The 64,919-nt window shown below is 40.1% G+C and overlaps 1 protein-coding gene across 1 annotated transcript; it reads right to left on the bottom strand.

Moving 5' to 3' along the window:
- Positions 1-7,442: 7,442 nt before the first annotated feature.
- LOC104626853 (disco-interacting protein 2 homolog C-like) lies at positions 7,443-59,505 on the bottom strand (the record flags this gene model as incomplete). Its single annotated transcript, XM_010294878.1, has 8 exons — positions 7,443-7,553; positions 11,438-11,529; positions 21,586-21,783; positions 22,723-22,842; positions 24,178-24,309; positions 31,417-31,542; positions 47,120-47,230; positions 59,434-59,505. Coding segments are annotated over 8 exons (962 nt in total), but the record flags the coding sequence as incomplete, so codon positions are not given.
- Positions 59,506-64,919: the final 5,414 nt, after the last annotated feature.

Here is a 64,919-nt window from a genome sequence, read left to right as displayed (position 1 = left end):
TCACTGGAAGTGTTCAAAAAATGTGTAGACAAGGCACTTTGGGGCATGGTTTAGTCGGCATGGTGGTGTTGGGTTAACGGTTGGACTTGATGATCTCGAAGGTCCTTTCCAACCTTAATGATTCTGTGATTCTGTGATCAGTTAAGAAATGATCTGTCAGGTTCTTCTCATAGCAGAACAAAACAACAGGAAAAGGAAACTTCTATTAACAGTTTAAGTTTTTTAGATAACACAAGAAACGATAACTATGCTTCTACTTAGTACCGTATCAACCAGTTTAGATCATGTCAACATAAATATTATTCATTCCTTTGTAGTACTTCACACACAAGCAGAGAGAATCATGTACAGAATTGACTCACATGTCAGAGTTTCTAGTAATAGACTGTTTTACATCAGGACAACCCCATCTCAAATAGCATTAAAATCTTCACACCATTTTTTTCTGTACAGTTAATTCTTTCATTTGAAAGGACAACATGGCTAAACAATTATGTGACACAACACTACCACAGGGGATTGGAAGAATTTCACCATGTGTATACAATATCCAGTGTGTTTTACAGATTTTCAAATCCTATGCCATGCCCTTGGTGTCCACACTAAGTCCTGCCTTGCGAAAAAAAAGCAAATCAAGATGCTGAAATAGAGGTACTGTGATAGACACTGTTCTCAACGGCCACAGAGCTCCAGTTGAGGATCTTCTGGTACGAACACATTGAAGCTTTCTGGTAGTCTGTGTCCATCAGTCCCACTTTGAGTCTCAGTCTCACACCTCCTAACTAGTTACCACCACCTCCTGCCTCCTTCAGGTGGCTTCATTCTGACTTAGAAGGAAAAAGTACTGCAGAGAATGGAGACATGAAGAAAGGGCTGACACCCCTTTTCCCATGCAGATGCCCCTGTGATACCTGCTGCCTCACAGAAGCAATTGTTTCTAACTACTTAAGTGGTGTTGAGCTGCTGGACTGACAGCCAGTAGGTGGAAGATCTGAAACCATCTCAAGCTGAAAGCATTATGCATCCCAGAGACATTGCAACCTTACTTACATGCTCAAGCACCTAAACACTATAGTCTTCACTGTTCCTCATACCTCAGCATGACAGGCCCAGAGCAGTGACGACCTTGGGTAAAACTCCTAAGTTTGAAAAATGAAGTTTGGGTTGAAAATGCAGTCATTTGCGTGAAACAGTCAAAGCTTCCATGTGGGCCGGGAAAAAGACTACTGGCTTTAAAGGGATAGATTGTTTCAGATTTCAGAGACAAGCTATCGGCATCCCTTTTGAGTAATGTAAAATTAATGTCTGCAATGCTGAAAACTGCTTTGTAAGTAATAAAAAAAGAAATCAAATCATCTGCTGCTGGAAAAAAAGCAGATGCTCCTCCCATAAATAAAATCACTCTCCTACCCGTAAAGGGAATATATTTTCAGGACATATTGTTTTGTCAGCAGTGTTATTTGCTATTTTGACAATTTATGCTAATCTGCTACTTTGGCAACCCCCCACTTGCCACAAACACTTCATTTTGCTGAATTTTGTGGGGGCAAACAAAACCTCAGGGACCGATTGGAGACCAGGTGTAACAACTCAACGCAGTCCCAACGCAGACAGAGAGAGACTTGCCAGCAATGCTCATTGTCAAATCCTCCACAATTCACAGTTTGAAATGACACGTAACGGAGGTGGAAGGCAAAAGATAGAGCTGAGGTATTGGAGTTTGAGGTTTGAGACCAATTGTTGACTTTGGAACTATCATTTTACATTTCTTGAAGGCACAGCACTTGCTGAGGTACAAAAAATGAGGTCTGCATAGCTTTAGACTATGTCTGCACACACCTAGAGAGATCAATCTTTCAGATGAAGCGAGCCGGAAATCCTCTCTGCTGTAGGTAGCCATTCAAGGTTCTCTAAAGACTTTTATTAAAGGTTCCCTAAAGGTTTTCACCAGTACCTGGAGGCAAATTGTCTTCTTCCTGCTGCAGAGAGTGATAATTCATTGTCAGGATAAAAAAATCTCACGTGTGGTTGCATTTCAGCATGCTGTTAATGTCATTTCTGTAATGCTTTGTGAGAGTATCTGTGTGCAGGAAAACAATTATGATCCTTTCTCTGTGAGTGAGAGTGCATGTCCTTATCTAATAAGGAAGGAAGGAAGAGACAGCCTGTGCAAAGGTTGGATAAAGGTTACTCCTGTCCACTTGCAAACTCCAGACTGCTTTCAAAATGAGAATTATGTGGCAAAGCATCACAGACTGAACTAATCTTGTTTTTTATTACGATGCTTATTTGAGCTCCGTCAGCCCTTACCCCCCAAAAAATTTGCTGGTAAGGAACAAGTAGGGCAACCATCAGACGCAAAGGCTAAGCATCACCACTTTTGAACCAAAAAAGTGAAAAAGAATCAAGGAAACTCTCAATTTTTAAAACACAAATATCAAAGACTTCAATAAAAATAAGCACAAAGCAGATGCAATTTTCATAACCAGCTTTATGATGAAGAAATCAGCTGTCTCATCGGACAGAGCTTTGGTATCTAGCTATAATTTGCACATGAAATCTGCAACTATGAGCAGTCTTAATGTCCAAAAGTCTTAATGAAAGCAAGACAAAGGTTATTTTTGGCAGGGGACACCGCATGAAATGTAAAACTACCACTTTCTAAACTTGAAAACATAAAAAGAAAACGTAGACTTTAAAGGACCTGAGATTCACTGTGGCCAACTGAGCAAAAGACCTCTGCTCAGTGCCCAGCTGCCGAAGTGCATGAAGAGGGAAGGATGGGCACAGGGCTTACAGGGGTCCAGCAATGTGCACCAGGAGCTCATGTGGCGCTGAGGGCACTTATGTTCTTTGGAGCACTGGAAGACTATGTTACCGAAAAGAAATATATAATATTTTATGCATATTTTAAATCCAGTGGAGAAAGAGATGCCTTGTCAAAAGATGTTCAAAAGTATGTAGAGCTCCAGTGTTTCTGGCACACTACAGATGACTGAAGCTAGGAGGAAACAAAGCTCATTTTATCTCGGGCCCTGAAACACTGGGAAAGGCATCAAGGTGTATTTCCTTTGGAATACAATTCTGCCTTCAAATGGAAGACAAGACTGGGACAATTTCACTATCTTTAAAGATATCTGTCTCTTTGGCTACTGTTAAAGCTTTAATAACCTAACTTCTCAGGATTTAATAAAAAGAGCTCCTGAAAAACAGTTTTTACCCTGTATGAAGCATCCTTTAAAAAGCCCAAGTGTCCTGGAGTGGGTATCTCCAGATTTCCTATGACAATACACAGGCACATTCCTCCAGTCACACAGTCAGAGCCAGTGCCTGGAAGGGCACAGAAATGCCTGCTGGAAGCACATGTAGCATTAAATCTAACAGGCTAGGAAATAGTGTTTTGACTGAGAAATAGCTTTTGACATGCTTTCATGACATACCCTGCTACAAACACTCACCGCCTGTAATAAGCAGGCCATAAAGATCTATGTGGGATTGCTTTGTTCATATGTTCACAGCATGTGATTTAGTATAACTATGAATGTGCTTGGAGAACAAAAATGTTATTTTAAGATTAAAACTGATTAGCTCCCCTGACTGTTTCAGAGCAGAATAATAATAATTTTCATGGTGCCCATCAAATGGAAAAAAACATTGACCTAAAAAATCTGAAGAAAAAGAAATCAAAACCATATTTTTATATCTTTTCATACGGGAAATAATAAATTGCTATTTGAACTAGAACTTGACATGTGGAAAATCCCGTATCATCTACCTTGATGGAACATTCTATGATATATAGTTTGCAATTCACATCATACCACACATACAATGAAACAATTTGTAATACTCTAGCTTCAGACAAGATTAACAGAAGTGGCAGCTTTCAGAGCTGTTGTATAGAAGAGAAGTTGTAAGAAGAGTTAAGTTGTAAGAGCACTTAGTTTTGACATCATTAAAAAACACTAGGATTTCAGTTTTTAATCTTAGATCTGATTTCCCAAGTCTAAAGAGCCAAAATATGCTGATATGCGTGTCAATCCCCAGGTCTTTGCGAAACACTAGGAAGCATTCTGGGAATAAATCTAAACTGGACAACACTGCATGGTTGCTGGGGATTCAGTCAATCCATCCCAGATGCCATGTCAGACGGGTCTCCTGAATTCCTTGGGGGAAGTACAACTAATTCTAGGTATTCTATCAACACGAAGATGGGATACAGAACAAAAGAGCATTAAGAGATGGACCCTCAGCTAATAATGAACCAGAAAAAAACTCTGCCAAAATCTAAAAAAAAAACCCCAACAGCCATGATACAAAGAAAAGGGAATGCACACAAAAGTCTACAGGCTGGTAAAACAAAAGCCATTACTATCAATCACATTATTATACAATCATAAATCACATTTATACACAAATGTCTGCAGAGTACTATGTAAGCCAAAGGGCTATCTGGCTGCAAACATTGCTGTTCAATTCCAAACTGCCAGGCACAACCAATTTGCACAGAGCTGTGAAAAAATCTTCTTTATGAAAATGCAGAACAGTATTAAAGCTGCTAGCACAATTTTTTAATATTGAAAATGTGCTCATAATATAAGTCCCTGAAATAGCTCATCCTGTGTCAGCTTGTTATTCTGTAAGTCTGCATTAGCCTATACTATAACTGTCGTTCTATTTGTTAGTTCACATCTCTATCTTCCAAAAAGCAAATCAAAATATCTCCACTGCCAGAACGTATTGAAGCATGCAGAAAAAAGAACAAATAATGAGAAAGCATAAAAAAACAGCCTAGGCCATTGTGTGATGACATGAATGACATCTTCCCACGGATGCCAGAAGCAATCCGCTGCCATTTGACCAAGCAGAGGTATTCCTTCTGGGACTACTCAGAACGTGATTTTCATCTCATTGTTTCCACTCCAGTTCCCATTCCATATAAACAAATGCAAAAATATTTGCAATAGTATATGCTGTGAGATTGCATAGTTTTGTTTATAGATCATAGACCATGTCACTTTTTTAACCATAGCACTGGTATCACTGTTATTGTTTTATTAATTTGATATTTAAACATTATGGAACGAATAGTTAAACAGTCTAAGTCTGTAGATAATACTTTATATAAATATACATATATATGCATGTGTAAGTGTATATTTATATACCCATATATACACACATATTCTTAAAAAAAACCCCAAGACGTTCACCAAATTAGGGTAAGTTATTAATTTGACATAGAGTATTTACTTGGACAGCTGGATTTTATAGTTTACTGGATGGATGTGGTATCAGATGGTCCAAAATAAATCAAATTTACACCTACCAAATATACTTTAAAATGTCATTAAACCTTGGAAAATAAGTAACAGGGAAAGACATCTTAGATTTTTTTAATCCCTCAAAGCCATGTTGCTTCTTTTTTTTGTAGAATGAAAGCAGACTTACCCACATGAGCACTCCGCATGATCTTAAAATGTACATAGTCAGCTCACCTTTTTTAATTGATGCTTTTAAAATCTCTGTTTTATATTGAAATAATGCACCATGTTATGCAACTGCCTCAAACTATCTTAAGGTACTGAATTCACGTGTGAAAGCATGGTGAGAGCCTGATGCAAATGCACTGCATTTCTGCGAAAATCACTATTGTCATTCTATAGTCACGTCCACCTCTCCGTGCTTTCAAATACAACACTTTACAAATAAAATAGCATAACCCTATTCCCCAAAGCAGGTAGACAAGTTGAGGTCCCATCCTCTCTCCTTGCATGGCCTTTCTAGCTCACCTGCACCCTTCCTCCAATCTTAGCCAGTTAAGCTGGGGCACCTCCTGTCTCCTCTTTTCCTCGGTTCCCAGTGTCCTTCCTTCTGCTCAGCTACTCTCACATCTGCTCAACTGGATCATGGCCTTTTGTTGTCTGATCCACTCACTTGCCCCCATTTCTCCTTCACCAGTTCAACAACCATCCTGTCCTCCAGCTACCATCCCTTCTCTCCCTGACAGCTTCTGGTTTCACCGTTGCACGGGCCTACCACAGATGTTGGCCAGGGCATGTGTGAACATAATGGAGAAATGATGAGATCAGCTCAGCTTCTCAGAGATGAGGAAGGTTCAAATACATTCAGTAAGGAAGGAGGGAATCTCCAGATATTTATAGCTGTTAAATTGCTATGTGAGTTGTGCAAACTGCAAAGCCTTTATGAGGGCTTGGAAACTTGTTTTCGTGGCTTTTCATTTGAAAGGCAGGGTACCTGTCCATGAAACAAAGATCTGAGCTTCTGCTCCAGGGTGCTGTGATACCAGAGCATTTCAAAGAAAAGCCCTTGACAACTGAAAAATTGAAAATGTGAGCAAAGCAATACATTTCTCCAGCCCTTTTCTTGGAAAAACCTCACGGCTTCAGTCAACATTTTCCAAAATAATTTCATAATATTATAATATTTCAAAATAATAAAGTTTGTAAGGATTAATGAACGCACTTTGTGTGGACAATTCCAGACCAAATAATTAAAGTAAGGCATTATTAGTGCTAGCCAATAAAAAAGGGATTATGTAAGTGCATATTTGTGAGAACTTTACAACAGGCATTGTGGCCAGCCATGGTAAAATTAGGGGGATATGATAAAAAGAACTTGTGATGAATAAATACATTTTTCTGTATTTGCAGCCTTCAAGGCATATATCCTCAGAAAAAAATGCAAGTTCAGCAGCATCTATGTAAGCTTCCCAGCTGTGGCTCACCTATATCACTGAGCCCCCTCCCCTCACTGCCCCCAGGCATTCTTTCTGTCTGGAACTGCTGTATCTGTCTACTAACACGTCCCTAGGATACATGGTTGAATCTCTGAACCAATACTGGACGTGAAAGGCTTTTGATTAGTAATGGCCAGTCTTCTCTATGAATGTATGTTTTGTGGCAGGAATTCCCAAATTTAATTTGTTCAAGTGCCACCCTTAGCAGTGATGACCATGGTAACAGAAGCGACATATGCATATACAGACACACAAGAACGCATTTCCATAAGTGCTTTGAAGTAGCATACACAGCACTAGTCACATTATAACATAGCTTGGGTTGCAGGGACAGGTGGAAAATCAGCAGTTGTTGCCAATGATTCTTTGTCACTGGCCAACGCCAGAATGCTTTGAGAGGCTACAAAGATAATCCATCTAGGACTGGCAGAGCTGTTGTCTTGGAAAATTTTCCTCTCCTTTTCTGGATGGACCTGCATTTGCTGAAATTGCAAGCACATCTCGAAAAGTTTCCATCACAGACAAGAAGCAACTATATATAACTCACCACACGGCATTATTTTTGTATCCTCAGATTCAGAGCTAGTTAACCACAAAATTGTATTCAAAAGCTATGTTCAGTTGTGATTTGTTCTGACATAAGTTTTAAAATGCAGTATAGAGAAGAAATTCAGTTCCCTACCTTTCTTGTAAGTGGCACTTCAATAGGGACGGGGACAACTTCCGCAAGCAGGCAGCCGTAAAATGCTACCATGAAAGCAGCAGGATCATTGTTAGGAAATACGAGTGTTACCTGAAACAAAAAGACCTATGTTAAAAATGTTTTATCCAAGGTTTCAGATAATGATAATTAGAGTTTCCATGTTTCCTTTAGGAGAGAGATGATTACCAAAACATTTCTATGATAACTATTCAAATACCTAATGAAAGATGAATTAAGAATAAGAAGGAATTTATTCTGATAGATATTCCTTTTGTGAACATTTTCACTTACGATGGAGTTAAATATTTTCCTGGTGCATTGTTTCCTACATTGACAATACCTTTCATTTGGTTCTCAATTTAGTGATTGCTTTACAGATGTTAAATAACCACATAAATGGAATTAATAGAATTTTACACTCTAATTAAATAATTTGCTTGAAGTTACTGAAAACAAAGTGGATCCATGACCAATTCAGATTACCCAGACTTACTATGCCATTATGTCAATCACTAACACATTACGTTTTGTCTCCCTATGTTTTGCCTCATACAACAATTTCATTTTAGGATTGGATTGTTGTTCCAGTGTAGGAGTTTCTGTGTACTTAGTGCACATCAATAGCTGATATTTAGAGAAGCAAACATCACATCCAGAGCTGGCCATATAGCACGCCAAGATAGCCCTGCATTTGTTAAACTTCACAGCTTTAGGGCTAGGGCTAGGTAACTATTTTGATAAAAGAATGCCAAGAAAAGATAAAATAGCATAGTAAATCACTTGTATGCTCAATGGGTGCCCTTCCTCCCCCAATGAGCTAAACTGTGCAGCTTACTTCTGTGGGCACTGCAGACAGTGTCTTAGATCCTCCAGTGGGCAAAGGGGAAGGAGAGGTGAGAGTGCACGGTCTCACTGAGGATCCAGCAACTTAGAGAGTCCACGACACTCCTTGCAAGGGCAGGGAAAAACTACTGCTCTCACTTACTGCTGAATGACCTCAGTGGCTAGATCCTGCCTACGTTTTTGTTTTGGTTCAGTCAGATGCACATTCTCAGCTCACATCTTAAACAGCTGTAATGCAGCTGGTAACTATCTTGCACGGTCAACTGAAGTGGCATGCAAAAGGCATGGAGAATGACTTCAAACTTAATTCCTTTGGGCTTGCACACAGGATCAGAGTGTATTATTACAGCATCTTAAAATTTGCTGAAACTACTTAATAACTCTTGAGTTTTGGCTGCTTTGTCATCCATAAGAGTTCTGTGTTTCAGTCTCTTGAAGTAGAATCATCATGTTTTCATATACGCTCCAAGGTTCAGTTACTGGAGATTAAAAGTGTTTCTAGTGATTTCACATGGCTTCAAAGATAGTCGCCTCCCATAGATTAACTTGACTTCTTCAAACTAGAAGAAATCTAACCAACCTCGTCCAAGTGAAGCCTTTAACTTCAGAACTGTTTAGCGAAACTTCAGAGAAAATGCATTGCTGCTTTATCTGTACGCTTGCACGTGAAACAATCCAACTGCCGGAGATGGCTATGCAGAGCTTACTGTATGTATTCTCCCTGCACATAGCATAAATAGCCTCAGGGGAAATGGAGAGGAAAGGATTTTGCTAGGTGCAGTGAGGGGATGTTAGAGCTTGCTAAACCCAGCAAACATCTGGAAGATGTTGAAAGATCCCAAAAGATACTCTGAGGATTGTTGGGTCTTGTGTTGGTCTTTGTTTACATACATGCAGTGAAGGTTTGGCTGGGAATCTTTGCAAAGGAGCTGACAGAGGTGAAAAAAGCTCACTGAAGTCCAGTGGGAACGAGGCATTAACTTCCCCTCCAAAAAACATTAATCACTGACAGACCTATACCAAATAAATAAATAAAGTGTGTAAAAGCAAAAAGGTGTATATTAGCAGATGAGAATCTGGTTATCTAGTAGATATTTCAGAGGGCAAGCTTAATTTCCAGGCAGCTGTCTGGGGTGACACAAGATTAAATTTCTGAAGTTACTATAGAAGGCAAATGCAGCTCACTGTGTACTATAATAATACCAGATACAGGGAATCAAATGCAGGCACATTCACCTATTTTTTGGCTCAAAGAACCTAAGGAGTGAGGTAATGGTAGTCATGAACAATAGAGATTGTATTGATATAAGATGCTTTTAAAGGGAAAAAGGCCTTTCTGAATTTTATATAATATTAACATAAGGAAACAATTAAACTCTTATTTAGAAAAGACCAGAAATATATGTCTGTATTTAATTTAATATTTAAAAACTACCTTTTACTGTTGTCACACAAAATACATTACTTAGAATAAAAAGCCGTCTTCAAAGAGGTCAGAAAGCTTTTATGTTATTACAACAGGGGGATAACAGCCAGAATAACAGCCTAGAACATCAGAAGCACAGTAACACCTCATCTTCAACATGAAGTTGCTTCAAATAATCATGTTTCTGTTACACAGGGATGCTAGGCAAGATGTTTGTACAACGCAAAGCATATGCTTTCAGCACTCAGCTATAAACATTTGTTTCATGGTAATCTAGGTGGACTTATTTTAGAAGAGCTGCAATTTGCTGCTTATGTGTCCTGCACTAGCTAAACTTTCAGCTTTCAGCCTGAATTATCCATAAATCCTTTCTTAATGTTAGGAGATGCCAGTGGCTGCTGCAGTAAATGAACACAAAGATGAGCAGTTAGCACACAATAGATAGGGAGAGACGTGCATTGCCCATATGTGAACTTTATTCCTTTTGGAGCTTTCTGGTTGGACTGTTTTGATGTGTACACTTGAACAACTTGTTTCTTCTGCTGTTGCTTAGAGACATACTTACATATCAAGTAAAAGAGATTCTTCACAACTTACTCCTGGCTGAATGCCATTGTAGGAAGCAATTTAGATTAAGGATCTAGGGAGCCTGTAGTTAAATTCTTCATGATTTATTTAAAAAAGAAACATAGGAAGAACTGTTAGGTTTCATTTAAAAAAAAAATCTTTTTTCTTTTTTTTGGGGGGGGGAAGCATTATTGCATGCTCTCATTTTTGAAGCCCTTAAGAAACATGTAATGCAAACAAACAAGTTTCTCACGTGTGGCACAAGAGGACCAAGTGAATCAACAATTTGAGAATTGCTATCAGACCCCAGGGTAAGGAAGACTTAATCCCACCCTCACAACTCTAAGCACTAAGACAGGACTAAAATTTGCATTTCTGACAAATTTGTTCTGGAATCTCCATTCTACGGCTTAAAGCCAAACTGGAACGTGACCTGTGGAAATTTCTATGCATGTGCTGGCAGAGAAAAGGGGCAGCAGGCTCAGCCAGCCTTGACGGAAGTCCTAGGTTTGTAAGTACGTCAGCAGCAAAGCCATACGATGTCCTTGTCTTCATTTAACAACTTCAAGTGTTACCTCCGTAAACCTTGCTGTCTATGGACTTTATCCACTCACCTTGATTCAGCCTCTAGCAGTAGCTGCATCAGAGTCAGGAAGCAGGAATGGAAATATTCTCCATGTTACCAGTCAGCGTAACTTATTTATTTAACTGGCTGCCAAGATGTGCTTACTTTGCTTGTTTTTGTCCTCCACAATGCTTCTCCTGTTTCTACCATCTCAACAACTACAAAGTCACTATTCAGTAAGTTTTTTTACCCACATGACACCTCCAGGATCCATAAGCAAAGTTTTGCTAAACAGACTGCTGTTCTATGTCCAAAAATCATTTTCCATGGGAATGTTTATTGTTGATGTTGCCGCAACTTCACCTTACCATTCAGCAACTACCAGATCAGGTTATTTATTATGAAATTCAAAATATCTGTCTGAATGATCAGTTTTTTTCTGAGTAAAAGGCAGATTTCACCCCCCCAACATTTCACTTCATTGATCTCTTCTGAGCACCCTAAATATCTCTTTCTCCCTTCATCAGCGTGGGATCTGATTTATTAGTAAGTAAAAATCACTGAGATACTCACCCTGTCTCCAGGTCGTACCATTGGTTCTTGTTTTGTGCCTAATTTATGTAGTATATTGTAAGCAACCTTCATACTTCTGGTCCAAAGTTTGCCTATTAACACAAAATTTGTGAAATTAATTTTAAAATTCTTATGTTTTACAAGATTATTAAAGAGAAGGAATACCTAAGCAGTGAAAAAAATAGTAGGAACATTATTAGTTTTCCAACTAAATATGACAATACTAAAGGACTAGTGGCAATATTCAAACACTCATCAGAAGCTTTCTTTGAACTTCTCTTTTTTTTAAGACAGCATCATTTTTAAGAAGAAAATTAAAAGTAAGAACAGTTTTCTTCATGGTGGAAGTAGTTTTCCTACTCTGTGGCTGAAACATCATCAATGCCAGACAGATCACGGTAACACCCCTAGCTGTAGCAAGCTGGACAAGCCGTGTTTCAGCCCAGGCTGACCTCTGAGGGTATTACTGAGATTTCACGATGGCACTTCCCCCACCCCAAGCCACCAAGTGAAAAAAGAAAGCAGTCCCAAGAAGCAGAGACAAGGAAAAAACCCAACAAACAGAGAACACCCCGCAGCCACAGGGGCATACTGAAGCAGCAGGGACCCTCTGATCCTTAGCACATCTGTATGCTGCATTTCACTTTCAACTCTGGGCCTTCTTCCATTTAACTTGGCTTTTTCTTCTCACTCTCCCATAGTCTCCCTTCCCTCAGTTTCATTTCACTTGCCCCAGGGCCCCTTCCTTTTAACAACCTCTCTTCTCCCTTGCTTCATCTTTCCATCTCCACACTTAGCTGATCCTTATCAAGACCTTACCCCAATACTCTCTAAAGAAAAAAGTCTCTCATCAAGACCTTGTTGGCCACATTACATGCCTTTCATTAATCCTTCAAGTGATCAGCATCTTCCAACTATGCAAGCTCTTTCAGATTGCCTTTGTTTAGAGACCTTGTTACTTCCATTTGAACAATACTGAGCATAAGAGCCCTTGTTCTTGGCTGGCCCCTAGGTACTGTCTTTCAGCAGTATTCAGCTTGATAGTAACAAATCTTTAATTCATGCCCACCAATAAGTTAAACAATAATAGGTTCTGACAACGGATTACCTATGGGGTTCAGCAGTTCAGGCTCCCAAACAGGCAGTATTGCTATTTATAGCTAAGCCAAGTAGTTGTTATAATAAGTTCCTCCACATCCTGGTTATAAAATGCAATACTACTGAATTATTTTTAAGTGCAAATCTGATATAAATATAATGTATGATGAGAAGGCCAGATTTTCTTTTTTTCCTCTTAGGGAAAATTGGAAGGGTCACTGCTGCTTGTTACTGAGAAAGTACTAAATGCAATTACTTCTTATGAAAACGGTAATATTGTATCACCAAACTATGTTTTGCAAAGTTTTTCATTTATCTAAAATTACTCCAGTATTCGCATGCTGAATCGTCTCGGTGCTCAGAAAGAAACATGACTCAATTCTCTTCCACTAGAAACTCAGCATGGATACAGGAGTACCTCTGCAGGAGTGACACTCACAGCACTACAGCAGAACTACCTGCATTTGATGGAAAGAAAGTCTTTAAAAGCATCCCTGATGCTACAGTCAACACCTGACAAGTGGGTAAGATAAAAACAAGGATGCCTTAAGAAAGCAAATATTCTTTTTCTTAAAGGTTTCCAACATTAAAGTTTCAGTGGCAACAAACTTAAAAGTGCAATTAGTAATGCTACAGAAAATTGGAGAATGGAAATCAAAAGCCTAGCAAAAGTTCTGAATTGTAAGAAAGAACCATCTTTACACAAAACACTTTCAAGCATGAAATGAACATTGAGTTTTTAATCCCTTTTCTGAAAGACATAAGGGGCTGCTGTGAAAAGTTCTGTCTGAACTACGGAGATTAAATCTGTTACAAGTCTTAAGTTCGCATTTGTGACGTATTCACACTGATTTTTCATCTACCAATGTGCCACCTTACGATATTTTCTTTGAAATCTAAGGGCTATTCGTATTAAAATATTTAGATGCCTTCTTTCCAAAGTACCTGGGTACACCGTTCAACCATCTCCACGTAAGTGATCTGAGTAAATGCAGAAATTAAATTTTCTCAAAGACTAAGAAAATTCGAAGGTTTTACTTTCTAGTAAATTTTTAAAGAACTAAGTTTTTAAATATATTTTGTCATTATGCTCTTTTCTTGCCAAAATTCTATTTCAGCTTCTGAAACACAGAGCATATAAGGCTGCCTCCCTAACTCCTCACCTTTCTGTTTAAACACGCTTTGAACTGCACAAAAAATGGACGTTATATTTTCTAACTGTCAGAAAGTACTTGAATTTTCTGTCACCATAGCCCTTTCCTGCTCTATTTACTGGTGCAGTACCAAATGACGTTACTTAGCCGAGCTAACTGCATGTGCATATTGGGTGTGAAACTGTGGAAAACTGGAACCAAGAAACCAGTTTGCATTCAGCCGGGAAGGAGCTGGAACATACCGTCTCTCCTGCGGCCCTTAAAGGCTGTAACTTCGCTCTACCCCTTGCAGGCTCTGCCCGCCCCTGCCTGCTGCTGCCTCCGCTCCAGCGGCAGCCGGGGCAGGCAGGGCGGGCAAGGCAGCTTCGCAAGCAGGCAGAGCAAAGGCCATGCAGATCTTGAACTGGATCGTGTTCAATAGGAAGCCCGTGATTTTTCTTCCAGGGCATATAGTTGCGTCTCAAAAAATAAATAAAAAAAGGGCCACAAAGGGGGCAGTAATCCAGAAGCTGGAGCCAGGAATGTGTGAATCGTCAGGGCCAGATCTGTGGCTGCTGGATGGGGCACGAGCTTCTGACCAGAGGCAGCCTGAACCATGCGTTTATTTTGCTACCTTGGCTGTTTGGCCCCCCAACAGCACTGACATGTACAAAGGACTCCACGACTGCAGGATAAAAGCCCTCAGTAACGGAGGATGTTATAAACAAGGAAATCTTTGAAGTATTTCCTTCCTTGGTTCTGCTTAGGTTGCAATTCAGTGTAATTCTTCCTTTGCAAACTTGAGAGATTAGACGTTGCTGGGAAAAGCCGATTGCTAAAACCTCTCCCACAAATCCTGATGCTGCGACCTTGCCGCGACCTCCGTGCGGTGCCACATCTGTGCCGCGGGAGAGGGAGGCCCCGGCGAGGAGGCCAGCTGTGCTTTAGCCAAGGCTTTCGCACCGAGACAGGGCTTAGCGCCGCCGGGCCGACCCTTGTGCGCGGTAAATTGTCTTCGTTACGGGGGCTGCAGCGGAAATCCAGCTGTTCGGGGTCGCTGAGGATATGCCCGTTGTCCTCAGCCGGAGTGCAATGAAGCACCGGTCCTCCTCAGATAAACACACTGCCATTAATCTTCTAATAATTTGGCTTCAAGACAGGAGGGCAGATGTAGGAAACTGAAGCAACAGCCTCATTTAGCAGTGAGTGGACCAGCCTGCGTTTCAGCTCCGTGCCAGAGCTCCTTTTCTCCAGCTGTGCTGCCGCTGCAGAAGACTGCCCTCGGCCCGGCCTGTGGTGGCAGAGCACGTGCTGCTGGGTGCAGGCACCTCGAGCACTGCTGCTGCTTCCCCGCCGTTTCCTCAGGTGAAGACCAGACCCCGTGAGCCCTCCTCCTCTTCACCTTCCTGCCCGCGTCCCCACTGCAGCGGGGTCCTTTCGAACAGCACTCCTCCCTGCCTCGCCGGGGACAGGACTTGTGCCTGCCAGCCTCGGAGCTGCTCACCAGCCACACATGAGCACCTACTTTCTTGCATTTAAAAATGAAAAATTGGGAAGTCATCTGCAGAGGTAAGTCATCAGTGAGGGATCTGAGCATCCCGTGGTGTTTCAGGCATGAGGGCACTCTCCAGAAGGGGCCCGGGCCCTGCAGCCCCTTGCCGTGTCTGCCAGTCACACAGACGCCATGGGTAACGCGGGGCACCAGATGTTTAAGTACCTGAATCACCCCTCAGTTTTGAGATCACAAAACAAAACAGACTGGTGTTCATAGAAGAATTTCCCACGTTGATTTTGGAAAAAAAAAAGCCAACAACATCCAGTTAACACACACGTTGCTGCTACTACAAATTATAACCTTGTTCCTACCTCCCATCAAGCTGCTAACTGTGGTGCTGCTTTCCAGATCTTGTATAACTCCACAAGATGGTAAGAAATTAAGCTTTTCTCTGCATCTATTATTGCCTAACTTACTTATAATTGCTTAAGCATTTACTGAAATAAATCTTCTTCCAAAGACGATCCTACCTTCCTTAGCCCAGATTGTATCTTCTGTCGCTTGCCCAGAGTGCTGCTGCCAGACTTGCATGCCCTGGCAGTCCGTTTATGCAGGGAGGCCAAGTCACCTTTAATGCTCTTCACACACTTGCAAACTGAGCTGAGTGTTCCCATTGCCCAGCAAGTATAAGCAAGTACTGCTATGCCTCTGAAGCCGAGCCATATCCAGCAGACATCGCATACGCAGATATTCTAGGTACGACAGGATGGAAAACAGCACCTTGCTTTCTGGCAGCTGTGACAAACACTGTTAACACCTGCATGGGGTAAGGCCGTTTTCTTTTGCTGCTGGAATTTTGATTTAGTTGAATAGTAGTGAATCTACAACAGCAACCACATTATTTTACATTTCACTTGTATTCAGTCTTGTTCTTTTTTTAACAGTCTATTCAGAGGGCAGTATATTTACCAACTAAAGTTTAGCAAACTGGAGTGAGTTGATAGCCAGTCCCATCTGGTTAAGCAACACATTATGAGGGTAAAGGAAACCATGAGGTATTAAAAACCACACAAAAAGGGATCAGTTAACAAAAATTAGCTGCTTTTCACATGACACTGAAGTAAAACCCCTTACTTTTCCTTTGCAAATCTGTAAAAGGAGTATGTTTGTGTTGAATGTAAAGAAGGTTGTAAGAGAAAAGCTGTATCAGGGAGAAAACTCAGGAGAGAAAACAAACCACAATCAATTTCCTTATCATTTTCAGGATGCTTTTCAGAACCACACAGCACTAACTCCACAAAGCCAAACCAGTGGTCGCTTACCAAACTCCGTGCACAGCAATTGCGAGACTGCCAAAGTTTAACTGCAAATAATTTTATCAAATATTCATTTTCTCAATATCACAGTATGACATTTCTTATATTAAATAGAAATAAGAGTATTTATTACATCTGGTGTAAATGGCAAACTTCCTAATGCTATGCAGGTAAAGGGACACTTTTTTTTTTATTATTTGCAAAATAACTCGCAGTTCTGCTGCTCTGTTAACTCTTTCTTCATAAACTTTTTAAAACCATGCTGAGCAGCAAATGAAGCTGTTGCCTCTTGGGAGAAAAATATCCAAAGAAAAAGAACATCAAATGTTCTGTTGCAGAGAAAAAAAGACTCCAGACATATTCAGAATAGAGGTAACCTTGCTATTATAGTGCTTGATACTCCAGTCTTAATCATAGATTGTAATACAGATTTTTAAAAATAATTTTCTGTCTTTTTATTAAAGAAATAAAGGTTTAAAGTATTAAACAACCATAAGATTGATATCTATCTATATAGGGACTTCAACCGTGACTATACATACCTCTGCAAGCACTGAATTATTTCAGAGAGAAGGACAGGCTCATTATGTCGTTACTTGGTTAGAAGACTCTTGATTCCCTCTCTCTCCTGATAATTGTGAAACTCCTGGCCTAGGAGATTCTGGCAGCAAGAGGACGTGGGGGCCAGGTCGCACGCCAGGTGCAGCACGGCCTGAGGTTGGCTATTTCTGGTCTGTTGTTAAGTTTCAGCCATCTCAGGCTATCTCCACTATAAGCTACATCACCTCTGCTAAGGCAGTGTGACTTTGGCCTCAAAACATTTACAGCTGCGTTGAGTATTTTTTTTAATGGCCAATTCATTTGAAAAAAATGTCATTTTCTAAACGTTTCTTTCTCTGCAGAATCCAGATGGATGAAGAAAAAATACTTCTCTATCCAGTGAGCCTTCTCTGCTCTTTTTTGCTAGCCTTGCTGTCTCCAATGGGCCTCTGATGTGGGCAACAATACATAGGAGCTACTGAAAATGGTTTTCAAAAAATCTGATTACAGAAAGTGTTAGATAAAGGAAATGAGATTCTCTGAATCAGAGGTAGTTAACTGGTACTTGTTTTGTTGTTTTTACTAATGGTTACAGTAAGAAAGCTCAAAACTTGCTCACACCCAAATTACTTTCCGTTTTTTACTTTTTCACCAGCCTTTCTGATTCTTCTTAGAATAATAATTTTAAGTAAGAAAAGTAACTGTGATAGCATAAGTACTGTATAGGATTTAATTGTCCTTTATTCATGTTACTCCTCTAAGAAATCACTAAGTGCTTCATTATTAATACCAACAATACCAAAACCAGATGCCTGACTACTCCAATTAACTTTGTCTGAGCCAGAAATTGTCTTCCTTTTCCTCAAAGCACATATTAGGTTTCTAGTTAGAGATCAGACTTACATAAAACCCAATAAAGAAATCTTTCCTTCCCATATCTCAGACATTTCAATTTATGCGTATTCAGTGATTTGATTTATGAAGGGACTGTGAATAACTTAACTATGATGTTCTCCCGTTAACCAAGTTCCCAGAGGAACAAAATATTTGAGAAATAAGTAATATTCATAGTGTTTCATTCACTAGAAAGAGTTTAGGAGTTTTGAGTACATTAAATAAAGATTACAACTGGGGCACTGAGAAGATCTTCCAGAAATGAGGCAAACTGCTCATTTTGATTGAAAAGATCAAGTCTACAAATGCAGTTATTCATTTCTTCTATCTACAGTAATATGAGACATGTGGAGGAAAACAGTCCGGACATGCTATGAAGGCAAAAAGCTAAAAAAACATGCCAAAAAAAAAAGACACAGGAGATATAAGGCATTACAAATTAGATTAATTCCTGCAGAGGAATGGGAAGGCAAACATGATTTTAAGCAACAGCTGAAAGAACAGCTTCTTTAAACCAGTTCCCCTTATGGCACAACAGCACATCATGATCTAGAGCACTCACTACTTAAATCCACACTAACAGTATGATATCCACATCAGCCACTGCTAGGTAGTGAAATTCATTCTAGTATATCACACAGGGTGGTCTTATCACACTAGTCTACCACTACCAAGCATGTCATAGCTTGGCCATCTGTCTGACTACTCTCAGATGTCTCTGGACAGGACAGAAAAAGAGTTATGAGGAAGGCTTTGGAGAAGGACAATTTTGTGGAGTCTCTCAGAGAGCTCCTTTTCAACATGCAAGACCACCAAGGGGAAGTATGAAAGCATCCTGAATAGATTCAACAGGCCAACACTGCATTTTTCAGGGCCAGAGAGAGCCTGCTGTAAGAATCAAGACTAAGGTGACAGATGGGATGAGATTTTACCATATAGATGCAGCAAAAGGGCTGCATTTGAAAATATTTCCTCCCAAAATAACCTGCAAGGTTGGACACAAAACTAAAGGAACGTCCAGGTCATGTATGATACTCAAGTTATAGCCAGAGTGACGGGCAAGATGGCAATGTTGTCTACAATGATTCACAAAGGAGGAGATAAATACACTTGGTGTTAAGCGAATAGTTACTCCTATTCAGATGGGCTATGACCTAGCTGACAGCTGCAGAGACACTCCTGGAATCCAGTTTGGAAAGATGGAAAGAAGACTGGAATAAGCAGGCAAACCTGCAATTCATCCATGCAGAGACAAGAAACTGGAGAAGATGCTGTGTATAAAAAAAGTAGGGATCAAAAGACATCATGCAGAAGCCTGTTCTTAACTGGAAAGTTGGAGGATGAATTAAGAGGATTTTCATAAAGACGCAAGAGGGTGTGAGAAGAGACTGAAGCAGAAACAGTAAACAGAGGTAAAATACTCAAGACGACGTGCATAGTGATCATGTTGGTAACATGTCAAAGACTGAGCCTCTAGAAACTTTGAATTCTGAGCCTCTAGAAACTTTGAATTATTCTTAAAACTCTTGAATATTTGTCAAAACAGTGAAAATATGGTAATGGTGTTTCCTTAGACTGGCAAAGAACTTGAAAATAACTGTGAGGTACAAGCTCAGAAGCTACTGAAAGTCCTCAGTTTTGATATTCAAAAGTTTTAGTCATCCGATCATAGCATGCACACAAGGAAATAAAGCATTAATACCATGTGGTAGGATTCTGGATTAAACTCATCGTTCAGAAGTTTATTACCACTGGGGCCAGTGGAACTACACACATGGATAAAAATCCGTGAATAAGAGTGTCTTCGCTTAGTTCAAGGCTTAATGTCTCTTGATGTTCAACTTTAAAAAATGCCATGCCATGCCCACAATTGCTAGAAAATATTACAGACACAAAAGGTGGAATAGCTACAGCAAAATCATTCATAAAGACACCAATAGAATGGCAGGTGACTGTAATGTTAATGATGTTTCAAAAGGAGTTGTCATTTAAGAAAACTGCTATGGCAGTAAATGGACATTTCCCATGAAGAAGAATGACAGCCTGAAATCTAGCTAGCAGAGAAGAATTCACTAAATCTCCTATGAAATGTTTTGGTTTGTAGTTTCTTTTATTGATAAAAGGAAGGAAAAAACCACAAGATTTTATTTTTTCTGACCTCAGGAAACTACTAAAAGACAACAGCAAAACCCATATCCTAAAGTGCTGCAAAATGAAAGTAATGAAAACATGAATTTTAGTCCCATTTTTCTTGGGATTTGGACGATTTAGAACAGGGGGTTGGAACAAGTTAGCTTACGACAGGGAAGCAGGCCAGGTGGCTCCGTGAGCCGTATGGATGAGTTCCTCAGTTTGATTTGCTCAGCCTACAGCCCTTCAGGCAAAGCAGGACATATGCTCAGACTCTCTGGGCAGAATCCCATATTCGGAAAAATGGTCTGATTCTCACTAACATCTTCATTTCCTTTCTTGTCCAATTTATTTAGGGCATTCAGTAGATGATATGAATCGCTTTTCTGCAAACATGTAATTGCAAACTTTAGAAGTCTTCTCTACTTCCAAGTAAATGTCCTTAAGGAAGAAAAACATTGATCAATGGTGAATCATATGTTTGGTCCCTAATTTAAGTTACTTCTTAACTTTAAGGTACCTGAAGGGAAAATGTTTCACGCCTGACCTTCAGTTGCAAAGGTTTTGTTATGCTTTAAAAGCTTTTAACTGAATTTGCAATGCCAAACTTGCAGCAGACATCTTTTCAGCCAGGGACCCTCACTCAGTCAGACTCCTGAATGGAAAGGAGCATTCAGCACTGAACAAAACAGACAGACCTCTATCTCACAGCATGTAAAAACATTCTCTGCACACAACTCTAGGGCCCTGAGAAGGCAGAAAAAAAGAAAGAGCAAAACATTTTTTATATCCATATCAATAGCATATGGAAATGTTCCAATGTGCTTTCAAAGTTTGACAGTTATTCATAATAATTCCTTTCAACATCTCCCAAATGTCCCCTGAACATCTCCAAATTAGAAGCTATATGGGAGTTATTTGTCAGAGATACCCTTATGTTTATTTTTATTTGGCCTTTCTTGGTTGCAATAGATTGTCAGGCAGTACACATTGAACTATATCAACACACCAAAGATCACACTGAACTGTATCCTGGCAAATCTATGTCACAGGGGTACATTTGCTGGCTGTGCAACTACGTATCAGGAGGAATAATTCAAATCACACTTACTACAATGTGAGTAGAACACAGGAAAAGTCCTATTTTAACTTCTTCAGGAAGCTGGTGAATTTTAAATACCAGGTTCTGCTTTTGTGGAAGAAAGCCTGGGCAATATCCACGGGCAATGGATTTAGACATTAATCTCCAGGAAAATCTGCCCTAGGTTGTATTTCTATTTAAAAGGTGGTTTTAATTTATAACCTGTGAAACCATGGGTGTATCTAGTCAGCTCTTTTCATCTTTGTGAAATAAATCATACTATAACATATATCAGCAATCCATACTCAGACACCAACAGCTTCAGAATTATCTTACCCTACTCAGAAATGGAACAGATGCATCATTGGAGGGCTTTTTTTCACTGTATATTTATGCATTTACTATACACATAGACGTTGTATACAATATATAGAAGCACAAGGAGTTTGAAGAGTGCTCACCATAAGTAAGAATATACAGTGGTTTTCCATTAGTATCCATAGTGGTTAGGCAAGGAGCTTTCGGTGAGATGGTCCCCCATCGCTGCAAAGCTGCTTCCAGAGAAGGCGGCCAATTTGTAACCACACCTAATTGTTCCCCACGCATAGCCAACATCTGAGCTCCTTCTGGCTTTGGCTGGTTTGGATCTGGCTGTTGAACTTATGATTATGAAAAGATATACAGTTACCATGTAAATTCTATACCTTGTGTACACCTGTGTAACCAAGAGAATAAGTTACCTTTGCAAAATATCCTGAAAATAATAACATGTTAGAAGGTTTTGAGAAGCAACAGAGAAATATAACAGAATAATTAACTTTAAACTTTAATAGAGATGAAGTAACTGAAACATCTCAGGGATGCATGTGCTTATCCTTACACTAGCTCTACAAGCAGGGAAAGAAACTGCTGAGGCAGCATGCATGTATTTACCTTTGAAATAATCAACCTTTCTTTACTCCTAAAGAGAGACGGAGAATACTTTTTCCCGGCAAAAATGCAGTAATGAGATAAACTGCAAAACTACTGAACAAATCTACTTTAACAAGTCATAAGTAATAGATTGATTTAAGTCATGTTCTGTTACAGTGCTTTCTTATAAACCACTATGAAGACTATTTAAATCACCACATCCTGGCAAATCTTAATTCTCAAAGCACTGGCCTCCAAAAAAAATTTCCATTTATTGGCTTTATCCTTGTTTCTATCTTACACTTAGTTCATCTTTTCAATGCTTCTCTCTTACACAAAGGATGTGTAAAACATTTAATACGCTCCCTCACTGACACTTTTTCTCATATTGGTGTTCAAAAGCAATGGCTGTAACCCACAGCTGAATGTTCTCAAAGCAAAGCTTCCCTCCGGTCTCTTCTGTGGTTTCTTTGCAAGCAGAAGCAGAAGCTGAGCAAACAAGAGAGACTTTTGACTCTACGGCTCTATGTCCAAGCTCACTACAAGCAGATTCCACTGAATACCAATGCTTTTTGGTACTTGTCAGTACAGGGAGGGCTTACTTAGCTTTCTAGAATGTGTGAGACAAACATTTTACAGAGTTGTAATAAGAGATCCCCAAACCTTTTGAAAAACAGTCATTTTACCTTCTAACAATTCCTCAAAGTCATCTACAAAGAACTCTCGTAATGGTGGTCGTTTGGGCCGTTTTAGTGTATTGACCAGCTGCTGAATCTTTGCTGACACTCTGCTGCTCACTGGTACTCCTGCAGGACAGGGATCAATGGAGACATCAGTCGACTGCTACGCTGAACACCACCAGACGTTAAGTGGGGTAAGAAAAAGGCTAGGACTGCAAGGCCACCACAACTACAGTTTCATGCCATACTGTGACTCAAGTATTCAACATTAAGACATTAAGATCATTTCAGCAAAAAGGAACAATGATGCCTAGTTTAAATAAAAACAATACAACAATGTCAGAGTGAGCTTGCAAAATTAGAGGGGAAACAGCACATAGACTGAGGGAGAGAAGCATAGTGAGAAAAACCTCCCGACAGCAAATGTCAGTAACCTTAGAGAACAATTCTAGGTGGCATTGACAACGGTCAGTGAGAAGACGGGCATTGGCTCTCCTCATGATCACTGGTCATATCAGTATTGTCTGACTAGACCGCAGCTCAGCAAGGAGTGTGGGTCATAGGCTCTGCCCCATCATTTATTCTGGGTTGCTCTTTACACTGTAGTGGACATCTGTCCAGTATCCGTCTTAAACGTGGTTCACATCTTTGTATTACTTTAGCTGTATTCACCCTGTATTCACTGAACATCCCTACAGCCAATCTCACCAGCCAGCAATCTCCAAAGGGAGTGTGCTTGCCCATGCAGCACTTTGAAAAACACAACTCTAAACAGGAGCGTGGGGCAAGAGGCACTTCTGTAATATAATCCCATCAATCACCTCCCCCTTCCTTTTTCCTAGTAGAGTGCAAAGTCTCTACGATGTTCATGTCATCCATTCCTGAACTAACAGCTTTCTGTCACTGCATTGCAGAAATTTCAACTTCCTACCTTTCCATAAGGTTGGCTCCAAAACCATTACCAAGTGGTTTTTAGAGCTGAAGCTGCTAAGTCTAGATGTGATACACTTAGTCAACAATTCCACACCTTGCTGAAATATTGTTTAACAAGTTTTAGAAAAGAGGAGCAGTAAATAAGAAAGGGTTTACAAATAACTGTTTTTCAAAAAAAAATAGAAAATAAAACTTCAAACTTTTCAAGATGTAGCTATCCTACCACGTCACATTCTTTGCCATTTAAATAACAGACTAGCTGTAACCAGGCAGAATGATAAAAGCAAATCTAAAGAGATTCACTGCTTTCTTTTGCCAAACAATTTCTACAGGGAATCAGCTCTGCTGCTTAAGAAATACTTCTCCATGTTGGCTTCATTTATATCAGTTTATTTTAGGACTGTAAAGATGCTGAAACTTTCTACGTGTTTAGAAGTGAAAAGTGCCCAGAAGAAATAAAGAGCAGATGCATACAGTAACCACTAAAAAGGTTACCATACTCGGAAAGAAAACAATTTTGTGACATACCATCACCAGTCTCCATAAGCTCAGCGTTTCCATACTTTGGTGCCACCCGTGCCGTTGATCCTTGTGGTCTCTCTACTTGTATTGAGTGTTCTGAGGTGTAAGTGGTAACATCTGGAGGGGCAGAATGATTTTCTGTGAAAAATAAGTTAGAAAGTTTAACTGTGTACCTCTAGTGTTGAAGGGCAGAAAAGCAAAAGGGAAAGGAAAGGATATTATTTGATTTTTTTTCCCCAACATCTGAACAGGTGTTAAAGTTAATACACAAAATTAATGTATACAACTATAATATACAGTATGATTTTAATGAAGTTTCCAATGATTAAAACAGGGGCTGTATATCTGCAATCATAGAAGCAATAAGCTAAAAAAAAAAGGATACAATTAGGTTGTAGGTTCTCCACTGACATTTAATTTTATGCTAAGTTAAAGCTTGTGAACAGCCTCAAATAGAAAAGACCCAGATAAATATACTTCTGATAGATTACTGCGTCATTTTTTCTGAATAAAAAGAACACAGCACATTCTCAATCACTTGCAAGTGCCAATGCATAACACTTGTGTAACCTCTGTATTTTGAATATGCCAATTTTAGTTAAGAAAAGAATTTGTTCATATATTAGGAAAAAAATCAATCATAGCAGGGTTGAAATCAGGGGAATGAAATAAAATGTAAAGAAACATGAACTTTGCATTCTGCATGGACACTTGCTTGTCTACTATTTTTAGATGGAGCTATTTCAATTCCTCTGCATAACAAAGACTTGCCTTCCAGAAGGCAAACACAATTTGGTCTGACTCATGCCAGCACTGCTAACCAATTCCACAGAGCTAATCTTTCTCTTTCATAGCCTGATAACTCAGCATGCTACCACAGTTTGTTTTCCCATGTTTTGAAGTCTGAATTTGTATTACCTACGTATTTGTACTATTTTTATGGGTTGATGGGTTGTCTCATAAATTTTTTCCGGGTTTTTATCCGCATTAGAGTAGACGGAGATAAATACCATGAGGAAATAACAACTTCTCTTTTGATTGACAGAAATGATCCACAACAGCCTCTGAGATACAAAAGGAGGCAGGTCTTCATTTTGCTGCCACTGAAGTGAAGAGGAATGCACTCCATTTTACAATAGGGTAAGAGTCTTTAAAAATGTAAAAATTTTGGAAAAAGTTCATCTTGTTCCAATAATATTTGCAAGGTGTGCTTTTTATTAAATCTGTCCTATAAGCATTATGGTGCCCTAACTCTACTACACCACCACCTTCTACAGTAAATGTCACCTTAAACGTAATTATAAGGCATTTTAATGAGTCTTGAACTTTGGATCATGATAATTTGTGTGCATTCAATCCCAGATTCATGTACCATCAACATAGATAACTGATTTTTATGGCTACACATACGGTAACAGGATGCTATATTAGATGCTTATTTTGCATACCTCTCATTTAAAGGTAGCATTTGACAGACAGTGATCATGAAAAATTAAGACATTATATTAACGTCTGTAGTTGTTATTTAATGCTTATATTCATTAATATCATAAGGACTCAACCTTATCACTCAACCATAGTATCTGTTTGAGGAAAACACAAGATGGCTTTTATCATGCAACTCAAAAACACCTTGCATCCTACAATGTCCAATTGAGCCTTTTGATTCTCATCATATCCATTGTTATAATTTTACTGAAGCAAACACCTTATATTGTGCTACAAGTGACTAACTGAAGTATAATAGCTTGGACAATGAAGCTTATGCTGGTAATTGTTTGAATAATGTCTTCATTTTAGATGTCATTATCAACTACTCTAGAATCAGCAAAATTTTTGCTTGCTAAGTGGCAAGAGTTTTTTATAGATCATGATTGAATTACTCAATAACTAAGTAAATTAAAAAATGCTGATGTTTATATTTTTATCTTTTACTTATAATGCAGTTTTGCTATGCAAATAGAAGAGATCATGACTAAGAAAATAATTGTACTTAGTCAACTATTAGTAACATGAGAAAGTATTTTTAAAGTTAGCTCTAACTGTTTACATCTTTTCAGTGAAGTATTTCCATCTTTCAGACTTTACAAGGCAAATTGAATTGGAGTTAAAGTATCTCTGTTCAGGTTTTAGCACTGAGATTATTTCTTTTTAATGTATAGGAGAGAAGATATGTGATGCAAAGAACCACAGAGCAGAGATGCTCTCCCTTCAGACCTATACACTTGAAACCAAATACTTCTTTGTAACACATTGTGTGGAGTAGGGTGAAATGACATAAGAAAGAAGCTTCCAGCTCTTTTGTAAAAGGGTTTCCTTTTGAACGAGCAGCACTGGCACATGAAATTACCTAAAAGAAACTACCTTCCCAAGGTGGCCACCACTGGCTAGCCAAAGAGTGGGGTTTTAGTACCCTGGCTGCCCATCTTCTATTTGCATTTCCATTAAGAAGAACTCTTATCCAGCAGAAGAGGAACATTACGGTTTGTCCTGCCATGTTCCTTTATAGTGTCTGCTTAACAGATGTCTTATCATAGCAATATCTACAGCTGTAAGCTTCATCCATTAGATTTAGAAATCGTCAGTCGGTTCCCTTCTCAAAGCCAGGCTTGGAGAAATGAAAGTCATACAGAGAAAAATTTGGTCTGAATGACTTCTAAAGAAAAAGATCATCGTTATGTTATGTGAAATATACCCTTTTTGGTATAGAACAGTCAATCTGGGCTTAGACTATGGACACAATCTGTATATATCTGCTTGGTCTTATGTCAGGTAACTTGAAGCACTGTTTTAGGTGTAGTTAAGAATAATGATCCTGACACATCTGTTGACTAAAAAGTAGAAACTGTGACAGCTGCATGACTTCAAAGCATTTCCTCCATCAAACACACATATTTGCATCACCTCCTCTTCCCATCTCTTCCAATATTCTTGCATCACAGACAGAACAGCTATTTCCAGATAAGGCGCTCTTCATTTCTGCCACTGATGTAATTTACTCCATTTAACGAAAATCCAAAAGAACCAACAATGCAGAGCGCATTCACGTAGAGATAGAGCACATGCATTTACAGAGCCTCGTGTTTGATGAGAAGCAAATAGGTGTAGGAATACTTTCCAGTGGAAGTTTGGAAGCACACATAAGCACCATATATTTGAAAAGTCTCCAGGAACTCAAGAAACATTCCTGCAATACTATATACTTGAAGAAAATGCAGCTTTTTCTTTCAAACAAGCTGGGCCTTTTGGTTGTCAGGGAAGGGAAATCCAGAGTCAGAGCCGCAGCTATTTCCATCAGCTCGGTTTCTCCCATATTCATGTCCAGGTGACAGTATTTTAAACTAGTCTGTATTATAAGTTGATATTCCCCTCAGAACATGTAAGAATTTTAAGGTTGTCAGAGAACTATCAGTCATGCCTTATGGCACATGGTTTTATGTTTCCTTGATTAGAAATCTATGTAGCCTTTAATTTGGAGAAAGGCCTTTGATTTTCAAACAGAAACATATTCAAAGCATAAAAAAGAAACATTAAATACACCTACAGGTTCAAAATTTTGTAGTGAGATTCTTAACTTTATATAAATTTACAGTCATAGGCAAGCGCCATGTGATTTTTATTACATGAACTATGTGAGCTTTAGGATGTGCTCTCTCTCCTCGATTTTTATATACATATAGATCCAAAACATATATACAGACAAATGAAAGCTTAAAGGCCTTAGAAATTCATAGAATACTGACCTAAAGATGGGTCAGAACATTAGATATTTTTTACAGATTTCACTGGCTTGACCTCTAAATGATTCACAAAGCTGAACTCTGATTATATTATAGCGAAAGCTGTTTATCAAATCCCATCTCAGAACTGCATTACAGTACTTAAACTGGAAAAATCTCCCTTTGATTCTGTGATGCACTCTGGAGGTCAAATCAGAAAGGGTATCAGAATGGAGGGTTTTTTTGGTTATCATTAAAGGTCTTTCCTGTTGCCCCTTAAATTTGTATTTATCAAAATTGGCATCTTCAGAGCATGGCAATATGTCCTTACATATTTACAGATGATTTCTCTCTTGCAGGCTGATCTGTCTCTGGAGAACAATTCTCTGGACCAAACAAACGTCAAGCCATGGGAATAGATGTTCTTCGTGATCAAGAACAAATTGTCTCCAGCAGCTGAGGAGCTTCAGAGAACAGGATTACTCTTCTCTCTCACCTTCTCTCCTACCAAAGAGGATTATTCACCTACCATCACTGGCACATTGCCTCTGAAAGAGCAAGGCTATCTGTGGGAATACTTCAAATCTATTACCTCTCAGAATACATTTAAATGCAAAATCCACCTCCCTGAATTGAAAAAAAAAACAGAAGAGCCATTTAATTTCAAATTCTTAGAGAAAGCAGCTCACCCATGAAGAAATACATCTTACAGTTATCATCTGTACAGCTTCTCTTAGATTTCTGGTGATCTTAGCAACAACAACTGATGGTAACCTTAAGATCACAGTCTCAATCTGCTAGCAGGTATCACTAATATTTTGTATCCAAATGACCTTCACATTACTACATCACAACTACTGTCCAACTAGAGATGCAATTTAAGGTATTTTATTGTCAGAATGAATAAAAATATGCATACACTGAGATAAGCTTAGCTGTTTGCTTCAAAGGAAAGAACTTTCTAGTCAACAAGAAGGCAAAATAGAACAAGTCAAAGAAGTAGTCTTTTTCCTCTTCTGCAGAATACTGCCATCTTAATTTAGCTTTCTGTATTATTTACCGCAAACTCAGTGATTATAAAAGAAGACTTACTGTGCCAGATTTAAAATTACTGAAATGTCACATTATAAAGAAGCTATATTTAAAGACACATTAAGACTTGGTGTGTGAGTAATGCAACCTTTCAGAGTTTGGATAAATTTAATTCTTTCTGCTATAATTTCCTCTAGCATTTCAAGATGAAGTCACAGAAAATAACCAAATGCAATGATTAATGTCTTCAGAAGTGTATGTGTTTCTAGAACAAGGTTCTAAGCTATTAATTTAGCATGAATTTAAGAACACAACACGAATTCTTCCCTTGACTGCAATTCAGCAATTCCAGACCATGGTGAGAGGATTACTTATCTGAAAACACAGGTGTTACATCAAGTTATACTCATAGCAAAAAAAAAAAAAAGGGATATGGACTACTGTTCCAGCACATAAAATCAGGAAAATTTAAGATGCTTTCATGTATCTCATGACATATATTTGAAAAGGAATGATCAGTTGAGGAACAGTCCCACAAAAGCGCATTTCATATGTAGTAGAACAGTAGCAAGGTTGCTTTATTTGTTCCAATATACATTCCAACAGATTTGCAGTGAGACAACCCAAAACACACAGCCCCAGCAAGAATGCACCCAAAGCAGATGCCTCATATGATAAACAGCAGTTACTGGAGAATGAAGGGAAAACAAACCTTGCTTTCCATGTGCCTAATCCTGTAGCTGCCTCATTTTAATAAAGACTAATGTTAATGGCACAATATTCAGAAAAAATTAATGTCGCGAAGCTTACCCCTAACAGAAAGAAAGCTTTGACTTCCTAGGATCTTTCCAAAGGTTATAAACAAGCTACTAATAAACTCTTCTCAAAGGTATATAATAATCTTTCCCAAGGACTATAATAGCTAGATATCACAGCCTAAGTATTCTAGATTCAATTAAGGGCAGGAAAAAAACGAGTTTAAGAGGACCTACTGTTAACAGATTTATCAAAAATCACTCAAACTATGTAATTGAAGTGGTGCAGCAGTAGGGAAAACTGGTATGCAAGCAACCCGTAATGCTGCATGCACTGATTTTCCTTACTGATGGATCATACACAGATCTTTTTTAGTGCTAAGTAATGGAAGTCATGCAACTGTGTATTTTAAGATATTTGGGAGCCAATAGCTAAGCCTTGTTTGCCACAACATAAGTTTACTCCAAAATCTAAATTGCTACTTTTTTTTTCCCGTCCTGAAATAAGAACATAGGATTATCTCTCCATATAATATATGTAAATAAAAAAAAAGGAAAGAAGAAAAAGCACAGTAAATACTTTTGTAAGACTTCATATAGCAGCATCAGCTGAATGTGAGAGCCAAAATTCATATTAAACTGGACATACTCAAAACATCCATATACTAACCTATATGCGTTTGAGCCATAACATCAGCTAGTCTGTGTGCAGCACCACTGCCTCCACTTTGTGTCGAGGAGGAGGAAGTAGTTGACGTGGTTGAGCCGTGGATCGCTTGACTGATCCAATGTTCCATGTTTATACTCCCCTGACTTGAAGTGGGAGTTCCCTGGGAGTCACCCTGTACGGAGCCTTCATCTTCTGACCCAGAAGAAGTATCTAGTAATTAAAAACAGCCTGTTAACTTGTGGTGATTTTGGGTTTTTGTAATAGAAATAAGGCGTGTTCATATTACAAATCTAAAGATAACTGCCATTAAGAAAAACTCATGAAGGTAGGCGAACATAACAAGACAAGTCTGTAATACTGAAAACCTTGAAATGAAGTCAACTGCTAACTGCGCACTGAGAGAGCTTTCCTGCTCTTAGGCCACGGCTTGTGTATTATTGTACAAAAATAAGGGTAACAAAAGAATCTTCCTTTATAAAGTGGATTGAGAATCTTCTCCAGCTGGAAGATCTCCAGCCATGTATTAAGAGTACAGAATACCCAAAATACTTTCGCAAGCTCACTCCACAGTGTCTCTGAAACATTTTTGCAGTTGTTGAAAGTCCACCCCTCAGTGAGAAATGGAGTCACAGCTGGATTCAGTGAGTATGAGACTGCATGAGGTGTGGGGTATTTTCACAGTCTGGTAGGTAAAAGAGCAGATAAATTTGAAAAGGGATAGCATGACTAATTGTAAAGACAATGTTACATTATAGCATTAGGGAATAAACCCGAAACGTGAAAGGAACTTTGACTCACATAAAATATGACAAGCTGGCCATAGTTACGTCCTCATAAGACCAAAAGGACTGATAAAAGTCGAGGTACCACCAAGGGCAAAGCAGTCATGCGATTTGCCCCTATTGACTTTCCAACCGTTCAGTTCACCTTCTCTTCAAACATACGTCAGTGCTATGCTCAGTGTGCTTCAAATGACATTTTAATTACTATACATGCAGGCAGATTATTAGTTCATAGCAGCACAAAGAACCATTTTTAAAATTCTCACAAAATACACAGACATGCTCACCTGGAGGTGTGTAGGCATCCATTGATGTTTGCACCACCAATGAACGTCGTTTTGAGGGCATGGGGACTGCCATTTTCCTTTCTTTGTGTTTAGCAAGGGCTGCCTGAACTGCTTCTGTGTGGACATCTGGAAGGAAAGAGAGGTTTCAAGTTAGCGTTCAGACAGAAGCGAGCTGTTTGTTTGTGCATTCAGCGCACCTGCACGCAGGTTCGTCTGTATGCCAGCTAGGCTGACAACATACATCAAATGATGAAAGGCCAGGAATGCACGGGCTCTCAGAGGGACTGCACGAGTCCTCACTGTAGAAAATGCAGCTATAGTGAACAGTGCTGTACCAACAAACAAGCTCTCAGAGCTGTACAATATTCCCAGAACAGTGTTGCAGTATTTGAAGAGTAGAAACGCTGCTTCCCTGGAGCAAACCTCTCCTTAACCAAGAGCTGTTACTTCAGCAACCATTACCGTCAGTGAAAGCATGGTGTATTAACACTGCCTGTTTTTAAAATGAATGAGGCACTACATAAAAGTTACACAGACTAAGTGAACAGGAACATTTGCTTGAAAGGCAAGAGGTATGTGAAATGTCACAACAGAAATGGCAGCAGGTCCCCCATTCCCAAATCCTCCTCCTGCCTCCTTCACTTGGCTTTATTCACAGAAAATTAAGTATTACATGGACTTGGCATGAGGTGGAATGAGAAGAAAAAGCACACTGAGCACAGGCCTGGTGCTTCACAGGCAGGTGCTACACACAGCTCACACCAGCCTGCTCCAAAGCATCCAATAGGTCCATGCTCCATGGACCATGCTCCATGGGGACAGAGCTTCTCTACCTTTCACATGTGTATATATAGCTGTCTGCCTCCCCAAGTCTGAAAAAGGCCATTTATCACATCTAAAAGACACTAGTGACATGTTTTGATTAATTATTTTGTTTTGTGCAAATCTTTTAGTTACTACCATAACTATACATTGAAGTAAGTCTGCCTTTAGTTTACTACCTTGCACTATTTGTCTGCGTATTTCTACAGGTTTGGGACAAGACACGCAAGAGGAGACTGGCTGCAAAACACATGGCAGCCAACAGAAGTCACTTATGGTTAAAGACGTTGACACACTGACATCTGACACACAACTGGAAGCACATTAGAAGTTGCCTTTTAATGAGTTGCCGTTAGTCAGCTGTAGAAAATGCAGCAAGTTGCGTGCGCTATCTAGCTGTTCCCACTTGTGAAACAGGAGCATAGTGAAGCAGGTTTAATCCAGAGTGATCCCACTTCTGCTGCTGCTAAGTTTGCTTGAAGACTACCCTTGTAGGCTGGTTTGGCAGCACGCAGCCTGTTTCCTACGCCTGTGTCGATGTGGTGGCAGCTCTTGACAGGCAGTGCTCCCCAAGAAAAGCAACAGGAAAGAGTATATATATCTTTACTTAAAGAGCTGTTGGTTGGATCACATCAGTATAAGAAACTTGTTTTAAGTAACAACTGGGAAGGATGACTAGGAGCATTAGATGATACACACTGCTGATAAAACCACAATGTCTCATTTCTAATAATAGTGTTCCCTATCTTCTGCCAGGGTGTAAGCACCTCTCAGTTGAAAGACTGTAGGGAAGAGTAAGTCCAACAAAAAGAACATTATCAGCTGCTTTTGTGAGGAGTTTCTTGCTTTTGTTTTAAATGATGAAGAGGATGAGCACGTCAGCTAAAGCAAAGCAAGAAAAGCAAACAGCAAAGCTGGAAAAGCATACTCAAAGGGCAAGAGAACTGTGTGGCCAACAGACCAAAACAAAGGAAGATTGCAATGCTAACATCAAACTAGAAAACAATTTCTCTCCTGTCGAGTCATTATTTTCAAATAGAAGGTTTAAGATCTTTCTTATAATTAAAACCTGATGAAAAGTTTATGTGAAAAGTATCAGGCGAAGAAAATAAACAATGTAAGTCTTTACCTAACAGCATGTCCCCAAGATAAATTCCTACCTGCTCACTCCACACCAATGTCAATAACATATACAGGACTGAACACGTTCACTAATAGCTTGTGTTTCTTATCCAACAAACAGGGAAAATTCTTGGTTTTCCTTCAAAGGATAGCAATTAGATATCAAGCAGTAAAAAATGAGCTTTCCCTTTTAAAAAAGAACAAAACTCTACAGCAATTTTTGGAAGAGAATAAATTTTGCTCATGAAGACAGGAAGAATTATTTGTATATTATTGTATTTAGAATTGTTTTTTACCGTGTTAGGAGGGAGATGAGGTGCAACTCAAATTCTTCAGAAGGTTTTTAAAGGCAGACAGCAGACAGAAAATCATTATTCAAATGCTTAGTGACAGCTGGACACTGAATCATAACTTGTGAATTCTTTGATTTCTTTTTTGATGCTTTTTTGATGTGAGATGGTAAACTCATCAGCTTAATTAAAAAACACTCTGCAGGGTTTTGATTTTCAAATGCATCCACAGGAGTCCAGGAATTGAATTGTTTTCTTAATAAAGCACATGCTTCATATGTTTATTTGTAATGGGTTACTGTGGAATAAACCACTATAGATCACTAAAAAAACCCCAGCCAAAACAAAAAAACCAACCCACCGGAAAGCAAAAACAATGGAAAAGATAAGAAACTGAATAAACAACAGGGAAGCTGGCTGGGGAGAAGGAACACACACACCTGCTCCCAGCCCAGCCTGCAAGGTCAACTATTCTGAAGGCATTATTTGGAGTATGGAGGCTACCAAAAAAAAACAGGACACATGTCTAGAAAAGGCTGAGGACAGACAGTCCAGAGATTGTCCAGGGACTGTCAGCAAGAGCTTACAGGCTTTTAGGAGGAGAGACAAAAAAGGCAGCAGAAACAGTCAAGATTCGATGAAAAATCTTTTCACAACGTTCTCACCCAGGAATAAAACTCTTTGTTAAATGAAGTGTCTCTAAGCATATAAAGAAAGGCTAAGGATTAGGTAAAGAATGAATAACAGCCTATATGTTTGTTTGGTCTTCTTTTTGAATGAAAGCCTATTGATGGGTTCTGAAGATACTCTTCAACCTATGTCGACAATCTTGTAATGAGTTGGACTTGTTAAGCTAATGAACAGCCTTCAAGCCATTCATACCTAGAGACAAGTCCCAAAGTACTGAGAAATCAGTGGTGAGGGAAAGCCAGATAAGAATTACACCTGAGAACAACTCACGGGTTACAACATCTATCTTGTAACCACAGTAAGACAGAAACAGTAAGTAGGTTTGTTCCCACCAAATATGAGCTGACAAAAGTGTCCGAACTGTCTTCTCAATCTACCCTGGCACACTCAGGCTAACTGAATCATATTGAGATTGAGCATTGCTTTAAAACACAGATTTCTTGTTAAATTTTCCTGAAAAAATTTGTCCACGTATCAAGATTTTGTCCAGAAACACCACACAGTTAGGAGACTGCATTTAAAAAAAAAAAAATTTTTCAACAAAAACGCCCCTCTCCTCTCTTTCCTCATAGTATGGCGTGCTACAATTTCTCACCTATTATAAACTCCTGATAGAGTTTCAAACACAGATATACCTTGATGTAGTTGCACTGAAGCCTTCTGGAAAAGTCTGAGGTCTAAGTGGAAAGAAAATGCTTTTAGGCAAAATGTTCTTTCATGTAGAAGTCTGTGACATTCTAACTACACTGTTACAGCTCATAAAATGACTCCAGGTCCTGACACTTCAAAGCAGTCTTATAGGTAAGAAAATCTTTATACTCTTCCCACCTGGCTTTTCCACAAGAAAGTCTCAACGGAAAATCTAGAGCAAAGTATCACCACCTCTATCTGCAATAGTAGGAACCAGTGCATAGTTCCTTATCTGCTGTTGTCCTCCACTGTTTTAGGTTGGCCAACCACACGTTGAATCAAATTTGTAAGTTTGTACTCAAGGAACCAATAAATGGGAAAGAGTAAAGGAACATGCTTGGGAAAGCTAATTGCTTAACTCGTGCTGTTGCAATCAACCTGGTGTTCAGTATTCAACCTGACACACATTTCGTATAGGCTGCCTGTTAATACTTAGCAAACTTCAGACAAAACAGCTCTGTCCCCAGTCTTTTCTCCGTTGCGTTCAAGCATTTTTATTTATTCGCTCCCTTTATTTTCCATGACAGGATAAAGAGGGTAAGCATACTTGTGGGAGCAAATTCAGTAAGTGAAATACAAAGGAAGTGGAACTGTAAAAACATGCACGTGATAGAAAGTTTCCCTTCAAAGAGCTAACGATCTATTAAACAAGAGATGAGGCCTCAAAACAGAGGGCAGAGAAATTAAAACTGGCATAGAGAACGAGGGTCCATAAGCTCAGACTCCCAGAGCGATGGCCTATGGCTTTGGCCACTGAGCTCCACAATCAGAACCTCTCATCCGTCGCGAGCAGAGGTAAATGTCCACGAAAGGATGCATTGCCCGGGCGCAGGCACTCTTATCATCTGGTTTCTCTCGTAACTTGACACAATGTTGCTCTCCTTGTTTAAATGAAAAGGCTTAGGAAAAAATAGAACAACCCACTAACCTACATTAATACACAGCACCACCTTGATATGGACACCGTGCGCTCCATGGTCTTTCCCAGCTTTATCCCTCGGTGTGATCCACTGGCTGCGTGTTCAACACATCAGTGCATCTGACTGTCCATGGCAAAGGGAGCCAGCCCATCTCTGCTTCTGTGGAACAAAGTGACATCCTATGTGCGCTGGCACGCTGCTCCGATGGGATCCCACCGGCATAAGAAACCAGCGGGAGACTGGTGAGTCGGTGGTCAGCACTCAGCCATGCCGGAGGGGTGAGCCTGTGCTCAGAGACTGTTCACGTTAAGCGCATGGCGACGTGGGAGGGAGCAGCCTATTCTGAACAGGCAGAACTGGGTGAAAGAAGGTATTAGGGACGCGACTGTATTAACCTCTGATAGCTGGGCAGTGTTCAAAGGTTAAATTCTAATGCCCAGAAATATAGAAGTGAACACTGTTAATTACAGATTGCTCATACTATTTACCCCTTTTTCACAGTGTTCTTTAACTATTTATTCCATACATTTTTGATGACCTGAAACTAATTTGGGGGGCATGACAATTTTTTTTTAGTCAGTAGTTGGGTTGGCACACAGAGAAAGAGTTTGGCTAGGAGTTTTAGCCTGGTTTGTGTCGGTTCTGGGATAGGAAAAGTCTCTTCTGAACTTTTACTCAAGCCTTTTCTGTAGAATGTACTTTCTCTTCTCCTTGCACAAATAGACATGTATTTATAAGTGGCAAGTTTCCTCTGTGACAAGCTGTCTTCTCCTAGCTATTTGCTTTGGGGAAGGCAGTACATATGATTCTTCTAGGCTCAGATGAGCTCCACAAGCAAATCAGCCTTCCTTTCCTGAAGCAAGAAAGCAATTGCTGGGCAATGAACAAGGTCAGCCATTTCCTGGTCCACATACGGAGTCATGCTGCAGTATCTCACGCTTCTCTACAGCTGCTGGAAGAGCATTCTTCTGAAGTGTGCATCTTCGTTTGGCATGGAGCATAACCATTCCCCTTACGCCCCATGAACAGGGATGCCCCGTTCCTTACTTGGGCCAGATAGAGTGCCCTTGAAAGCTATGAACTGTAACTGAGACGCTTGAAATATGCTGCATATTCCTAGTCCTCCCACAGACATTTTGCAGCTTTTAGCAGGAGAATGACTTTGCTCCTTTCTGTCCAGCTCTTTTTTAAAAAACAAAAAATCTATTCCACAAATTAGAGTTGCATTCTTCCTTGGTGTGGAGGGGTTGTTAAAATTCTTTTCCTATATGAGTTTAACACGCCTCAGCGGCTTCCTTTATTCAGTACTAGCTGCATTTGCTCCATAGGCATGTCAAACACTCAACAAACTGTAAGCAAAGTGATACCTCCTCACGGATCAGGGATCTGGGTGTTAGTTCTGCACGGATCACGAAACAGGGTCCTCCTCCTATGGAAAGCATCAACTACATTAAAAATTTCCACATTATAAAACTGTTCCTCACACCCCTTGCATAAAATGCCTCAGCATACAATAGAAAAACAGCATCTTCTTTTGCACTGAAATCAGGTCTTGCAGTTGTGTGTCAAGTAGTTCTCTTGCATCTAATTTATCATGCAGCCCTGTTTCTTCTTAAGGCAAGAAATTAGACTTGCTGTAGACAAGAGTTGTGCATTGCTAGAATAAAGATAGCATAAGTCTGCTTCTACCTATGTTTCAGATAAAATGCATTACTTCCATTTTCTTTGCTCAAATTTTCAGTTTCTCAGTAATCATAAAACCTTGACACCCAGTCACCAGCTGTTTAAGAAACACAAATATGGAAAAACAAGCTGTTGCCTAATTTTTGTTGTACAGATGCAGAATTATCTGAGTCACTACCATCTTCTGCAGTGTGGTTTTCCAGTTCTGAAGTTAACAGTACTTCCATCGCTGCTGTCAGCGGCCTTACGCCTGGAAGAATAAACCTGCCGGGAGATATACCTAGATGTGATCTGAATTTATCCATTTCATCTGTTGTTCCTTTTGCCTCATGCAATTCCTCTCCTCTGAGCAATATTATCTTTTTTTGATTTAGCCTTTGGAAACAAGCTTTCTTCCTTTGCTTTAGTAGCCAATTCCTGGTGACATGATGATATGACTGGGAGCAGGACAGGCCTGATGACGCTGAGAAGGTTTAGCATCCTTGCTTTTTATGGGATAGTCCACAAACACAACTGACTCGCTGGCAGAATGGCAGCTTATGAAGATCAAGGAGGTTGATGCTGTGCACTAATGAGTTGAGAAGGCCAAACAAGGTTTAGTAAGAGGTTATTTATGTTCTTATAATACATATTTATGTATATCTACTACTCTATACAGTATACTAGTATAGATACTACTGTGTATCTACTTATATTGCAGTAGAGGATCAACCCTGAAGTCAGACATTTAACAAATAAGTAAAACCACAAATAAGATTTTGTCTCAGGAAAGCCAGCATCTGGGGTGGGATCAAGGAAAGCAGCTGGAACAACAGGCAGAGAGGCGGCCTGCAGGAGGCAATAGGAGCAAGGGCAGTTATTGCTCCGTCAACACATAGTGCAACAGAAGAATCCTAACAGCCTTTGAGTTATTACAGGGAGGCAACTGATACTATGGGAAAAGAGCACAATCAAACCAGCACTATCAAAGGTGAATTTTGGCTGAAAATCCTAGATAAGGCAATGCGAAGTATAGCAATAGTATGCTAAGTAATTATACAGAGGAAAGGTTGGCAATCGCTGCCTTACAGGAAACTAGTAGTTGAAAGCATGAAAGTCTCTTATGAGTTTAATCAGACCTTTGTTGTAGCTACCATGGAAACGAAGGATATACTGAGAATTCATTTCCTAATATGTGGCCTGTAAACACTCTGAGTAGAGATAATTTGGTAGCTACATCTATTGGAAATGCAATCAGGAGGTACTAAATAGGGTGAGACATGGTAAATGTGGTATCATCAGAACAGATTACAGTCAGGCTTTGTCTTTTGATTGTCCTGGGCTGACAGCACTGACTTATTTTCAGGCAGATATAGGGCAAGTAATTTCATAAAAATTGCTGTGTTCATCCAACACAGATCAGTCCTTAGAAAATCACCTCACCCCTGGGAATGTGAAAGTAAGTGAGTCCATATAATAACGGATCTTTCCTGTGGGTGATGCTATAATGAGGCAGTCTCAGAATAATTTCACAATCTCTCCGGGTATTAAGATAGGCAAGCACATAGTCCAAACAGTGTGACACCTAATTTCTCTCCAGCTGCAAGCAGGTATGCTATTAATTCTGAAATATGGCATTCACAGCAAACACAGTGAACACTCGACTGAACACAAGAACATCTGCTCTAAGATGACACTCATTTATACGAGGGCTGTGGAGGTCATTAGCAGAAAAAAACTCTTCTTTACATTTCAAAAGACAATTTAAGTGTGTAAGTTTCATTCTTTGGGACGTTTAAACTATATATACAGGGCCCCTGGTTATACTGGGAACTGGGGATGGAAGTTCTGCTGAGTTTTCATGAATCTGGGGACAGATTTTGTTGACCTGCACAATTTTTGATAATGAAAAGTCAGCGTTTTAGAAAATATCTGCACTCCCATGGATGTGCCACCAAAAAAGGCCTGGATCTTCTAGGATGCTGCAGCCAACAACCTCCACTGGTGCAGGGAACTGTGGTCTGTGCACTCCACAAAGGGCTGTGCTGTGCTGCTGGGGACCCGCCAGGCATCTTCTAGCCACCTCCTGGTGCACACATGAAGAAGCTAGAAGCTTCGTATGTTCCCATGTGGCCAGAAAGCTTAACTCTAAAGAAGAAAAGCATCGCTGTCACCTCCCACTTTGGATGGCAGCGGCGATAATCCATAATTCTGGGTGGAAGGAAGGTAAAAGCTGAACACGCAGTTGGGAAAGCTGTATGGGCAGGTTGTGAAACACAGAGGTTATGTGATGGAAAGAGAGGACACCAAAACAGAAGACTGAACTCCTTATGATTCCACTGCTAGTTTTGCTGAAAGGCATAGTTTTTGCTTTACTTTGGATTCTTCATGTATTATAATAAAGCTGATTTTAAAATCTTTTTCTTTAAATTCTGAGATTTAAAACTGTATTAACTATACTCATAAGTGAAATAAAAAACCAACATGTAGGCCTCCCACTAATGATTTCCATCCCTCCATTTATTTATTATCACATTTGTAATGCAATCTGGAAGTCAGCTTCACATAGTGACTTCATCTCAGGCCCCCTTATTATGTGATCTGAAGTAAATCAATTTTGTGTTTGTTTCTCTCTTGAGATCCTTGAGTAATTTTCCTCAAGAGTTCTGCACTTACCCTTACAAATTTTTCTGCTGGGTCAAAAGCAAGGATGTGGTCGTATAAATTACATCTTTGCAAAAGTTTTTCTTCAATCTCTTTTTTGCCCTAACGTAGCTAGAAATTAAGTTTGTCAATAAGCTAAATCAAATAGGAAATTAATTTCTGAATAAGTGTGTCTACAGACAGGTTAATTAACTGATATTAACTCTTCCAAGTAATTCTCACGCACCTGAAGGGTTAACAAATTCTTTATTTTATGACGAGCTACCTTAATATTTATATGCAGTCCTGTCTTGATACACAGTACATTCATCATATTTTTCTTTCTCCTTATTCTTTGGAGAAATACTAAATGATGAAGGGTTCAATAAAGACGATTCCTCAAATCTTCCCACTCCATCCTTTCCTCTGCCACACACTACAACTCTTACATTCTCACAGTGTAATTATTTTTTGTCAGTTCTGGCAGATTGCAGAATGAGATCTTGAATGTCCTTTCAAAAACGCAAAATATAAGCTACCCATATATTTTAAAATCACCATGAGGTAAGCTGCAAACATGCAAAATGTCAGCAACCTTTGTTATGGTTCATACACACACTTACCTCATGGTAAATGAGAACAAATACATGGTAAGGCATGGACTGAAGCTCCTAGAGCAGAGCCACTCAGGGTCTGGTGCCAACTTCTCCTCTAGGATTTGGGTCTACAGGGAATGTTCTTCCATTGCTAGCTCCCTTATTGTAAATGTCCCTTAAACCTAGCCTGGGATGATTTGTTTTGAAGTTTAATGATTTCATGCTCAGTATAAGCCCTTCAGTCTTTTCCCTATTGAACCACAGTGTGGGAAAGGTGGCTCAGGAATTTGAGCCAGGAGAGTTGTAGTTAGAATGTGTTTGTTTTGGCAGTATCTCCAAAAATCTCCTATATTAAGATGTCTTTTAAAAGAAGTGCTGAGTGCGCTTGGAAAACAAGCTGTTCTCTGCAGTGGTGGTATCTCTGGGGCAGGGGTTGGCAGTCCTCCAAGAATGGTGTACCAGACTGATTTTTTCTTTCTCACCTTCAGAAGTTAAATGTATGGGAAAAAAATTCAGCAAGAATGAGTGGGAGAAGGGAGGTTTTCCCTGCCAGGAGTCCAGGTACCACAGCCACCTTACCAGCAGTACCCTTCCTCCATGCTCTCAGATGAAAGATGCTGATTCCACATACGCTATTTCTCAAAACACTCCATTTCTCAGCTCCCAGGTCTATGCTCATCCACTGCTGTGCCTTTTAAAATCTGTCCACATAGTTCATGTTGCACATGTGCTCTCATTTGCTGGTCTTTGCCCTAGGACGCCGTGAACCCTCAGACATAGAGGCAGTGCAATTTCACTTACGCTGCTACTTCCCACATCATGTCTGACATCTGGAAAACTCAGTTTTTTAGAGCTCATGTGTCTCATTTTTCTTAAGCATTATACTTGCTCCAGGCAGTGCACAACACTGGTCATCTTCAAGGCCTTTAGAGACCTCATGAGAAACAAGGGACTTAATAAACTTGGCCCAACCCATCTGTCATATCCTCATCTCATCAGAGGAGAATGCTACAGCAGAAATCATAGAGCCAAGAGCCGCTACCTCATTCCAACACATGCATGTGCATTTGAACATATTACACCACATTGCCTATTATTTACTGTTGATTTCTTAGTTTTTAATTTTTACTGGTGCATACTTTTTGTGTATTTATGTTATCCTTTTTTTTTTTTTTTTTTTTGTATTTACAGGCATGGAAACAGTAGAAGCCAGGTCCTGGAACATGGGAAGGTGATCTGGTTTTCAGCATTGGGATGGAGAACTGAAGCTTTTTGTTTTGGCATAATCTAAAGACCACAGGGGTGTCTCTTCGGAAAAATAAAGTTGGTAAGGACCTGATGTTTCATTTCTCGATGTGTTGGACACCCAGCTGAGGGAGGATAGCATACTTGTTCTCTGGAGAGGAGTTAAAACAGGTTGCTGAAGGTCTCTGAAGGAGAGCTGCTCTCTGAACCCCGCAGGCCATGACTGGCTGAGAAACGCAGATCTGTGCGATATTTATTGTCATCAAGAAAACACTTTCTGACCACAAGGACCTGCCCAGTGTACCCATGGCGTGTTCCGTTAGGAAGTGCCACAGCAGCAGATGCTGCCGTACTGCGCTGCAGCCTTTACGTGGCAGTAGAGCCCAGCTCTGCTTCAGGCCACCAGAACAGCCAGCCACAGGCAAGGGGCCAACCTCTAGCAGCAGCACTGCTTCAGGGCTACACTGTGGAGAGGTTACAGCTCACGATTTTAAGCACCAAAGCAGTAAGACCGTTCTTCCAAAAGCAAGACAGCCTATATGATGGTATTTTAAATAACAGTGGCAGAAGCTTCAGGTCGTTCAACGTTAGACAAAGCAGAACATAGCCAATGCTAACCAGGGAGCAAACAGGCCCCTAGTGACTATATGGAAGACATGTAGGGCCAACATCCTCCAAAACCCTCAGTATTCGGCCGAGTTCCTTTAGACAGCATAAGAATGCGAAAGCTAACACCATTCAGGTTACCTACTTGTTTACTCCTCCACATAATTCCTATCTCCTTATCTCAACACACCACACCAAATCCATGGATTTGCAGCTTCCAAAAGTACCTGAGAAACCTAGTTTCTAAACTGCACTAAGGAAACAAAGCTGTACGTCCAACTGCAGCTACATCTCCACAACCATTATCAACTTCATACTCAGTTTTGCGCCTGATTTTGCAGTCACATCACTTGAGCCCGATCAAGCCAGACGCTGACATCTATTCTGCGTGCAGAGGCAGAAGTGAAGTGCAAGCCAGTTCTCCTTTGACTGGGTTTTCTTGCCTGAAAAGCCACTGGCCAGAAAAGCCTCTTGGCAAAAGTTACTGATGCAGCCTACAGCAACATTTGGCTTCAGTGCCATCTTGAGCCCCCAGATAATGTTATAGTACAGGCCCCGGCTAAGGGATGGCAGCTGCTAAGAGAAAAACATTGCCGTGATCTACATTTCGCAAACCTTTCCAAATACTGTTTCTAAGAAGTGAGTAAATAGTAGGAGAATTTTTATATTCAGTAGTAAACAAATAAAAAATGCTTCTGAAATAATATCAGCTAAACTAGCTGCCACATTTGTATAAAGTAAATAATAGAGCTTAATCCTGCACTGATACACTTGTAGCATTATCTATTTCTCCAGACATCCGAAAAATGATCAAAGAAGTTGACATTTTGTAACATAATGATTTCAGGATCCCTTCCTGTATAAAAGAAGCACCCAGGAAATTTTAAACCTTTTTGGTTTTAAAGAATTAGACTAAATTCCCAATATAGGCTGAATTCTAAAATCAATTTATCTTAAAACACAAAGTATACCAGGAACATTCAGGAAAAAAATAGCTTCCATAAACTCAGAGTCAATTCTATTTAGAATATAAAAAACTTAGAAAACAGGTTTTCAAATTATAGTGCTGAAAAATTCTGTTGCAACATTAATGAAATAATAATAATAAAAAAGACTGAAGTGAGAAAATAGGTAGGGATTTAAAATGTCACAGTCTGACATTTCCCATAATAAAAGAGCCTAAGTTGAAGGTGGTATTAGTGGCAGCAATGATTTTGAGTCTCCAAAGAGAGTTCATTAAACAATCTCTGCTGACATCTAAATTTATGTAAAAAGCAAAGGCATGGAAGGAGAGTTGGATGACTTTCAGGATGTTAGGTTTCCCATTAGGAAAACCTTACCAAGAAGAGACAGAAAAGGACTTTGATCAGGGTTGGAGTAGAGGATTTGTTTGCAGATGTTAATTGAAATAAATTGTGCAAAAAAAATAAGGAAGGGAAATGTTTTCCTAGAAGTGAATTACTTATTGGTTAAAGACTGTGCATTCATTTTGTTTTGGGCTCTCTCCAAGAAGATGTGCCAAATATGACAAGCACTGAAACGGGGTAACAGCTAGGCTCTAATAATCACAATATGATCACAGCAGAGATGCTGAAGTATTGAGCACAGCAAAACAACAAGTGAAACAAAGGCTTCTGCCTGAGGCAAATCTAAATCTGAAGACAAGATAACCAGAAAGAAATCTGACTTGCAAGTTTGCTACCTGCAGTTATAGAGAGTATGAGTCATGAGACCAAGAAAGAAACACACTTTTGATCTCACAGGGGCAATGTATAGAAGGGGAGAACATCATTCAGGATAGAAACATTGCCCTCTATCTTAGCAAAGCTCCTCTGAAACTAAATTTGAAAAGATGACCTGATAACTTTTCAAAATTGAAGTGGACGTTTACATTTACCTTTACTGACATTTGCTACATACAGTTTTCTTTTGACTGAGTGAAGATGTGGTAGCTGTTCAAAATGATTTGCTGGAGAGCTTGGTGACTTGCTGAGGAGTCGTGCCATACAGCAATCAAGGTAGGAATTCAAAGCCCTGCCATAAGCCCCCCAAATACTGCCAAGCTTTCCCTTTTTAACACCAAGGACATTTTCAGAGCAGCAAGAGATGTGAATTTATAGTATAGTCCTGACTCTCCTAAGATGAGACTCCTGCACTAATAACAAGCAACACTTTGCACTCAATACCATGCTTTTCCTCCCATCAACACAGTGCGTGTCTTCATTATTTACATATATCACTACAACACTTCACCCTATCCCTAAGGCAGGACCTTACGTACCATTTCACTGAACAAATGCCTGCCTTTTAAGTCAGCAGCAGCAACTGAAAGCAAGAGGCAGCAACACCAACCCAGAGCACTCCTGGGGCATCAGGAGAGGCACACAGGGAAGATGTGCATGATGTCTCCTTTCATCCATCCCCAAACTGATCCAACACCTCAGTTTACAAATGGCAAGCATAGCTCAAGCAGATGACTTTCAACACACAGTCAAATACACGTTTTTAACAGAACTGCTCTGGAGAGTCACAGCTGGGAGGTTTGAGGACCATGGGTTGCACACCCACAAACTAGACAATTTCAGGGATAGTATTTTTACCTGTTTAAAAACACTGGGTAGAAATAAAACGATTTTTAGTGTAATGTGGGAGAAGCTCCTAGGATCTTATATGTCAAGGAATTATTATGCAGATCCAACAACCATTACTCAGTGAAAAACTGGCAGCATCTACAGTATGAATCCAAGGTTCCTGAGGGGAGAGGGGAGTTTTTCAAATTTATCAGAATGTCCTGGACACACATGCACTTTCTCTGCCAACATTTTCCTTTAAATGGGACTGGTAAGCTCTGGGACTAATGGAATGAACCAGAGGTATGTTACCAAAGGTTTAATAAGAAGTTCCCTATAATTTGCCAGTTGTGTCAGCATAATGCATCTGACTGTGTCCAGAAAGATGCATCTCTCAGACACAATCCAGAACTTCCACAGCTGGCTCCTCCGTGCCCGCCACAATCTTCAGCCCATTGCTCCTGACTCCTGGCTCACAAGGGTCTCTCTGCCACAATGCTTGATGGGTGCTGCTGTCTATAGCTCCCTTATTCTGCAGCTGCAAGAGAGGCAGCAGAAGAAAGGTATTTTTCTTACGGTATTCACCAAATTAGAATCATTACAATAAAATGCAGCTGTGCCACATAACCACAGGCTGGTGGAGGGCAGCAGGAACCTCTGGAGATCATCCAGTCCAGCTCCCTGCTCAAAGCAGGGTCAACTACAGCAGACTGCTTGGAGCCACATCCAGCGGGGTTTTGAATAGTTCCAAGGATGGAGACACCATAACCTCTTTGTGCAACCTGTACCAGTGCTCAACCACTCTTAGAATAAAAAAGTTTTTTCTTATGTTTAAATGGAATTTTTCATATTTCAGTTTGTGCCTACTGTCTCTTGTCCTGTTACTGAGCACCACTGAGAAGAGACTGTATCCATCTTTACTTCCCCCATCAGGTACTTATACACACGGATAAGATCCCCCTGTGCCTTCTCTTCTTCAGGCTGCACAACCTCAGCTCTCGTAGCCTCTCCTCACATACTAGAGGCTTCATTCCTGGTGTCCAGCTGGACTTTGTGCTGCTCATCATAACCCTCTGAGCTCAACACCTCAGCCAATTTTCAGTCCATCTCACTGTCCACTTATCTAATCCATATTTCACCAGGTTGTCAATGAGGATGTTATGAGAGGCACTGCCAAAAGCCTTACTAAAGTCAAGGCATAGAACATCCACTGCTTTTCCGTCAAGGTCCAAGGCAGTCATCTGGTTTTAGAAGGCTGTTAGGTCGGTCAATCCATGCTTGACCAACCTAATAAGGGGACTTCATAAATCCGTACTGACGACTCCCAATCACCTCCTTGTCATTCATATATTTAAAAACAGTTTCCAGGATTACTTGCTCCACCACCTTCTCAGAGACTGAGGTGAGGCTGTTTGGCCTATAGATTCCCTGAAGACAGGAATGAATCTTGCTTTCTTCCAGCCCTCAGGAACACCCCCTGATTGCCACAACCTTTCAAAGAATTGAGAGTGGCCTCACAATGACATCAGCCAATGATGCGTCCCATCATGTCCCATGGACTTGTACATGTTCAGTTTGTTCAAATGTCCTGATCCTCCTTCATGGAGGGTAGGTTTTAATTGTTCAAGACTTTCCCACTGGTCTCAGGGCCTTGGATTCCTGAAGACAAGTCTCACCAGTAAAGACCAGGGCAAAGAACACATTAAGTATCTTGGCCTTTTCCATGTCCTTTGTCACCCGGTCCCCTGCTCCAAGAGTTTATAACAAGATTATTTTTAAAAAAGCAAAGAACAGAACCAGTCATTTGAAATTTTCACTCCCACTCTGTGGTCTTCAGTTGTACTTACCCGACCTATAGCGCTCATCACGTGACCCTGAGGACCTGCGACGGTGATAGCGAGAGGAAGAGGACGGAGTAACAGGAGTTCGACGTTCTTGTGGTAATGCCTGGTCCACCCCTGCATTAATAAAAAAAACCAAGCAGCTCATTGTGATTGAATTTCAGAAGCTTAATAGTGAGGAGGAGTTCAGCCTACGCTAGAAGTAGAAAGTGAACACTCAGTGGCTAAACCATGTCATGTCAATTGGATACACAGTACTTGCCTCTAGTCAGCTTTTCTGGTGTGGTTATTTTCCTGGTTCGCTCTAAGACAAATTTTTTCCAGGCTCACAGACTACATATGAAGAGCACACGACAATAAGTTTGGTGGTGGCTTTTTTTCCAAAACAGGTGACCTTTCTTAAAGTAGTAACCAGGAAATATTTTAACGTGCTAATAAAGGTGGATATCACTGCAATGGATCTCAAAGCTTTCCTGCAAATTGGTTAAAAGCAGTTCCTAAGAAGACTTAGCCAGTGCATATTGCCTAAAACCTCACGCAGTTGGATGGTATCAGCTGGTGACAACACAATACTAATCTATGGAAACTAGATACCCTGTGGCAAGAGAACTATATTAATATCTATAGGCATTTTCAGCTACCAAGGGCCAGAAAGTAAACAATAACTGCACCAAACCAGGATAAAAATAGTAATCTGTTCCAGCAAGACAATAAAAATAACTCAGCTTTATAATATATACCTGCAGCATCTCGATATGCCAGGCCTAAACATCCAGTATTTAAGATTCAAACTTTGTATTCATGCCTAACCTATAGCAAATTTGCTTTTTTTAAAAAAATAAGTATTTTCTTGAAGGCTCCTTCAACGACAGTAGTGGTACAACAGCAGTATTGTGTATAAACACTTCTAGAAACTAATGTCCCTTGGTAACTTCCAGAGAAGAATGAAGTGAATTACTTAAGCAAGAAAATTCAAACAAATAGGAGAAGAATATGCCACTGAATGCATCTGCAACGGTGGCATAATACACCACCCTGCTCTCTTCCAGAGGAGAACCTGAGCAGACAGGCCCAGTAGGTGATGCATTCAGCTTAAAGGTAGTAAAGCACAAAGCCTTAGGTGCTGTGATGCACAGGGGCAAAAAAACAGGAGTACCTACAGAAATGAAATTAATTCTTTCCTTTTATTTTTTTCCTTTAAAAAGTAGTTACACACCCTGTGTAACTGTAGGGACAGAACTAAAACCGGCCTCTTGCGCTTAGGGTTGACGGTAGGAAAGATCTGATAAATTATTTAATGAATTTATTAATAATTAAGTATTCAAATGGGTGGCTAATAAATTGAAATTGGATTCAACAAAACAGTGCTTGGAAATACTTTTGTATTTTTCAATTAAAACACAATGTAAAAACTCTCCACTATGATTTCTGAACTACTCAATGCCTGCTTATTGGAGAGGGGTAAGAGTTTACTTTTTTGAAAACAAGAATTTTTATGTAGAATGCAGACCAACAGAAAATGCTATGTTGACTTCAGTGAGTGTCTATTATGTTTCAAGAGACTCTTTAAAAAGCAACTTTTTAAAAAGTTGGCATTGTACACTTATTTTTTTGTGAAAATAAATTGAACTCAGAATAGAGGTTCTCTCTTAAATCTTTGGAATATCAGCAATGTCAAGTCTGCTTTGATTTTGTGGACAAGTGGCTGGTTGGTTAAAAGTCATGCTTGGAGTAAAATCTCATAGGTGCATAAAAGACAGAGTGAATCCATAAATTTTCTTCTACTCAGATTGTGATTAATAATTCATATTCTTAAATCAAATAAAATGTCTTCATTTAACTGCTGTGTCTCCACACTATAGTACTGTATAATTTCACTTGCCCTCAAGCCTTCATATTCTTTAAGGCAGGTGAACCTAATTTTTGAGTTATTGAAATAATCAGAAGAAATATTTTCTCCTCATTTGTATATTTAGAGTTTTTCCTTCTTTATTAGGTCACCTGGAGAACCAGCAATATAAAGTTAACAATAACATTGATTTTGACTGAAAACTTTTTACAAAATTATGTTTCAGTCTGTACAAGATGTAAACCACCATTACTCATCTCAGTCCTTACCCATACTGTCAGGAATGACATACTCCCTGAAAATCACACATATTTACAAAAATCCTAAAAAACCCACACCCAATAATTGTGCACCTAAAATTACTGCTGTGTGACAGAGGTTTTGTGAGGCAAGAAGTGCCACTATGTCTCCATGGCCAATGACTTGTGCAGGGCAACAGCATGTGGAGAAGAACAAACAAAAATAATTGAGATGTTGCTATTGAAGTACAGCATCATGTTTATGGACTAAATGCATCCTTCCAACAACAAAATCACATGCAATAGGCTTTAGAAACACTCAGAGGAAAATAAATTGTGAGGAAAAGCATCAGTTCAGAGGTGTGCAGCTGCTGTAGGAGACCTTTCAGGTAGACCTGAAAGCCACTGGACAAAATGCGTTCGAGCCTGTGTTTTCCTTCTCCTGGCCATGTGGCTATAAGACACCTCAGGTGTCTCAGTCTCTTCTTCTGCAGCTGTGGGCAGTGCATAAAGCCCTTTTTCAAGGTGTAAAAGAGACAGTGCATGTAAGGTAACCTCAGACGCTGACCCTACCATTGCAGAAGACAGCAGGATGCCCAACAGGCCAGGCAGCACTGCTGCCCAAGGCACCCTGACACTGCAGAAGCTTCCTCCCTCCTCCAGTTCACTGCAGAGATTATGCTGCTACTTGTTCTTACTACAGATACAGAAATCTCTCATCTATTCTTAAAATTAAGACACTTTAAATAGTTTACCTCCCTCCAACTTTCTATGTGTGTGTTCTTCAAGTAAGTCTGTTCCGACACAACGGGTAATACGGAGTCTCTTCATACAGTTAAGAAAGAGTCAGCCCCAACGTCCTACAGTAGCAGTCATTTAAGGCCATAGCAAACTAAATGAGAATATCAAAATATCTTCTGCTTTTATGAGGTCTGGGGATCATTTGATGGCTTTACTTCCCACTTTCTCATGAATATATAAATAGTGAATAAAACTCTACCCGAGTACAGAGCAGGACGTGTGAACCTGGCTCATCGATAGCACTGATTTACATGAGAAACTGAATTCTGCACTAAATACAGAGGAGAAGCTCTCCATCAGCCATCTGCAGGGAGACCTCTCTTTGTACTAAGTTCCATTAACATGAGAAAACAGAAAGCATCGCCCTACTTTGGAGAGACAGTAAGAAACCTGGTGACAGTTCCTACTGAAGGGGCTGGAGCAGGAATTAGCCAGCATGGCCTGGACTCACACCTTCGCTTCCCGAGCACCCACTCCCTCACACAGCACCAGCAATGGGGTGAGACACAGTACACAATAGCAAGAACCTACACGCTGCCACTCCTGAGCGATGGGTAGGAGTAAAAGCCATACAGAATAACGAACACCATGAAATCAGTGAAGTGTTGCAATAAATAGCGAAGCGGTGTTAACAGCAGAGTTTGTTTACCTCCATGAAGGCTCTAGCAATACAGTGCAGTAACCAGCATCTTTTTTTTTTTTCACTTCTACTTCTGAACGTAACTAAACCCAAAGAATTTCACAGCCAGGACACAGGCTCTGTAAGTTAAGTGCTAATGCATGTTCAAGTGCAGCTTCACCCAAATGCATTTGTGAATCAGTGGAAGTGGTGGCATAATGGGCTTTGAGAATTCATACTCAGATCGATTCCTAAATTTAAGGGGGTGGCAGAGCAAAAATGGCTTTCATAAAAGAAAGGACAGTGTCACTCCGGTGCCTTGTGCGCAGACGCAATCACTGTCACTGACAAGCTGGCATCATTCTTAATAAAATCATAGTCTGTGCCAGTCTTGCAGCTAAAGCAGGACTCTAACAGGTAAGTGTAATTAGCACTAATGATTGACTTGTTACAAGTCATGAAGAATTTTAGCAAAATATATATGCCTGAACACAGTTATTTTATATAGAAGGCTGAGAAATCAGTGTTTTATGCTCATCACACTGCATGTAAGCATTATCAAGTACACTGGAGCAAAGAGACATGGTCTTAATACAAGCATTAGTTCTTTTATCTAATGCTGCTAATGTGGGACTCGGCTTGCAGATTAAGACACCTATATTTAGGTGTCTACAAGAAGGTGCTTAAGCTATGCTCCCATTATGAAAAACAGAGACCTAGGCCAGGACTCTGGAGTCTAAACAGAGGTGTCCAATGTCTTTTCAGATGTTGTGGACTATGATACCTGGCTTGACCACAATGGCATGTGTCCCCTCTAAACCCTGGTTTATATGTGCTCGCTCTGTGCAGATGTCTCCGATACCACAGGAAATCCTGAACAGTATTAGACGTGTATCTTCAGGCAACTCCACGAGCCCAGGGGAGCCTGGAGAGCTCTGCAGGTGGTCAGTGGAGGTATCTGCTTTGGAATAGGCTGAAAAGCATCCTGGGTTTCATCAACTGAATTAACTGTGTCTCTTCACATAAGAATAGGAGCTTAAATACTGGGTTCACAGGCAGACAACTTAATGCAGATGTATCAATCTACAAATCCTAACCTGCAAGCTGGATCCTGCCTTGACTGTATTTAGCTAAAAATGCGAGAGCCTCAGTAAAGCTATTTGAGCAACACCACTGCAAGCTGGATAGTTTTATTTTTAAGTGCATGGAAGGCACAAAACTCTCACCTGGAAGCATGCTTCATCTCCTTCTTTCTTTTTTTTTTGCCTTCACCTCTTTGTTCCTCCCTTCTTTATTACTTCTTTTTGTAGCTAAATTGCAGTGCTATGTTCTAATCATGTGGCAATAGCTGCATTGCCCTCTCCAACAGAGGACAATTGTTTCCTTAATGACAGCTGACAAGTTGCTGTGATGTATCTCATTCCTATGTCAAATTTTTGAATCTAAAAATTTTTAAAAGCTGAAAAGTCTAATTGACAAGAAACAGAAGGCATTCTTACACACAGGCTACATTTATTGTTCTAAAACTAACTTAGAGCGTGTGCCCCCAGGACAGAGAGCTGTAGGATAAACACAGCAGCTCCACAGCTAGTGGGAAGGCAGCTAAACGGTGTTCGTAGTGCAGTTTTAAGAAACACTATCTACCTTCCGTTCAAAGTATTTCCTGAGCTTCTATGCAATGGCTGGTGGCTCAGCTTTGAAAGCAAAGCCCAGTGATGAACACACTGTGTATTTTGTAAACAGGTTAAATGTCACACCACCCCCATGGAACTTGTTACTTAGCGTCGCATTTCATTCTTCCCGTCAAATGTACATCTAAGTAATGAATTCACTGGATAAGCCAAAGGAGACTTAAAATGTGATACTCCTAATCAAAGACATCCAGGAAAGTGGAGCCACTTTCTGCTAAATAAATCTGCAGAAAATGGAATTTCTTATTAGATATGTTTAATTAACAATCTTTCCTTCACAGGTGAGCTCTCACACTTACTCCTGCACTTGGTTCTGATTTCAAACAATGTACATACTTCAAATTTATCTTCTTTCCTTATCTCGATCTTGCCTTCCAGCATTTCCTTGCAAGCTTTAGCTTTCAGTTCAAGCTTAGCATGGCTATTGTGGGCTTCTTTTTTCTCTCCATTATCTCAGTGATGGTGGACATGACATTACAGCTCCAATTCACATGTGATGTTTGATTTCCATTTTTCTCTAGATAGTCCCACAGCTTCAGTGTACCATTTGAAGATTCTTTCAGGAGAGTATGTAGAAAAATGCTAGCTATCTATTCACATAGCAAACACATTCACTAATGTGCTGGTCAGCTTACACTGCAGCCAAATTTTGGGCAATACTGTGAGTTCCAGCAGTTTCTCGTTTTGACAGCGGCACCCAACTCTTCACAGGTCTCCACTGGCTCCACCTCCTCTGCTCCAGCACAGCCAAGCTTTGTTTCAAGGCCCTCAGTTGTCTACTTCCCTTCCTCCATTGCTCACTTCTGACTCAGCCCTCTTTTCTCACCCATTTGTCAGATTTTTAGACCAACATCTTCATGTTTCCTCCTATGCTCTTATGTTTCACAGATGGTCTCCATGAACATCAAGAGATATTTCATTGAAATTCTTCAAATTCTTTGAAAAACACCCTGACTCTGATATGTACTAAAAATATCCTCCCCAAAAAATCCATCATGCTGAGTGCTGAAACCACTACCCGCATTACTAACTGATTTCATCATGTACTCATGTTTTCCCTTAGACACATTTTTTGGCCTTACTATTAGGGTGTAAAGTCTTTGAAGGAAGTTATTTTTTGCTCTGCGTTTGAACAAGGTTTAATATTATGAGGTTATTCTGCAGTATAGGAAACAGAAGTGCCATCATAAAACAGAGAATGCATAAAATGATAACTGGGCTCTCAGCCAGCATGGCAAAAGCGAAGCAGTAACCATCACGCTTTAAGTGATGACATCAAGGGGTAGTTCTCAGATGCTTTCAGAATCTTCATTTTTAACCAAACTAGGCTCTGCAAGGCATCCACCAGTTCAAACACAGACTCTTTTTTAAAAACAAGACTTACTAAGTATTCATCTATGTGCCATAGTTTCTCATCTGTGAAACATCTGCCACACTGTTTTCAGAAATGTGTCCAGGAGCTGTGCCATGCACATGCTTTTCAATGAGATCCATGTTCTCAACACAGATGTATGCTTTGAAATGTCCCATCATGGTTATCCCTTGATAAGATCTTTAAGAATTAGGAAGGCAGATGTGATGGGAACACTCATTATGATTAATAAAGTGAATACATGAGGGCTTTTTTTCAATTCCAGAATCAAGCTTTGTTTAAATATTTCCTTGCAATCTCTGCAATCCAAATAAAGTTGCAATCCAAATAATGCCTGTGAAGAGAAAATGCAATTGCAATCTCCAAGTTTAGTCTGTGGAATGCTGAAGGCTAATGTATGCACACATACACATAGAAAAGCATGCCAATGTGTGCACACATTACAGATCTATATAAATATATGTGTCATCTTAGTAACAGAGGCTATGAAAATTGACTCCTGTAATCCTACAGAAAATTGCTTCTTTAGAAGGTAAAGGGATCTTCTGTGTGAATGCATTACCTTCTCCGCACTGTGTGGTTTGAAATCTCCCCATGCTGGTGCTGCTGGGGCTCCAGCAGCAGGAGATGCAGTGATCTGTCTCTAGGCCTGTGAAAGGAGCAGCAGGTGCCTTTTAAACACCGCATCTCCCCTGTTTACTAGCCATAATAAACCGGTCTACATGGTTACGCTACAAATAGAGCTACACTGGTGGTACCAATGATGGGAAATTTCAGAAAGTAATCTAGTGTAGACACAGCACTTGATTAAGAGAGAATGAACCACCCATGTCTAAGCTGTTAGAAGCAAAGCTTAATTGATAACAACATCGTCTCTGTTCTGTGAATGAATAATCAAATTTCCTGGCAAAAGACTGGAAGCAAATTGGGCAAAAACACAGCTTATGGGGGATGCAGGTAATTTAGTTATTTTTCTTCTAGGGAGGGTTTCTCTTAATAGTGTGCACGCAGCCGTCCACATGTTATCTTACTCACAATTGACTGATCTAATCAAGAAAATCTTCAGAAAGATATTCTGAAATAAATGCCGGTTTAAGTGGTTATTCTTTCAGCTCTTGGCTGTTACGTCTCCTCTACAAAGGCAGTAAGAGAAAGGTCACAGAACAAGAGAGACGAGGCTATACGCGCAGATATATATATATATATATATAAAGGTCCGGATTCACTATTATTTTTAGACGTCAGACATACAGGCGTGCTAAGAAAAGCAAAACTACTCAGCACACAGAACATCTCCAGCTACAAACTGACATCCTGAGAAAGCATTTTGAGGAAACAAAGCTGTACTTTTGCCTCCCTAAGTTAAAGCAGGTGGGGATTTAATGGGAAAGAAAAAGGGGGCTCCCCCTACCCCTTCTCCCATTAACATCGCCAAACACAGCATATCCGTTCCGGATTTCTGGACATTCGACAGTCCGTCTGGAACAGTACAAATGTCCTTTGCGTATCTGCAGTCTGTGCAGCATCTGGATGTGTCAGACCTTCTGTGCATGCACTGCGGAGTCAACCTGCAGATGTGCAGCAGACCCAGCACGTCCCCCATGTGTCAGACTCACTGCACGTTTATTGTACAACATATGTGACAATATACTCTCTGGGATTGTCCTGTCAAAAATGAGGAGCCTAAGAGTGAACTCCCAAATCACCTGCTAGAGCATCAACCACATGGTTGCCCAGTTTCACGTTTCATTAATCCCATTCCTGAAAAGTAACAGGTCTCCCTTTCTAAAATGACAGCATCGCAATGAGCACAACAAAAAGACCATATATGTTTATATATGTTATATAGCCAACCCTTCTAACTGCCAACATTTAGCACTTACGTGATTTTATATCATTAATTCTGTTAAACCTGAAATTGCAATTTAAATTTAATCATTCCTATTTTGCAAAAATCTTAGGCAGAGGAAGTTAATCCTGTCAGACTGAGGGAACTTGACTTAGAGCAGCCCCACCTAAGAGGAGAAATACAAACACCACAGTCAGAATCCAATACAGATCACCTCTATAGTATTACAGCAAATTGGTTTGAAAATGAGCAGGGAAGGGTGTCTCCTCTTTTTACTGGCATGTCTTGTCCTGATTGAACTGCAAATCCTGTCTTCCCTCTAGCCATCTCTTACACCATGTCTGGACTGCCTTGTGGGAGCGTGGACAAGCACACAGGCAAGAGTGTGATGTCCTCCATGTGCCCGCATGGTTGGCAAGAGAAAATCTGGTGTCGTGAGGGGCTGTGAATCCTCTGCATCTTTGCTACAAACCCAGGGAGTAGGAGCAGACTGTCTGCCCCCAGCCCCAGGTCACCTCCAGAAGGCAGGACAGGCACCTGCTGAAGGGCACAGCTACGCAGGCATGACTGGGCTCACGCCTTGCCTGTCCACACTGCAGACACGCAGCCCCGCAGCATGTTCTTCCTCCATTCTGCTCTACCAGCCTGATACCCGTTCCTAAAAGTCAGTCTGCTTCTGAATGGTTTTGATACGAGAGGAGCTCAGGCGGTGATCTCTAGTTGAAAATAGCACGGAGTTAGGGGTGCGTGGATTTTTACAGCTTCCTCCGGATTCTGGTGCGCTTGGACCTGTCCAGAGCTCTGTAGAAAGGCAGTGCCGAAAAGGGAATTAGAAACACGTGGTCTCCTGTGTTTCACCAGCTTATTGTACGGGTGAAAGTATCCACAGTATAGAAGCTAGAGAGACGTTAACATGTTCAAATGTTACCAAGAAGGACTATTCCTTCTCCCTTCCCATCACTGCACTCTTAGGCAGACAAAAGTTGGTAACGGCCCTCCAGATGTTGTCCTTCGGTTGTCCTGCCTTTTCACTGGCAGTTCCTAGGCTATCAGAGTGATGTAGGTGTCTACCAGAGGCTTCCGGATGAGGCACAGTTACAGACAGATATGGACTGGAAAAGATACATTCATTGTGCTCACCAAAACGAAAATAAAAGAGAGGCCGGTTTCCTGTCGTGCTGGCTGCTCTCTCTCTAGCGGCCGCTTCCCGGATGTCACAGACACCAATGTTGGCAGTGCGGAGCATTCTTCTGGCAGCTCCTTCACTGTGTTGCAGTCTACACCGTACCGCGGCAGCTCCATTCGCTGCTGTAACAAGTTGAAAAAAACTAATTAATTCATGTTTAGTTTTTTTACATTTGTTACAGCAATGAATGGAGCTGCTGCCCCCATGCAGTAGAGCACACACGCACACGCACACACAGACACTACAGGACACTCACGGAGCCAACGCGGGTCAATGTTCCACGCTGCCAACATGGGCGTTAGTAATGTTAGCAAAGGTGCAGCAAGAGGACTCGATGTCCCAACAGAGGGGAACTGCCTTTGGATTTCCTTCAGTTTGTTTAACACAGTCACAGAATGCAAATCCCTACCACTTCCCAATGCCTCCAACCCCAGCAAAAGAGCCGTGTCCATTTCCATACTGTTTTAAAATACCTTTAAAAAGTCTATGCCCTTTTAATAGTAAGATCCAAGATCACCAAAGCTTATAATTCTTGCAGCTCCCCATCAAAACAGATTACAAGAAAGAAACAAATGACTAATTGGTCATGTATGTGATTATTCAGATATTAACAGAAGCTTTCAAAAGGCAGCATCTGTTTTGTTACCCTATTTCTTCTTGGAAAGGATTAATCTCCCCCTTCCTGGTGAGCAGGGACCTCAAACCATTCAGATGAGTAAAGTCTTAGAAAGACAGTATCAAATTGCATTGTTTCAAGTTTTGTCCAAAAGGTAACACAACAAAACAAACAAAAGGTACAAAGACAGCAAAGACCCAAGCACAAATAATACCAGTTTCTGGAGGAAAACACTTTAATACAGTAGAAGCAGTGCCTTCCACTATAATAAAATAATTCATTTAGCCATCAGCTAAATGACTGAGCTTGATATATGGAAAAGAAAGTAACAAACAATATTTCAGTACTTTTTCTCTTCATCCTATTATCATCTTCCTCCACTCATCCATACCCACACACCCAGTGCAGGATTTTCCGGGAAGTTATAGAGCAGGAAACATTTGCTCCGTTTCTCAGCATGTTTAAAACAGCATTAAATCAGCTACATCCTCAGTCATGACCACTTCAAATTATTGAATGGATCCCACCATGAGACTGGCTTACAGAGATCTCTCTGCTTCTCCTTACACTGAAAAACTTTAATACCACAAGAGAGACCTTGAAAAATAAAGCTCAGAGGGTTCTCCACCTCCTCTCTTTCATCATTACATGCATGATGAATCCCCAACAATTTTACTCAGTGATATAGTTCGACCAGAAGACTATGAGCTTTCTGGAGAAAAAGCTGTTATTTTCTTCTGTAAAGAAAAAAAAAGTTACAACTAAATGTATAAACAAATGCCGGTACCAACTGCACCACTGTGTGGAGGATTAATGTGAGGCAACAGTCTCTCCGTAACTCAGTAAACCTAAGTAGGTCTCATGAGAACATACTGTGAAGACTACTGTATGTCTGACAGTCTGGTCAGACCAATAAATACCCAGAAATTAAATAACTGCACCTCTGGTATTGTAATTCTGTTGATTTGATTTGTTTCATTCTCTAATGGCTCCCAATGGTTCGGAAATGTCAGAGACACCCTCAAATCAGGCTGTATCACGTCAGAAAACAGAGGTGTGTGTAACACTGATGTCTTTTGTGGAGTTCCTGCCTTTGGAGCAGACCAAGTGAAATCCAAGGGCACAAAATACAATTCTGCTATGGAGAATATATATATATGCTAATATATATACACCTGAGGATGAGTGAACAAGGCAGTGCCTCCACACGAGTAGTTTAAATAGAAAACCATCATCTCAACCATAAAGGCAGGATTTTGTAAAAGGAGGAAACTAGTTCCCAGGCCTGCAATAAAAACAGGGCTCAGAGGACAGCCAAACCCAAGCAGAGCCTCCATGAGGACAGTGAGATGCCACGAGCATGTGGGGTACACTCCTGTGAAGTCAACACAAAATGGAAGCCACACCAATGCCTACACCCGCATATTCAACTTCATGATTCAGTGCCTCAGAAGAGTCAAAGAACTCTGAAGAGTTCTTAAATATATACAGTAAATAATTTCAAAGCAGCAATACATTATTAAATTGTTTGAAGATTTTTTTACACCTTTTGGGCAAGTACATGCCACCCATCCCTCAACACTGACACTAAGAATCTATGAAAGATTGGTTGCCCATGTGTTATAGGACAAGCTGAACTCTAGGGATGTTGCTAGTGTCTTTGAAAGGGAGATTTGGGCAGGAAACCCAGAAATGGAGGAGGCACAAAAGCTCCAAGGTTCTCTTCCACTGTTGTGGAAGAGAATGTTCACCTATGTTCAGGAAGCTTTACTTGGCTGAGGTCTTAATGAGTTAGGACACCATGTTTTCCTCTTTATTTCTGCATTACTTACAGCAAACAATGCCTCTCTAATGAGTCTAGGCTGATTTTTATTTTCCAGAAACCACTGCCAAACCCACAGCAACATATGTAAAAAATGTACACACACATCAAAGCAGACATATATATAAAAATATACATAAAATAGATGGAATAAGCTTTTCTGCATAACAATAGCTTTGTTTCTGCCACATAAATTTCTTAAGAGATGCAGATTTTACTGTGGCAACTATAAGTACACTTGACATCTTCATATATCACAAGCACAGATACACGTACCGGGAGGCTGTGGCAGGTAGGCCCCAATTAATTTTGATCTCTTCTTTTCATATCCCTTCTGTGTGATGTCACCTGCCAAGAAAAGAAAAGGAAAATCAGTAAGACATGGATAAAGACAGTGTCTAGCTGCTTAATGGCAGCACCACCAGCTTAGCCACCACTGCACTGTTTGTCTGTCTTGACAATTATAATGAACAAATGAAAAGCACAGTATGATCATTCCATCCAGAAAAAACTCATTTACGCCAGAGCCATCCTGCCAAGTAAATACCCAGCCTTGATTTATTCCAGCACTGGAGTCCAGTGGCACTGAGTTTTAAAACCACTTTGAGATGCTGTCACACAAGCTTTCAAAAGCTACAATGACCTTCACTGGGTTAATAAACAACGGATTGCATAGAGTGCGTGGGCCTGTGGTGGCTGGCAAAACACATCGCTGATTAGCATTTTCTATCATTAATGGGATTTTTCTAATCAAGCATGTAAGGCACAAAAGACTTGAAACTGCTGCTGTATCATTTCTGCAATATAATTTGGCTGATTTCTAAGCAGTATTGAGAGGAACAAAACCAAACCAAAACAAATTACCACAGATCCACTAGAAAATAGTAGCATAAAGACTCTCTGTCTGACTTTCTAATTAAATCTCAAAATTTTGGAGACAAATGTTTGAATTTCTTAAATTCAATTAATATGACCCTTCAATGTGTCTGCAGTTTCCTCAGGAAATATTTTTTTAAAGTAAGGATAAAAAAAAAAAATTCTGTAAAAGTTTCCTAAAAGAAAGTGATGGATAATTACATATGTAGAACAAAACATATACTTTTAGTTTTACTAGAGTTCAGGAGAGGTTTGGCACTGAAGCTGTGATACAGGCCTGGCTCTGGAGCTCTAGATCTACCTTTAATGATTAAAGTGCTTGTTTAAATGTAATTCAAACATCCAGATTCTTCTTTCCAAGTGTGGGAGCACAAATGTACATACGTATACATATGTATTAAAGACAACACAAGCTACTTCAGATGCTAAAAAGAGCGATAGGTTTTACAACGATAAGATTTCTGAAATAACACCATACTCCCTGCCCTTTCAATAACGCATATCTGCTACTGTGAGACGACTCATGCAGTTAAAGTTCACCTGCAACACTGGACTTGTACGTTTGTAAAAGTTTGAGGGCTTAGGAGGGCAGAAACCACAAAAAGCAGTGGAGCTTTGGCAGTAACGTTCAGCTAGATACAGCAACGTGTGTCTGTTCATGTTCTTCGATCCCTATGTTCAACCTTCACGTAAGGAGACCATTTGCCAAGAGGACTCGCAAACTCATTTCAATCCCAGCCACTCTGGTAAATGGCAGCTAAATTAGCGCCAATTTATAGACAGAGCATCCTGTGGGTTGGTCTGAGATCAATAAATACATGAAAACACCTTCAAATGTCATTCCTCGATGAAAGACCTTTTCTTGGGGATAGGTCCAAGAAGCAATAAGGAGGCAAAATTCTGCAAGCCTCTCTGCCAGTGTCCTGAGCCAACCTCTCACCCCTGGTTAAAAAACAGTGCTTAAAATAAGATCTGTCCTCCTCGCTACCATATCTCAAACTGCTCTACAAAAGAAGTCAGCTAAAATATCTGTGTTTTCAAATGAGGAAAGTGAGATGAAGCACTTCAAATGATAACCGCCCCATATTTACCCAGGGAAGAGGTGGCAGACTTGGCAAGAGGACCTAAGCCTTTAAAGTTCAAACCCACTGACTCTTCAAGCACATTTCTTCCCGTTTTGAATACTTCTGGCATGTGTTCTGAAACAAGCTCCCTCTCCATCGTAATCATCAGCTTCTCACAAAACAGACGGTAACTACAGATACCACTTCATTAAAAAGTTTTAATGAAAAAATGTGGTTATTTCTATTTGAAAATTATAAAATATGAACAAATTTTTCTTTTAAAGTTTTGCTAAACAAATTGCGATTAATTTACTGTGCTCCTCAATGCCAAATTCTTATGCATTCCAGACACATCTTAATTTGAGTAAAAATTTGATTTAATTAGTTTACTGTTGCTCTTAAAGGAGAACAGAGATATTTCAACTTCTGGGAGCAAACACCAAGATCATTCAGAATCATCACTAATCTTTCTATAATCATGTTCATCATTACCCTGGTAACCAAATCTAAAAAACATGTAAAAGTAAAACATAAAATCACCAGAATTTTCATTGTACTGTCACTATTTTCATTCTAAGGTGAAGTCAACTGTATCATATAGTCTGGGGAAGTATACAAAACCATTTTATTTATCAGGATTAATGGTATTTGTATTAATTTGTATTTTTTCAGGTAGATTGACTTCAGAATATGAACGATTACCATTAAAATATTATTATAATATATGCAAAACTGTTGCATTTCAAAGCTATCTTGAACTCATTGTATAAGCTCCTAATATATACTAAACACAGCTCAGCAAAAGTTATGTGAGCTTAAACTCTGCTCTTATCATCAATTACCATTCCTTTGCAAATTAATGCAATAATTTTACAAGTATCATATGAGGAAAAAAACCCTTTTCAGTTAGGTCTACCTAACTCATGCTCTTCTACAGTACAATATTGAATTTAGGCTTGGTTTTTGGAGAGTATCAATAGGATTACATGAACCATAGTCCCTTGCCATGAGAATACAGGATTTATACCACCTTTCCCTTTTTAATTAACCCTTCTACTCTGGCAAAGCCAGCAGGCTCTCAGGACTTTGCTGCATGCAAAGTCCAACTCAAAAGACAGCAGGGAAAAGGGTGTCACCCACAATGTCTTTTGGGCAGACAATAGGTGTTGGTTTTTCTATTTATTTACTACACGAACAAACTCTTCAAAGCCCCTGCAAATTTAGACCTCCTCGTTGCATCACGCTCTAGCTTTCTTCTCATGACACCTTTGCCTACTGTGTGGCGCTTCCAAGCCACATTGCAAAGCTGCACAGAACAGCTCTGGGAGGCAAGCCAGTAGGAGCAGGGGACAAGGCTGGCGGCAGGTTACAGGAAAAAGGCCATGGATGAAGGGATGATGAAAAGACTCCAGCACTAAGGACATGCAGGAGCAGAAGGAGCACATGGCTGTAGGGAGCTTTGTATCCCTGGGATGGATCTCCCTGGGACAAGACACCACCATGTAATGTCTGGCAGCTGAAAGGTGGCACCTGCGTTTAGCCCTCTGCTCTGTCTGCCTGTCTCCGTCCTCGGCTCTTGCCCCATTCCCTGGCCCTGGCTCTGCTTCCGAACACTCTGCCCTGCTCCACTACTTCTCAGCTTCATCCCACAGCCGGTCCCCAGGCCCTCGTCCTCCTCGCTCCCTTCCTCCCAGGCTGCATTCACTTCACTGCACTCAAGGTTTCCAGCCTCCTATTTGCATCAGCATTCTCCACGTCTTTTTCCTCTTGGACCTGCTGCTCTTTTCCTCCTCACCTCCACTGGTGATTTGACAGGTTTCCACCATCGGAGGACCACAGATGTATACCCTGGAGGGTGTTGTGTCCTAGGGTCAGTGGAGGAGAGCAAAGCACAAGCTTGAGAGATCTGAACACACCAAGAGTGAGGAACTTTTACCCTGATTTTTTTCTCATCCATATTTAAGGACTGCTGAACAACAGGCATGCAGTACACTGATCCTCTTGCCACCAAACAAGTTCCTTTCTTATTTCTACTCTTCCAGAGAGTCTCTCCAGGCCCAAGAGGAAAAATGCCACTTTTGTAATGAAAGGGACAGCACAAGTGAAAGTCCATCCAACCCTCCAAGGAAGAAGGTTGCCCCGTTGAGTGAGGACCAGGGCTCTGACACTCCGTAATCCTATTGCCATCTCTTTACTTGGATTTGTGCCTGTTTCTGCAACTTCCCAAGTTGCAGACGGCAATGCTCTCCTACATCAGCGCTCACAGACAACAAGTGCTTTGTAGCTGTATTTAGCAAAGCCGCACTGTAGTGCAAGTTCATTTGTCTATGCTCACCACAACGGCTGTTTGCATTATACCTTCCATTTTCTTTGAAAATTTACTGTATTTTTCTCTTTCCTTCAACAGTGTTGGATTTCTGTCTCTTTACAAAGATGGCGGGGCAAAGCCGGGGGAGGCGGGTCAGAGCAATGTAAGCACAGCACACACGCTCATCACAAGCGAGGAAAGAACTCTAGGTAATAGAGAGCCTCTTGGGTACTCCACGTTGTACAAGACATTCTGAAGAGCAAGAAATGCCCATAAATGTTGAAGTTGTTCCCATTATCTTGTTCCCTTTCCTGGCCCCTTCATGAGTCAGCTCCATCCATGTACCTGTCACGTCCTAGACTGATCATGAAGTTACACCTTAAAATAAAAATGATAAAAAGGCACGTTTTAGGTAATCAGCAAAATATTGACATTTTAGCATTTTGTTGGTGGGAGGGTTATTAAATGTGAAAATACTTCTGGATGAAAAATATCTGTACGTTACCATTCTTCTTTAAAGCATTTAAACTTTAAAAGGTGAGAGTGGTTAGAAACGCTGGTACCATAGACAACTAAGGTGCTGTGCTACTTTTGTGAAAGTAAACTGCTTAAAGTTGATATAGAATAATTCCTTTTCGATTGAAATATATATTACCTTATCTACTATCACTTCCTGAACACAAACATGTCCAGTCCTGATGGACTGCTACCATGACATATGAACTAAATTTATTCAAGCAAAAGATAATTGCATTATACAGGGCAAAAAACTGCACCAAACCCAACACAAGACAAATTTCACCAAATCTTCTCCTTTTCCTGGAAGATGCCAGTACTCCTTACTGATCTCAGTTCTTTAGGGCACAGCACAGGTGAAAAGCTAATGACTACAATCACCTTCTTTAGTGCGGTGAAAACTCAATTTCATTTTCAGTGATCTCCAAGCCTGACTGATGCTGCTGGTTTTCACTACACATGCATGTTCCAAAATGAAATTTCAGATTGGGACTTTGAATTAGTTTAAGGCACTTACGGAAAAATTTGCCACGGGAAATAATGCAATCAATAACTCCTCTCAAACACAGACTAACAGAGAGCTTGCCGGTGAGTGCCTTTCCTTTGCCCATGATTTTCTGCCCTCTAAAGATTCAATTTTCTGTACGACTTGTTTATTGCTGATGACTCAAATTCAGTGTCAGCATCTTGGCAAGAGGGATTTGAATGAAACAAAGCTCCCCATAAAGAGAACTGTGACTCATTTACTTCTCCCACTCATGATGCAGACAGTCTCCCTGTCTGTTCTCCCAAAAATATACCAAGAGACAAAGGATTTAATTTTGGATGGTGCAAGTAGCGAGATATCAAAACTACACAAATATATCTCATGTACCACGTACATGAACACAAAATTACATATCGGGAGCCGTCTTCTTTTCCAATGTCTTTCAAAAAAGATGTTTAACCTCATCAGCAGCTTGGAAAACTACTCAGAACTATGACGAAGAAACAAATGG

The sequence above is a fragment of the Phaethon lepturus genome, unplaced genomic scaffold (assembly GCF_000687285.1).
Source record: "Phaethon lepturus isolate BGI_N335 unplaced genomic scaffold, ASM68728v1 scaffold21809, whole genome shotgun sequence".
NCBI lineage: Eukaryota > Metazoa > Chordata > Aves > Phaethontiformes > Phaethontidae > Phaethon > Phaethon lepturus.
The sequence above is the reverse complement of the archived record's forward strand: the minus strand, read 5'-3'. Positions and strand labels throughout refer to the sequence as shown.